The sequence below is a fragment of the Protomyctophum bolini genome (genome assembly GCF_963924005.1).
Source record: "Protomyctophum bolini genome assembly, chromosome: 4".
Taxonomy (NCBI): domain Eukaryota; kingdom Metazoa; phylum Chordata; class Actinopteri; order Myctophiformes; family Myctophidae; genus Protomyctophum; species Protomyctophum bolini.
In genome coordinates, this window is record NC_137865.1 from 31399748 (window position 1) to 31471836 (window position 72089).

Genomic DNA, 72089 nt, shown 5'->3' on the forward strand with positions numbered 1-72089 from the left:
CATCCAGTGACGGTCCATGGTCCACAAACCATTTATTCTGTTACTCTGCTGCCATATAGTGTCCCTTCCTCAACCTGAGGCAGCATTTAAACCCCAGCACCACAGCTGAGCCTAATTCCCCATCACCAGATTCTCTGCAGCTGGCCCAATCATGACAAGTTAGAGCTCCATGTTTCTGCATGACACCACCAAGAAAAGCACCTTCACATTAAAAGTCTCGACTGCGGGTCCGTTACAATAGGCCTACATTGTTATAAATATATTTTAATTGTCTTGTTCCACTTCTGCTTTGGCAATGTAAACATACGTTTTCTCATGCGACTTAATTGAATTGAGAGAGAGAGAGAGAGAGAGAGGGGGGGGGGGGGAGAGAGAGGGGGGGGAGAGAGAGAGGGGGGGGGGGGGCAAGAGAGAAATGATACAGGCAGAAAGAGAGTGAGAGAGAAGGGGAGACAGGCACTGGCAGAGAAACAAATTCTGAAAGCAGTTGAGAAGCAGCAGGGAAATGTCCTCCCTTCAGAAGTGGCAAATATAACACCAGACACCAGTATCACACACACACACACACACACACACACACACACACACAGCTCATTAATACTGTTCTGTGTTACAACAACTCAGTTTGTTCAGCGGCAGACAACACAGACTGCGGCATCCAATCCCAGAGCAGACACAACACAGACTGCAGCGTCCAATCCCAGGGCAGATACGACACAACACAGACTGCAGCATCCAATCCCAGAGCAGAAACACAACACAGACTGCAGCATCCAATCGCAGAGCAGAAACACAACACAACACAGACTGCAGCATCCAATCCCAGGGCAGATACAACACAACACAGACTGCAGCATCCAATCCCAGAGCAGAAAACACAACACAGACTGCAGCATCCAATCCCAGAGCAGAAAACACAACACAACACAGACTGCAGCATCCAATCCCAGAGACACAAACAGTCACTGACTGAACATGTTTCATAATTGCAACCCAATCATTGGGTCCCAAAATGACAGCAATAGTACAGCTTGAAGTGTACACACACACACAGCTTACAACACAAGCAACAACAGCAGCAGGAAAGAGGGATAAAAAGCTTCGTACCTTGAGCTGTCTTCTACTTCAGTTGTAGAAGAAGGGATGGCGGCCAGCAGGGTCAAAGTTTGGAACCCACCAATGGATAGAGAGATAGGACGATGTGGCGGCTGTGGCTCAGGAGGTAGAGCAGGTCGTCCAATGATCCATGGGTCGGCGGCTCGAATCCCGGCTGCTCCTCCTGTCTACATGTCAAAGTGTTCTTGGGCAAGACACTGAACCCCAGATTGCTCCCGATGTGCTGGTTGGTGCCTTGCATGGCTTCCGCCGCAATCAGTGTGTGAATGTGTGTGTGAATGGGTGAATGTAATGCACTATGTAAAGCGCCTTGGATAAAGGAGCTATATAAATGCACCATTTACCATTTTAGCAGTCCTCTTTCTAGTTCGTCCTCAGATGAGATCCTCCAGCAGCATCTCCAGTCATCTCCATCCTCCATACATCCCGTCAATTGCAGCCTCATAACATTCTCCTCCTGGATGCCATCTTCTCACGCACCCTCGGTATCGATGCTTGTTGGTAACATGTTCATGCTGGTTGATGTTTAGCACTGCACGTAGCATTCTGGTGTAGCACAGTGGGGCCAGGGACGGTAGAGCTGGCTTCAGGGTCCAGCATTCACAGCTACAGTATAATAGGAGAGCAGACATAAATAATATTAAATAACTTGAATTTATATAGCACCTTAAAATCACACCTGTATGAAGTGAGTGGTGCAACTCCGTGTGTGTGTGTGTGTGTGGGGGGGGGGGGGGGGGGGGCAGCCACACACACACATAGCTCCGTAAGGGAGTGGTTGCACCATTCAAAAAACCAAAAACATGTTACTTTTCATGAATATAGCCTAGTATAGTATTATGTTTTTTTACATTGTATGGTTTTGTTACTGTAAATTGTTTGACATTGACTTATACTAAAAATTATAGTTGAATCTACTTGTTCAGTTATTGTTATTTTAGCATTTAAAAAAAACATTTGCACATAGCTTGTAGAAATGCCTATTCTCATACTTTCATGTGACAGTCTTGTATGAAGAAGTAGGGCATTAAGCCATTTTGGGCGGGAACCCCTTTGTGTTTTAAGCATTATGTTCTACTTTAGCTATTGAAAAATAGCAGAAGCTCATAGCGCGGCACCGAGTGCCGCGCTATGAACTTGTAGGTCTGCTATTTTTGAAAAGAATGTGAAAATTTGCCTCAAATCTTATATATTCTTTCAGAGTTTCAGTTTTTAACTCAAATCTTTGCTTCTGGGGGGTCCCTGGAACAACATATTTTCAATGAGGGTCGGCGCCTCGGCGGCATATTACATATCATTTTTGGGGTCCTTGACATGAAATATTGAGAACCACTGATATAGAAGCATGAGGTTTCAGGATTATTATTTTTTTTTTTTAATATCAGGCCTAAATGGGGGATATTTCTGCCCAACAGCAAACAAACACACTATTATTAACTTCACAGGCACAGCACACAAACAATGCTTTATATCCCGACTATAGTTCTTTCTTTTTACTTTTTGTAATTAGTGACATGACATTACAGAAAAACAAACAATTCACCTCTATTAGCCATGAATGCTAAAGCAGCTAATTAACTGTAGATAGTAGCTAGGTAAGCTAACGCAAAACTGGTCTCTTGGGGAATGGACTCCTTTTTTTTCCAAGGACGATAATTAAACTTCTCCTCCTGCTGTCACCGTATTTTTTTAAATATTAGGCCTAAATGGGGGGATATGATATTTCTGCCCAACAGCAAACAAACACACTATTATTAACTTCACAGGCACAGCACACAAACAATGCTTTATATCCCGACTAGTTCTTTCTTTTTACTTTTTGTAAACATAATTAGTGACATGACATTACAGACAAACAAACAATTCACCTCTATTAGCCATGAATGCTAAAGCAGCTAATTAACTGTAGATAGTAGCTAGGTAAGCTAACGCACCTGGTCTCTTGGGGAATGGCCGGACTCCTTTTTTTTCCCAAGGACGATAATTAAACTTCTCCTCCTGCTGTCACCGTCATGTCTCTGGGCAGTTTCCACTCCCTTACAACACTGACAACTCTCCTCATCTTCCACGAGGTGGAACGTTACGTTTTAACGTGTTTATTTATTATTTCACTGTTTTACTAACAAACACTCGTCAGTTTAGAGCAGCTGTGTGTGTGGGGGGGGGGGGGGGGGAGAACCAAAGCCCTTTAAAGAGTGGAGCCTGCTTAGGGAGTGTCTGCCAATAACCTGCATCACATAATAGAGTGAAGCGTCTGCCTTATTATTGAGACAAACACATAAAGTGTTCTAGTCAGATACTCCCTAGAATCTAGGGAGTATATGACTATTACACTTTATGTTCTGTCTAAATTATGATGTTATATTGTATTTATTATTTTGAAGACTAGTATAATTATTTCCTTTCCGGATGTTGCCCCCAGATGTAAAGCATGCAAGCACACTTTTAGATTGATAAATAACATCTAAGATAAATACTTTGAATTGCTGTTTGAATTGTATAATGTGTATTCAATTGTATCAAACAAAGAGAATAATACAGTCAAAATTAGTAGTCTGACCCTAGCCCCTTAGATAGCACAGCGTGTTACGTAGAGCTCAGTCGCTCACACTCACACCTCCCTGGCGTGCATGGTATGCCGGTGCCCAGATCAGTAGCAGCAGAGACGCGCGGTTCAGCTGACTCACTCACTGAGTTCTGGAGAGTGGAGATCCTCCCCAGGCTAGCTGCTGGAGCGTGAGCGGGAGTTAGGAACCTCAAGCCTCACTTTCCTTTCTCCAGCTCAGAGAGACCACACGCCAGACACGAGGCTCCCTGCTCCATCCACACACAGCAGGCACACGCACACGCACACGCACACACACACACGCGCGCGCGCGCGCGCACCCACACACCCAAGCTTTCTTTTCCTGGGCTCCCATCCAGGTCCAGGGAATGACTGGCTCCACTGGACCCTAGCTGGAGGAACGCAGGCTAGCTGAAGCTCCAGGCAGACCCCCAGCCGGCCAGCCCCCTGTCCGCCTGCCCGCTGGGACAGACGAGGATTTACACTTCAGCGGTTCCTAAACACACACCTTGGTGGGACTCATCCAGCGGCTTCGCGCTTGCTTTTTTCCCTTTTATTTTATCAGGCAAGTGGGACTGGATGTAAGCTTTATATAGGAAGCTAGACAGGCACGCACGCGCGCGCGCACACACACACGCTCACGGACGCATGCACACTGGATTGACAGTGGTACAGGCACTGCAGTACGTGTGGATGTAGCAACTGGACTTCTGTTCTGCTTCCCTAGTTACCACCAGGACAGAGAGCTATAGGGCTAATCATCAGCAGAGACCTGCTGCAATATTCTGTCCACTCGGGCAGTTTGGTGGACGCAGCTCTATAAGCAGACTGATACTAGTCACAGTCACAGTCACATACTGTAGAGCAGCTCAGGTAACTCTGTAATCTTGCAGTCTCTCAGGGGACCATTGTTCATCTCACAAGCCCACAGGGACTTGGTTCTCCTCTCCCAGACCTCGTTGGATGGACTTATAAGTACCCCTTACAGGCTGACTGTGTACATGAGCGTAAAGCGTACAAAAGCGTACAAAAGCGTAATTTTGACAATGGCCAGGCGGATAAGGAGTGTGTGTCGGACACTGATGCTGCTGTATTTTTTTGTGTGGAGCTCGGCACCCACAGCCCACGGCATCTATCCCAGGATACGGCTCTCACACAAAGGTAAGCGATACCTGTGTGTGTGACATGTGTGTGTGTGTGTGTGTGTGTGTGTGTGTGTGTGTGTGTGTGTGTGTGCGCGTGCGTGCGTGCGTGTGTGTGTGCCCTGGGGGTGCCAGAGGGGCCTGGCACCCTCAGTTGCAAATTGTGCCCCCTCAGTTTAACTTTCATGTACATACCTAATTGTTTTACTACATAAAAATGATGTGTGCCTCCTCACCAATTTCAACTGCCCTCTCAGTCATTTCATCCTGGAGCCGAGCTTGGTGTGCATGTGCGTGCGTGGCGTGCGCAAGAGTTGATGTGGTGTGCATGCATCATGCGTGTGTGTGATGCTGTGTTGCTGCTGGCATGCCACATAGCCTATAGGCCTATGTCTTATTCTTTTTTGATGTAATGAAGACAAATACCGCTATTAACCACTTTAATAAAAAAGAATGAGAAGAGAGCCCTTGGCTAATTGAACACATGGCGTGTCACTCAGACTCCAGACTAGTCAACTGGGTGGAAACGAACATTCTTTACCATGTGAGTTCATGGTAGATTGAAGCTAAGACAGGTGTAACGATGCAAACACTTTTATTTTTTCTCACACTGTTGCACGCTTCGCCTGACCCTGACTCTAACCACACTGTTAGAAGGATTCCTTGTGGATTCCCAACATTCCTGAATCGACTGGCTAAGTAAATGTTGATTAAACAATGAATGTTTGGTTTGGAGTGCCACCCAAATAAATACGGTTAATAAAAGGGTACCGCAAAACCACAGAACCCTGACACACGAGACTGCCCTGTGATCTTTTCTGCCGAAAATTGTTTATGGTTTAATTGATGACAGGTTTTTCTCACGACTCAAAGGCACAACATATAAGAAGTCTTGTCAGTACCAAATGGGGTACTGTTTCTGGCATTCCATTTCGCAAGCCACACCATCTGTGAGTAAAGGGAGTCACAGGTTATCATTACCATCTAATGGTATTGTTATTGATTGTTATCTAAGATGTATGCCTCTCCAGAGAGAGAGAGAGAGAGAGAGAGAGAGAGAGAGAGACTGTAATATCCTGAGTGTAATGTATCTCTGTTTAAATCTGATTTACTCTCTCGGATTTAAACAAACACTCTGGATTTCACAGTGTGACTGTTAATTGTGAAAGAGGGTCAAGCCCTCTCTCATGACTTTGTCAGCTTAATGCTTGTTGCTCCCTGCATGGATGTTGTTGAGGCTGTGGATGTTTTTCTCCATCTGTGTTGTTGACTCGGGTTTGTTTTGCCACTCTGGCCATGGTGGCTGAGATTACACAATGTGGCTTTCTCTCATATACTATACTGGTGGTGTGATACAGTGGCTTTCTGGATATGGGAATGGATGTAGTATTGTAGTTTAGTTTGTGTGTGTGTGTGTGTGTGTGTGTGTGTGTGTGTGTGTGTGTGTGTGTGTGTGTGTGTGTGTGTGTGTGTGTGTGTGTGTGTGTGTGTGTGTGTGTGTGTGTGTGTGTGTGTGTGTGTGTGTGTGTGTGTGCGTGCGTGCGTGCGTGCGTGCGTGTGTCTTCACAAGGATACCAAGATGAAGATGAAAATTACGGAAAGTGCAGGGATAGAATAGAATTAGACTAATGTTAAGATAAGGGCAAAGGTTAAGGTTCGACATGTAGGGGTGATTAGGGTGAGGTTAGGGTCAATGAATCAGAATCAATCAAAAATCCTCACAAATATAGCTGTGTGTGTGTGTGCATGCATGTGTGGGTGCGTGCATGCATGCATGTGCGTGAGTGAGTGTATGTGTGTGTGTGTGTGTGTGTGTGTGTGTGTGTGTGTGTGTGTGTGTGTGTGTGTGTGTGTGTGTGTGTGTGTGTGTGTGTGTGTGTGTGTGTGTGTGTGTGTGTGTGTGTGTGTGTGTGTGTGTGTGTGTGTGTGTGTGTGTGTGTGTGTGTGTGCGTGCGTGCGTGTGTGTGTGGTTGTGTGATATGTACTGGTATGCGGACTGTTTCCACTGTATCTTCTTAGAGAATAATGAGGGCTCTCTCTGTCTGCTTTGTAGATAAAAATCTTTTATAAATAGTGAATCCATCTCCCCTCCCCCTTCCGTGTTTCTTTTGATCTCTATAGCAACAGAACGTGATGATTCCACGTACGCCAGTTAGCCATGCTTGAATATAGGTGTGGAATTTGTATGGTCAGTAAAATACAAATATGTTGATGTGTGAGCCAGTTATATGAGCACTCGCTGCTCTGTAACTTACATGGTGAAAGTGAGAAGAGTCTTTCGTGTGGTTTGAAACACAACGGACTATGGTGCTCATGTGCCTTGTATGAACCTAGCATCCCTGTTATGGGATTAACATTCAGCAAAAATAGCCGATCTATCAGGTCACAATGCATTGCGTGATGACACATTGTGAGCTTGTAGATCTGCTATTTCCTAGTTTTATTAGATCTTGGGAATAGGGTCAAATTAGTATAGTGTTGGCCTGTGCCGGCCGAGTGGTCCAGGCAATCCAGCCTTACAGCGTGTCGCGGGTTTGAGTCCCGATCCCATCGACCTTTGCTACGTGTCTCCCTCCCATCTCCCCCTTTCCAGTCAAACTACTGTAATCTATCAATAAAGGCAAAAAGCCCCCAATAGTATAGTGTTTAAATGGTAAACTGCCATTCTGCTTGTATTGTCTGCTCCAACAGTTGACAGGTCTCTCTTTTAATTCATTACAACTGGGAAAGCATCTGTGTAATCTTCAATTTTAAGCAGTTTAACTATTATTTTATACTTTATACTAAAATTAAGAAAATGTGTGACAATATTTTAATATATATTTTTAACTCAAATCCTTGCTTCATGGGGGTCCCTGGAACAAGATATTTTGAGAAGGGTGTCCACGTCCAAAATGTTAATCAGGTCCTCCTCAGCTCTTAAGTTAACTGGTGGAAGTGCAGCTGTTACATAAAGTGAAGTAAAACACATGGGATGGACAGAGAAAAAAAGGACAAGAATAACGAGTAAAATAAATTTGAAACAGGGTGCCCTTCATGGTTAACTGTTCCGTGGGATCTCTTTGTATATATACGCTAATATCGAGTCTCCAGAGCTCTGTGAGCAGAGCCATGCTGGTGTGCTTAGTCATAAATGCCACATCAATATCTCTACTAACTATGACTTTCATATATATCACCCAATTCATTAACCGCCTGAGGGGAGAGCTAGTGGATGCCATAAGTGACTGCCTCTCTCTCTCTCTCTCTCTCTCTCTCTCTCTCTACATGTTCTGGCTAGAGTGCTGGGGAGTGCTGCAGTTGGATCCTATCATTATGGAATGAAAAACATCTAAGCCTTAATATATGCCTCATGGCCCCTGCCAGTGATTCCGAACACACCCTCAAGCACACGCAAACACATACTGATGACTAGAGCGCCCATACACCGTAGGATTCGCACGCACGCACACACGCACGCACACGCACACACACACACAAACACACACACACACACACACACACACACACTCGCTCACAGAATAGTGTGAATTCTTCGCACGCCGGGGCCTTGGAAGTGATTCAGGGCAGTGGTGTGGGATGTGGTTTTAACTATTCGCCTTCAGGACTATGAAAATATTACCATAACATCTGGCAGATAAACAGGGCAGAGGAGCCATCGTAACTCAATCTATCCGTTTGATTCTCCCGTTTCAGCGGAGCTATAGGGAACATGGATGGACATAATAATGAATATATAACATAACATAAATACTGGAATGTATTGGTTACCTTTCCTCTGTTGTTGTCCTGCTGGTGTGGGAGCAATAGAACTGTGCCTCTGTTTTTTAATAAGTGCTCATTTTCAGATTAAGCTTTATTCTGGTTTCTTCTTTGGGGGATGAATTCCTTTGGGAACGTTGTCAGATGTTTCAAGGGCGACTGTCCAAGTTTCTAGCGCGGAATACAAATGTCCCGCGGCTTTGATGTGAGCCGCACTTAATGCAGACTTGCTTGAAATTATTAGCATCCCTTTCTTTCATCTCCTTCCGCGTCTACTGTCTATTTCTGGACCACTGATGATTTCTCCCAAACAAACGCCCATTAACTTGCTTTCATTCTTCTCCGCCGCCTACGCTCTTAATTAACTCGTGTTCCAGAAGGTTGTTAGCCTAATCTCACCATGTATTAAGTTACAATGGCAGATTGTCTGCTTTCTTCAGTGCAGAACTGATCCTGTAGGCCCCAGCCGCCAAGCCTCCAAAGACCTTAAATGCAAGTTGTGAGCCTCGATGGCTATGACTTTAGGGCTAATCAATGTCCTTAATCCCTGTGTGATTATGTGACGTGAGCCCACCGTTGCACAGGAATACAAATTGTACAGTATGCTGTCTTCTATACTGGCCATATACCATTTTAACCTGGATCTAAAAAGTTTTTTGGCAACAACTCTGAACAACTTTCCAGGTTCCCCGAGTGGACTGAGATCATCAGAGTATAGGAAAAACATCCATCCCGCTGCTAATGATGCTCTTGTACGGCTAGCAAGTGCCAGTGTCATGGTGGGCTACAGGGAGGTAGCTGGGTCGAGATTTATCCTTCCATACAGTGCTATAGCCGCACGCTTGGCTGATCACTGGAGCTGCGGCGTGAAGGAGAGTGTGATACAGCACTTTCCTATAATAGTAATTACCAAATCAGTTCAAAGTCACTTCCAAAAAAAAGTCCTGGTGTTCTGCGCAGTGCAATGATGCTGGATAAATCAGTGGTCTTTCTTTGCACTTGCTTCAGAATAGCATGTGGTTTAGAGTTTTCAGTCGACACAGCAACCCTGGTCATCCAACTGTGTCAAGTTTTCAATCAAGCCATTGGATTCTATCCAGTGTTGAAACAGCGGGCCCTGATTCAGATTCATATATTCCTGGTTTTAGTGAGCCTAGAAGCGCCACCACACCCTTATATAATGGATACCTGTCGAGGGCTGCTCTGGTTACATGCGCTTTAGAGAAACCATTATGTGTTTGAAGGAACATAAAACAACAGACAAGTCATCATGGGTCTTTGAGTGGGATAAAACTTTGGTTAGAGTTGCTTCTGTTTGTACTGAAAAGCATTCCACTGGTAGAGGAAAGTGGCAACGCGATGGAAAGAATTAAATAACATGAGTTGACACGTTTTCAAGGCAGCCAACTAAGCTATGTTCTGCCCCAAAACATGCCAGAGTGAGTGAGAGCTGCTCTGGCACTGTATATGTGAGACGGCTGCCATTAAACTGGAGCGTTTCACGACAATTAAGTTGACAGTATCTCGGCCAGCGGTGTATTTATTTAAAAGTCATAATCATTTAGTGCCATATATAAATATTTTGCCCCAGCCGGCCTGTGTGATGTCCCAACTTGAATAAAGCTGTCCAGTGATGTCAGAATGTTTGGACAGGGTGAACGTCATACACGTTGGCTTGTATAAATAAACCCATGTCACTTCCACGTTTTAGCCTGGCGTTTTCCTTCTCCGAAAACTCAAACAAGAAGCTGCTAAAAGCACTCGGGAGCTGCATTCTCAGCACCGCTGCATGGGGGGAAAGAGTCCCGTACTGTATCTACAATGTAGAAGTGTACATACAGCTGGTGCTAATGTGTTGCTCTTCTTTTAGAAACCCTCTCTCTCTCTCTCTCTCTCTCTCTCTCTCTCTCTCTCTCTCTCTTTTCTTTCTCGGCATTCCAGTTAGTACAGCAAGGGGATGTGCTCCTATTATGATGGCTGAATAGTGGCATTCATTGGGAAATTTTATGTCCATTTAAATGTATCACATAAAATATAGTAAGCGTCTTCATATTGCAGCCTGTGTCTGGGTGTGTGTGTGTGTGTGTGTGTGTGTGTGTGTGTGTGTGTGTGTGTGTGTGTGTGTGTGTGTGTGTGTGTGCGCGTGTGTGTGTATATATGAGTGTGAATATATGCGTGCATGATGTGTCTGCATGCCTACAGTGAATACCCAGGTAGTAATTACTGATATATGGAACCCCCTGCTGAGAAGTAATTTAAGAGCATGCATCCTTCCCAGACAAGGTAAAGGGCGCTCTCTGTGTGCATGCGTTTTACAACCCTCCACAGTGACTTATAGCTGTGGCTAAATCTCTTATGAGGGATGAGGATGGATGGGGAATACCAGTATTGCACGCTGCTAGCTAGTTCTGCCTGCCAGAAATGAAGGTGGGGATTTTTTTCCCCCTCCTCTTCCTAAAGCTAATGTGTGAACTGAGGAGCTCCATTAACTCGGTTCCAACACCACCTGTGTGTGCCAAGGCCTGTAATTAACGTTTACCACGTACGCAGGCTCTGAGCCGGAGGGCCGGCGGCACAGACCTTATATTAAATCATTAGGAAATGGCAAATATGATGATGCAGAGATAAATCGTCCCTTTTAGGTGAGCAAAGGGTAGACTACGTTTTATTAGATTCTTTTCCCGTCTCTCCCATTATGTCTGTGGGCTCGATATCTCCCTGCTGCCTCTCTTTCTATCTCTGGCTATCTCTTAATATCTTCCTCCTCTATCTCTGCAATTCTCTGTCCTTAGTCTGTATCTATCTCTCTCTCTCTCTCTCCCTCTCTCTCTTTCGCTCTCGCACGTGCACACCGACACGCACGCACGCACGTGTATGCGGCTCAGAGCCCCTGCCTGATGGCCTCAAAGGTCTAATATCTCCCCCGGTCCAAGGGGATATCCCTTTGGTCTAGTGGTTAAGATGTTGGACTTTCACACGGGAGGCCCGCGAATCCCGGTGTCCACACACACACACACACACACACACACACCCTGCTTCTCCTCTTTATCCCTTCCCTTCTATTACCTCAATCACGCTGTAACCTCTAACCACTTAGACCTCTCTCTCTCTCTCTCTCTCTCTCACTCTCTCTCTCTGTCCTTCTCTCTCTCATTTTCTCTTGTCTCTCCCCCCACCACCTCCACCACAGTGCCTTATTTCTCTCCCATTGTGTAACGTGTGTGCTCTCCAGTTCATTAGCGAGGCGTCCAGAAGGGAAGGCAGCTGCTGAAAGTCTAATATCCTTCCTGACCTTTCCTCCGCAGCGCAGGTTTCGACGGGGAGAGAGAGGGGATGAGTTCAGTTAGAGACCTTTCCTCCTCAGCACAGGGGAGAGAGATGGGATGAGTTCAGTTAGAGACCTTTCCTCCTCAGCACAGGGCCGAAGGGGAGAGAGAGGGGATGAGTTCAGTTAGAGACCTTTCCTCCTCAGCACAGGGCCGAAGGGGAGAGAGAGGGGATGAGTTCAGTTAGAGACCTTTCCTCCTCAGCACAGGGCCGAAGGGGAGAGAGAGGGGATGAGTTCAGTTAGAGACCTTTCCTCCTCAGCACAGGGCCGAAGGGGAGAGAGAGGGGATGAGTTCAGTTAGAGACCTTTCCTCCTCAGCACAGGGCCGAAGGGGAGAGAGAGGGGATGAGTTCAGTTAGAGACCTTTCCTCCTCAGCACAGGGCCGAAGGGGAGAGAGAGGGGATGAGTTCAGTTAGAGACCTTTCCTCCTCAGCACAGGGCCGAAGGGGAGAGAGAGGGGATGAGTTCAGTTAGAGACCTTTCCTCCTCAGCACAGGGCCGAAGGGGAGAGAGAGGGGATGAGTTCAGTTAGAGACCTTTCCTCCTCAGCACAGGGGAGAGAGATGGGATGAGTTCAGTTAGAGACCTTTCCTCCTCAGCACAGGGCCGAAGGGGAGAGAGAGGGGATGAGTTCAGTTAGAGACATCATGGGAACTAGGAGCAGGAAGACGGAGGGATGGAGCGTGTTTGTGTCCTAAATCATATTAACCACATTAAACCTGTTAAAACTGGGAAAGCAACCGTGTCATTTTAGATTGTAGCGTTAAATAGGAAAAGGTTCAAACTAAGCGTAGTTATAGCTGAAATGTCTTTTAAGTAATCCTGGTCTCTAAACTGCCTCCCACTGGCCAGCCGGGGCGCCTGATGGAGGGGAAAGGAACTGGTTGGAATAACGTGTTCCTTTCACGCGCTACGTCCAACCAGGGAAACTCCCCCCTGTCAGGTGTAAAGGAGCAACTTGGACACTCAAGCATGAAGGAAGCATGAGTTAAGTCCGTTGCTCTCCCCAGGTTGGCGGAGGGTGTGTAGAGCCCAGGATCACAGTAGATGATTGACACAGGGGTGAAAAATGGGTTACAAAATCGTGGGATAAAAAGATGTAGTGCCACATTTTTTTTATTTTTCCCCCTCGAGTCATTTTTCTGTGCAATGGTGTATTAACTTTGTATTTAGGGTTTCTTCCTGGAGGATGAACCCTTGACAGTCAAACGAGCCAATGAAATAAACAGTAATATAGTGACATCACACTATCAGTCTCTCCCCTTTTATCATACAACTATACAGCTGTGGGTCATACCTGATGATCACCATGGTTTAGGGTGGAAAAAAATCGTAGCAACAGTGGTGAACATGGGATGATCAGTAATGCCTAGCTGCATGTTGTTTACTGTAGCCCAGTAGTAAAAAGCAGTGGTTCCCAAACTTTTTCATTTCAAGGACCCCCAAATTAGTACTAATCAGCCTGTGGATGTTTTACGGCTCTAGCAGTGATTCTCAAACCGTTTAATTTCAATGACCCTCGGATTGACATGCATTAGGCCTCCGACCACCTATTTAATGACATTTCTTGATTTCTGAGAGTGTACAAATGGAACCAAATGGTTCCAAACTATAATTTAGCTGGGGACCCCCTGTAACTCCCTCAAGGACCCCTGGGTGTCCCCGGACCCCACTTTGGGAACCACTGGTAAAAAGCATTGTGTTTACCAGTACACTACACACACACACACACACACACACACACACACACACACACACACACACACACATACTGTATATTATATATATGTGCATCCCTTTACATCCTCTGCTATCCCCATGGCAACCAGTGGGAGAGTGGAGAGAGAGAAAGAGAGACAGAGAGAGAGGGATACTAATGCCACACACACTAAATCCCTCCAACATCCAGCAGTGAAAGTCATTTTGGTTAATCTCAGGTACTGTAATAGAGGATTGTAGCGTAATCTATAATGGAGAATGTGAGAAAGTGCCAAATTAAACTGTGGCCTGTGGCTCATATGCTATGCGTGCTAAACTGAAATGAACCGTTACATTGCAGACGTTACAGCCTTACTGTATCTCTGACTTGTGTAATTGTGCAGAAAATGTTGGTTTATTTAATGTAGCGATTAGAATATTTAAGCTGGAATTAATATTAACTAGATAAAGTGCCCCTCGGGAGACAGGTCTCCACCAGGGCAGGTCAGGTTGTGGCCTCCTGGTTGTGCTATAATAGGCCAATGTGAAAAGGGTGCCATTTCTTCTTACGCCTTGGATGGCAATTGGATGAGGGGAGTGTGTGTAATATTTTATTAGACAATAAGAAAAAATGCAAACATCACAATGTAGTCAGACTGTAATTGCAAATTGTTCCTGTTTGTAGACGACTCAGCACTCACGAAAATCCGAACATGGCTTACAAACTCTCATTGCATCTTGGTAAAACGGATTCCATTCCTTTCGGGTCCAACCGTTCCCTTAGCAGGATAAATGTACATGATTTTAAGGTCCAAGTTGACAACATAGTAATCTCTAGCAAAGATGAGGTTACATATCTAGGCTGTATCCTTGACAACAAGGGCGATCAAAAGAGTAAATCAAAGGACAAGATTCCTGGCCAGAATTTCCTCTTTTGTCAACAAAAGGGCTCTCAGGACTTTAGCTGGAGCACTCATACTGCCCATCTTTGACTATGCTTGCACATCCTGGCTCTCTAACATCTCAATGGCACAGAAGAATAAGCTCCAAATCTCCCAAAACAAACTAATTCCCTTAGATAGCACTTCTGTAGACTTAGATAGCATTTGAAACAGACTTATAGCATGTTATGTAGACAGCACTAGAATTGCATTGTATATAGTCATAGCACGCCATAGTACATATGTATAGCATAGTAGTATATATGTATAGTTTATATGTATAGTTTCATTATATAGATATTCCACTGTTACTTTCTTAGCTTACGCATGTTTCATATAACATGAAAATGCTTTTATGTGATGTATTCCCATGCTTTTGTTCTTGCTTAATGTAAGTCGCTCTGGATTAAGAGCGTCTGCTAAATGCCTAAATTGTAAATTGTAAATTGTAATTCAACTTCTTCTAGGCCTGGGACCAATGACCCACCTATATGCAGAGCATATGGATAGCATTGGCTGGCTCCGGGTAGAAGACACGGTCAAACAATTGAAAATGGGTTTGACATTCAAAATTGTACATGCAGCTCTGCTCCCCATGCCCTCAGTGCCCATTTACTTGACTGATTACTTAAAAAAAGTGAGCGACACCCACAGCCACAAAACTAGAGGTAGCGTAAACAATGATCTGGTGCCACCCACACACACCAACATGGGTAAATTCACCTTCCGCAGCACTGCTATTCAGGTGTGGAATGCCCTGCCCCCTTCTCTTAAAACAAGCAAATCACTGGCCTCCTTTAAAAAAGGCCTACAATTTCACCTGTCAGCAGTTCAGAGGGAGAGGAGGTGACAAATTACTGTTTTAGATTCTTGTTCATGACTATATGTGTGTGAGTGCATGGGACCCGAATGGAAATCCCTTTGGACCAAAATGCCTGACTGTACATAGTGCTGTTTGCATTTTTTCTTATTGTCTAATAAAATATTAAATCAATCAAACACACACGCACGCACACACATACACACACACACACACACACACACACACACACACACACACACACACACACACACACACACACACAATGTGCAAAACATACTCTCTCCCCATGCCTTCAGCCTGGTGGAGACAGCCAAGTCAGTCCAAGTAGATATGTTGTTTTTGGGGTAGTTTCATTGGAAGTCACAGAGCTTAACATGCATCAATAATTCAGTCAATAATAATTCATCTTAGCAGTACGTTTTGCTTCTCGGCCTTGCGGTTGAGAGACTGTGCTTTGAAACAGATGGGACTAGGGCTGGATTCAAGACAGTCAAATAATAAGCAAGTAAAAGTAACCCCATCCATTATATTGGCACCTACTTAGAGTATATGGTTTGATGAGGGAACTTGAATCTCTCCAGGCTAGCCATGATAACAAGTGTCAGCTGTTAATGATTCTCTCCTGATTTATACCACAGACAGAGTAGAGCACAATTACTATACTTTAGTTCCACTTTCACTGTTCAGGGCTCATACACACACCTCTCTCTCTCTCTCTCTCTCTCTCTCTCTCTCTCTCTCTCTCTCTCTCTCTCTCTCTCTCTCTCTCTCTCGCACGCACGCACGCACACACACACACACACACACACACACACACACACACATTCTTCTGTCGCCTCCTCCTTGGACACCCCATGTGGCTTTCATTTTGCTCAGTGACATCATTCCCCTCGCCCAGGGGTCTAGTACGGGAATACGAGGACGTGCTGATAATGCCATGATGACACCCCTCGGCCCGCAAAGCTCCCAACTCACTCACCCCCAAACCCACAGGCTTACACAGCGGCACAAGACCAACACACACTCGTTATTATTCCATTCTGACCTGAGATCAGATTCTAAAAATGTCTTCTACATCCTGACAGTTTTCTGAAAAAGCTATGTTTCTATGTCAGTCGTTCTTCGATTTTTCAAAAATAGCAGACCTACAAGCTCGTAGCGCGCCACTCGGTGGCGCACTATGAGCTTGTAGATCTGCTATTTTTCAATAGCTAACACCAAAAGGGGTTCCCGCCCAAAATGGGTTATTCCCGATCCCTGCGCTCTGACCCACTTCAGTGTTAGCCTTTGTTTCGAGTCCAGCATGAATACCATTACTCAGTAGTAAGTTATACTTTGCCTAGGAAAACAGTCTGTCGCGAGCAGACACATTTTCTGACATGAAATGTGCGGTTATAGCGCTGGCAGCGGCTCAAATTGTTACAAGGAATTTATTTTGGTGTGGTTACCGTGCGTTTCCTGACATTCTTGTTTTATGAGTGCGTTTGTCTTGGGTGTTTCTTTGACTTTGACATGGACGTTTTCTTCCCCAGGAGGTAAAATGATAAGCAGTTCCTACTGTACAAGTCAGGAACACACATGACATACACACACACACCCCAGGCTCTCTCCCGGTGTAAGGAAAACCAATGTTTCCATACTTGGATAAAGAGGGGATCAGAGGAGTTTATTTTGATTTTAACTTCACCAAATCTCCCCGGGCATCTTTCAGCACTCTGCAGACAGCCGATGAAAGTGTCTGTGTTGAGGGAGAATTATTATTTTTTCTCTGTCTTTTCCATTTGAAGTACGGGAGCACAGTTGGAACCATGCACACCTTCTCCATTCCCTCTCAGCCCCTTAACCCATGGTAAAAAAAAAAGAAAAGCTCATTGGCTGCAGATGGAGAGAATGACAAGGAGGAGAGAGAGGTGGAAATCCCCTCTTTGACTGTGGAGGCTGAATGGGGACTACAACAACTCTCTGTCTGTAACTGGTTTACATAATGACAGAGGAAGGAATCTTCTTATCTTGACTGTATAATCATAAACACCTCTTGCCTCGATTAGAGCGCCTTCCGATTGCTGTGCACGTTATCAATGCATGTTTGTCTATACTTTAGCTGATTTATTGACTTCCATTAATGATAATTTATTACCAGAGAGTGCAAAATATGCTATTGTTATTCATCGCATATACTTTTGGAATGTCTGTCCTCAGTTTCAATTCTATCGTTACTTATTGGATGGAATTTGTTATACTTTTTATTGATAATGATCACCTTATCGATCAGGCTAATGATAAGATTTTTCTATTATTTTGTGGAAAGACGGGAGACGACAATACATACTGAAGAGAACCAGTATCTTTTACTATAGGGCCTTCAAATACAGTACTTTTCTAATAGACGGAAGGCAATTGACTTAAAATAATATTAAAGAAACTGTTGACTGGTTAATATGTGTACGGTCACTTTAAAAGCATAATTTAGTTTACATTTATTTCTTTATCACCTCTTGTCTTGATTGTTTAAAGATGACATCATGGGCCACACTATGCTGGATTACAGGCTTGATACACTGTAAACCCAAAGCTTATTGATACCGGGTACTCAATAAGCTTGTTATCTGATCGTTCGAGCTCCATCCCTAATTGTTAATGGAAATTCCAAACTTTTTTACTTCACTGATGACTGATGACGATGGTGAATCATCATCTGATCATCATCATCATCGGGTGGCAGTGGTTCAGGGGTGGAGTGGCCGGTAGAACAGCCAGATGAGAACGTGAGGTTCCCAGTTCGATCCCAGGCTCCTGGAGAGTTAGTGTCGAAGTGTCCTTGAGCAAGACTCTGAACCCCTAATTGCTCCTGACTAGACTTGTATGCGCCCGTCGGCCACCGGCCTACTTGGGAGCGATGCGACTTGGGAACCTACCCGTTGTCAACTTGTCATAGCACCCGTTTTAACTATCTGTCTGTGTCCCTTTTGTGCCCATACTGTATATGGAGATATTATAGTATGCAATACCTGTCGTCATAGCATCCATTTTGTGCAGGGTGAATGTAATGCACAAATATGTAAAGCGCATTGGATAAAAACACTAATGCACCATTTACTAAAGTGTCTTGAGACAACTTGTTGTGATTTGACACTATAATAAAATTGAATTGAATTGAATTGACTATATCACCTGAAGAGTGCCCCAGGATTCATGATCATAGTTTATTGTGCCATTATACTGTATGCTTTCCCGGGGACAATTCCTACCGCTGCTATGATGACGACACACAACATTAACATTCCATTATACAGACTCTTTTTGGCAGTGTGAATGATTGCTTACTGTAATTCCTATATCGAGGAATGGATTGCATTTAATTTGCTGCTGCTAAATTAGATAAGTGAATTGATTTAAAAAGTAAAACATTTTGACTCAGATTATCTTTTATGCTACTTGCATGTTATTGTAAAATACAACTGATGAATTGCCCAGCTGTATAAAATAATAAACCTACGGTAGAAATATGTTACCTCTGATTTATTGAATTTCAAATCCTGCTAATTCCATACTTAATTTTATGCCTACTTTATGACTACTGCAGTGCACTATACTATGGCTCAACTTCAAGTTATGTGCAGAACGCTGCTCAAATTTGAGCGGCCACAAATCCCTCAGCGCCTCAGTTCTTTCTTCTTTAAAGCTGAGTGCGGTTTTTCTAGCGGTTACATCACTGAAATCTTGACCCACTTATGTGCCAGCGAGTCACATGAGATCCTCAGACACACCTTCATTGGCCTCCTGGTCTCCTGGTCCAGATTGGTGACTAGGGATGGCTGGCAATTTGTCTTCAGGGTATTCTGGAATGCTCTCTCTGGGGAGATCAGGCTCGCCAACACATTATACCGTTCGCTGGCATGTTAAAACAATTTTATAGAAAGGCTTTTTTGATGTCCTGATTCTCTGTCTGTGACGCCCCGATCTGTCCATCGGCCTGTTGACATTTTGGTACCCAGTAATGCCCAGTATAGTGGGTGAATCTCTCTCTGTCTCTCTTTCTCGTCCTCACACAAAGCTGTGCATAGGAGGGGCCCCTAAAAAATAGTGAAAAATGCAGATCTGCAATCTCACAAGGCTTAAGAAGTGGGTAACTACACCTGCGCAAGCAAGCCGAGTCCTGCATCTCTCATGTGTGAATCCTGCGTGGTTGTATTTGAACACACAATGCTCTCTGCCACTCCTCATTAAGGCCAGAACGGGGTAAAGAGCGTGCAGTAAATGGGTTTGGTTGGAAGAATTGTTCACTCCGTCACTCTCGATGGGCGTCTCAGTCTGTCATGGTGTGGTGAGAGGCAGGAACTCTGACTCCACATGAAGAAACAAGATGATGCGTTCCCTAACACGTCAGTCACCTTTAGAGAGGTATAGGACAGCATGGTACAGTGTATTCTTGTGTGTGTGTGTGTGTGTGTGTGTGTGTGTGTGTGTGTGTGTGTGTGTGTGTGTATAACTGGTGTAAAAATGAAGTATTTTAGCAGTCTAGGTTTAGCTTAAATGTCTATATATAGACTGTCTATATATAGACCGTCTATATAAAGCTGTTGAAATGACATTGTTTCAACGTCTAATCTAAGCATAGACCACAAAAAACGTTCATTTTTAGACCAGTTATAACCCATTTTTAGATAGCCATAGACATATTTTAGACGTCTAATAGCCTGAAATGCTCAGTGGGGTGTATGCACATTTCACACGCACACTTGTGTCACACGCCTGTGTGTCTGTGTGAGGGCTCTAAGAAGAAGGAAGCTTTAACGACATGGATTAGATAATTACAGGAAGCTGATCTAGGCCTTTGGCAGCAGTGGTGCCACATCCTTGACTCTGTCTGTGCCACCTCGCCAGCACGGAGATCTAACGCTACCAAAACAGACCTGTCTCCACCACTGCAGATCTTTAACAGCGTGCAAAATAAACACGCTCCCTCCCGCGCTCCGTGGAGATCTGATGCCAGTGAAAACAAACAAGAACCAGCCACCGAGTCCGCGACGTTCGTTGCTGTGAATGAACTGCGCAAATACTGGGCAAAACACGTCACGGGTCGGCCTCTATCGGCGAGATCGCATCACACTAAAAATATACAGACGGCAGAAATAACAAATCATACAATTAACCCTCTGAATCACCAGAATTTCGGGTTAGCCTCCCTAATATCTGAGTTAGCTAAAAGGCAGGGGTCTGCCAGTTGGCCAAGGCGAGGAAAATGTAATAATTTTTCTTCGATTTATTGTACTAGTGTAATCACTATGTTGGCCCGGGCATGTCATTATTTTGTAACAATAGGAAAAAAATATCTACCTTGTGTGAAGTGGTTTCTTATCATTATACATCACATTCCGTGCTCAGCCAATCAGCTGAGCACTTTCCGTGCTCATACACACAAACACACAAAGCATGCGCGTAGGAGGGCCCTCAAAAATGAAGAACATTTTCGATAAATAAATAAATACATTCTCTAGTAATTTTTTCAATAGGAGTGCTGCAGCCCGAGGCTATTTGTGGGAATAGCGAGGGGAGGTTTGGGAACCTCAAAGCTAAATGCTTGGCGTCGCATTAAGGAGAGGTTTTGCCCGAGCTAGGAGACAGCTGTGGGTCAGGTGATGATAGCCAGTGTTTTCCTCTCTCCCTCTGTGTTGTCTGGCTGGTTTAAATTGGCAATGAAAGTGGAACAAATGGGCAGACATTGTATCACAGTGAGCCGTGCGGAACGCCATTATGGTGGTCTGCAGTAACACATACCAGATCCCATTCCTTCTCTCACAAGGACACCCCGCCATGCGCTCCAGGGCCCACGGGTTTAAGCTAGGGCAGACCCACGGGAAGTGCCCTGCTCCGGGGCGTCGACTCGAAGTTCAGGTCCTTCACCCTCTCTCTGCACTGAGCTGCAGTGCTTCACATCAGAGGCAGAGATACAGAAGACCAGCCTGTCAGCTTCAATCATACAGACGAAACTGCGTGTGTGTGTGTGTGTGTGTGTGTGTGTGTGTGTGTGTGTGTGTGTGTGTGTGTGTGTGTGTGTGTGTGTGTGTGTGTGTGTGTGTGTGTGTGTGTGTGTGTGTGTGTGTGCGTGCGTGTGCGCGCATGTTTGTGTGTGGTGCAGAGTACAGACAAGGCTGTGAATTTTTGAAAAAAGTGTGGAGCAAATACCGAAGGTTAAATGTATGTGAAACTTGCCTTGCAGCCCATTTGTTGTAAAGTCAAATTGTATTATGTTAGCTTGACAGCGAGCAACAGCTGATCTCATGCATTAGTTCACTGTTGTCCTTTGCTTTGTTGGCCTTTGGGTGCATGGGGGGGGAAAGCTGAGACGCGCTTTATTTCTGCCTCGGGGCATGAAATCAGCCAATGGCCTGATAAAGAGGACAGTTCCGTTTCCTGTCTGATGAAAGCACTTCCTCCTGGATACAGGGGCCATAGGTCACGTGGTTGAAGATCAAATATCCCTTCCACTAATCACACCATCTTTCAGGGGGCCTGCAGTGCCCTGCACCTCTTTTATCCTATCCCCCTGGCCTGCACCTCTTTTCAAATGCTACAGGCTTTTAGGGGCATTTCCAGGGTGCCTTCTTGCGAAGGCTATCTCAAGATTTGGAAATAATCATTGGTGGAAGGTAACATGTAACATACAAGTACATCTACTTAAGTATGTACTTTTTTGAGGTAATTTTGAGGTATTTGTACTTTACTGGAGTATTTCCAATTTCCAATACTTTTACTTCTACTTCACTACATCTCAGAGACAAATATTGTACTTCCACTACAATTATTTTGTTATAATTACTTTATAGATTATGATTATTATTACAAAACATTAAACCAAAACTTGAAATGGGACTGTACATGTCTGCATAACAGGTACTTTCTTACTTTGGGTATTTTAAGTACATTTTTATTCCAATACTTTTTGAATTCTGAACTTTTACTTGTAATAATATATTAGAGTATTTCTATTACAGTATTGATACTTTTACTTCAGTGAAACATTTGAGTACTTTTTCCACCAATGTTACAGGGCGTCATGATTTAACAATAGAAATTGTTAACATGCTCCATGATTGTTATCAAAAAAACGTGCACAGAACAATGCTCCCTATAAACCACAACGAATCAGTATATAAATGCTCATTGTAACGGTTTGTTCCACTCCTTCTCATTCGAACCCTCACACATATCATGTTTTCCTATGTAATTATTTGGATTATCTCCAATGTCAAATAAAAACCACAAACAAAAACAAATTTGGACAATGCCATAACACAGAAAAATACAAGCTGTTGAATGGAGTCAGAGGGAGGTCGACGTAGGGGAGTAAAGTCTGCTTTACAGCAGTGGTTCCCAAACAGTGGGTCGGGACCCTTTTGTGGGCCGAGGACACATTGTTATGGGTCCCCTTCGCTTTTGTTTCCTACATTTGGTTTTTAATTATTATTATTTCAAAACATTTTCAAAAAATCTAAAAACCCAAAAGCTAAAATGATTTTTCCCCCCCCTAGTAATTTCAGTATGCTCGTTCACAACAACACATTGTGGATGTGCACAATGCATTGCGTGAGCGTATAGATCTGCTGTTATGCCTGTGCCACACCATACATTGTATACAGAGCATAATCTAGGCATTAAGGATGTGGCGATGGACAGATAACCCTGTTGTTGCTCCCCCCATGCCCCTCCAGGGAGGAGCTGGATGGGGAACACATGTTGCGCTGCGCCCTTGGCCATGGCCAGGGGCCAAGGACTTTGTCGTAATCTCGCAAAACGGTGTCACAGATGCGACACGTAGTAAAGCTTGTTTAGATTTGCAACACCACCGTACGGCAGAGTATATAAATTATACATTACACTGAAATGAGTTTGACATGCTTCAAGAGAATGGGAACACATCACATTTGCGAGGCCGCACTTTAGAGTCCGCACTCCGCAGGGTAAAACCTATTCTGAACGTACAAAGGAAAGGAATCCTGTGTAGAGAAATAAAGGGAGGTCCGTCCGTCCGTCTGTCCGTCCGTCCGTCACGTCTGTCTGTCACGTCTGATCTAATGTGTGTGTGTGTGTGTGTGTGTGTGTGTGTGTGTGTGTGTGTGTGTGTGTGTGTGTGTGTGTGTGTGTGTGTTTGCAGAGCTATGGCAGATGAACAGGACCTGGGTGTTCCAGGGAGCCAGACCGTCCATCCAGCCCCAGACCATGCTGCTGGACGAGGGCCACGAGAGACTGTACGTAGGGGCCAAGAACTCCCTGTACTCACTGAGCCTGGAGCGGGTCAACACACACCACAGAGAGGTATATATACAGTATATACAGGCCTGTTTTCATCTCTGCCGTACGTGACCTGTCTGTGTGAGGAACACTGAATTCTGCCACTCCTCCTGTGTCAATAGGTTACTCAAACAGATTGGGTGGGTGGGTGGGGGTGTGTGTGTGTGTGCTGCATGAGAGAGAGAGAGAGAGAGAGAGAGAGAGAGAGAGAGAGAGTGTAAAGTGGTTAGATAGAGGTTACAGCAGGGTGATAGACAGATAATTCCATTATAAAGAGGAGAGGCAGAGAGGGTAGAGGTGCATTGTGCATGCATACAGCCATTCTTAACAGTGCAGTAACATTACAGTAAAAAAAAAAAAAAAACTACAACGTTTGATTTACAGTACCAATCACATTTTGTATAGTTTTTTTATTTGATGTTTGTGTAAATAAAGTGTGTTCTCTCCTCAGATCCACTGGGCCAGCACTGAGGCTCAAGTAGAGGGATGTCTGGACAAGGGCAGGGAGAAGGTACAGTAACACTCAACCATTTATCTCCAGACATAATTCAATAGGCTCCGTCGCCACTATGCTATTGATTAGCATAACTCACACTACGTAGTTCTCATTAACCTTGGCTCAACCTATTGATGTAATGGTATTATGGATCCTGACCGCTCTTCATTTCCTTAATTAAAACCTCTTTTCCTGTTGTCCAATCTTTTAATTCCTCATCTCCCTTTTCCATCATTGGTTCATCCCTCTATTATTTCCATTTCCCGGACTTACCACTTCGTTCCCAAAGTGTTTATGCAATGTCTGTCCTATACGTTGTATTATTATAAACAATTGTTGCTTAAACAATGACTGAACAATGATTAATTATGCACCAATCTGGGAACTCGTTCATTTGACAGTTGTTCCATTGCAAATTGAAAATCTGTCTCGAGAGATTAGCGATGCACAAACAATAGAACACAGTCAAATCCTCAGTGTTCATTTAACTCAAAAGAGTGCACAAAGGGAACCAAATAGACCATTACATTCGTAAACTATTCAGAGTTAAATTAACCGATTATATGCCACCATTGAGTCGGAAAAAGGCAGCAAAGAAGACCCTGTGAACCTGTCACCTGACAGACAATATTGTGTTAACATTGATATTACTGTGCATTTACTATTGCTCTCTCTCTCTCTCTCTCTCTCTCTCTCTCTCTCTCTCTCTCTCTATAGCCAGAGTGTGCCAACTACATCAAGGTCCTGCAGCAGTACAACCACACCCACCTTTTAGCCTGTGGGACAGGAGCTTTTAACCCCGTCTGCGGCCTGGTCAGGGTGGGACACACCGGACAGGTGAGACTGACTGAGAATGTCACCTGCTTCAACATGTGAGCCCGGCTTGTCCACTTCCTATGTCAATGCGGAAAAAACATGCAATGAAATGCAATAATAACACAGCTTACAACATTCTGCTATAAGGGGACCACATTAATGAATTAATTGAGACACTTCAGCTCAGGATTAATTAAACATTTACCATTTATTGCAATGATATTGCCTTTTGTTTGGCGGTGTGGCTCTGCTCATGTGATATGACCTGTAGTGCAACCATAGACTGTAAAATATAGAGTGCAACATGTACACACAATCTGAGATCACAAACCCCCCAGAGCAGAGCACAAGATAAAGACATTACATGGACAACATAACTTTCAATTGTATGCCATATACCACGTAGAATAGATACATACTGTATGATATGTATCACATAACAACTCATAAATATGCAGAATCGCCCATTACAGAACGAAATGCCACAGGGAGGAGGCCGGGGAGGTGGAGGGAATTTGAACGTCGACATCTGAACAACTACTGTGTCAGCTAGCATGTAGAGTGAATGCAGACTACTGTGGGCGTGTGTGAGTTAGCAGACAGACTGATTATTGGGAGTACCGTATATATGAATTAACTATTAGCGAATGAATGGGGGGTCCGGAGAGTGAGTATTGGGTCTGTAGGTCGCAAGTCCAAAAATCATCTTGTGATTGGTTGTCAGTGGGGTAGAGATCGCTCTGCTCATCTGTTCATCTTGAAGTAAATCTAACCCTAACTCTAACCCTAACCTCAGTCTTAACCAGCTAAGCTCATATCAGTTGTAACCAGCAGCGTATTAGATTTTGGCCTAAAGAGTAGTTTGTGGTTGTTGGACAAATAGTGGCGGCAGCGGGAGTCGAAAGTCGAATGAATAGTCACCTAGACTGGTGAGGTAGCTGCCGGAATTGGGTTCTGTGCCTGTAGTAGTAGGTGAGAATGCCCCGCCCGTGCGGGCCCACACAGGCACACGCGGGCGCACATTGTAACATTGGCGCACGAGGTAAAACAAGCGCTCCCTCCAGACTCGCTACAGAAACAATATTAGCGTCCGGCGAGAGATAATTAGGCTAATGTAGCCTACTGACTTCCGTGGCTCCATGAATTATCGCTGCGCTGGATTTAATTACTGAAAAAAAGAAGGATATTTTAAAATAATATACCTACTATAGGGGAACATCACAATTCAGACTTATAATGGTGCACAACAGCAACAATAGAACTTTGCCAAATGAAAATATCATGGTGCTCTATAGATTTCTAGAACTTTCTCAACAGTTTCTTTAGCAAAGTTTGCACTTCCCTGCATTGTCAATATAGTCTTCACCATAGCACCTCAGGGAGTGCTGTGTCTCCAATAGATGAGAAACAGAGAGGGAAGTATAGGGAGAGGGCGGAGAAGTAGAGACGAAATGATAGTATAGGGAGAGGGAGTGAAGAGAAAAAGAGACAAGACCGATCACGATGGAGAGGGAGAGAGTGAGACGGTGTGGTAGAGAGAGAATAAATAATAGAGTTTGCATCCTCGTGGGGAGTAGCAGTATGTTTGTTTTGCTCTTGATAATCTGGACAGGAAAAGAAACAAACAGACTGGCTCTCGCTAGAGGTATACAGCGAGAATACAGAACAGTACAGAAGCAGAGACACTCTGTGTTGCCTCCATACTGTGAGTTCAGGGGCGTGTGTGTGTGCGTACGTGTGTGGGTGGCAGGCATTCCTTACCAACTTCTTAAGGATTCTATTACACAGCTTGGTTGCTAATGTGAACTGCTTGTATTCATATTCGGAAGCCTCAGTAATCCATACATCAGTTGTGAGCTAAGGCATTGGCAAAATTATCGATGCTTCCTGTACCCATGATCTGTATCCTGAATAGGTCTACTTGTTGAGTTTCCCCGCCACGCATGTCAGGAGCCACGGGTGATTTTTAACCCGCAGCACGGGTTTGTCTGACTGTAGGACTGTTGGTATGTCTAACCAACGTATGCACATCTGTGTGTAGCATACATACATCCGTGTGCATCTATGCATGCGTGCGTGTGTGCATGCGTGCGTGTAACTTGTATATAAGTGAGATTGTGAAAGGTATCTTCCAGATGTTTACACTGAACAGCTCCCTGGGCGTGTGTGTCTGTGGTGTTTCCAGAGAGCCAGAGCACATCATGCACAATGCTTTTCACCCTGCATTCCACACAGCTCTGCTCGGCTCATTCAAAACCCCATCACACCTTCCAAACAGACACAGTCACACCACTGCTCCATCACTCATATCAATGGAATGTTTACAGCCCTAGACAACACCGGACTGGAGAGCTGCAGCTGCCTGTAAAGCCGTCCAATGTGCTCTGCTGTATCTGTATGTGCGTGTTTATAATACATGATGACGATAAGGAGGAGTGTTGCAATATTGGCTGGTGTCCTGTGGTCATAGATCAGCACACCAGTGGCAATATTATCGTATAGCATGACCTCAAGTGTATTGTGGATTATACCATGTCAGGAACTATAGAGAGTATGCACATACATCACTTTTCCCCCCGGTAACATTGAGCAGCATGGAGCATTGGAGTTTGGAAGCACTCGATGGAAATCACGTCCTTCGTACCGCCTGTTTTATGTGGTAGTGAAAAATAAACACCTGCACGCCTGCACGGAATTTCTTAACAGAAAGTAGCTCATAACATGTCTATGGTGGATTTTTATGAAACAAAAACGTAACCCTAATTCAAGCATTCCGTAGAGCTGCAATGTTGGTGAGTTTAACTAAAAAATCACACCCGTTTGAACTGAGTGGTGCAACTCCCCTCTCACCTCCTCTCTCTCTCTCTCTCTCTCTCTCTCTCTCTCTCTCTCTGTGTCTCTCTCATAAGCAGGCAACAGAGCAGCACTATCTCTCTCTCTCTCTCTCTCTGCGCCCCTATTGATACTAATAGTCATATACTGATGCTCAGATACACATAGGCAGGTGGGTTACACGGACATTGCTGGTTGTAGGAGTGGTTGCACCACTCAAAAATATTTGCATGGATGCACCTGGGACGTATCCTCAGTGATGTATCCTGAGGTCAACAGGGTTTCGGGTCTCTCAACATCATACCCCTCACTCAGGCGACTCAGCCGGGAGTGATCAAGTCCAGACTTACGTCCCAGTAGCTACCCTCAATCAGTCCCACTAGGGAAAAACCAGGGACACACAATCCGTTGGAACTTCTCCAGAACTACTCTGCCAGGGCTGGGAGGTACACTTCTGGCGCATGGAGGGACTAGGCTCTGTGGGTTGTCTCCTGTCCGGGCCCCTCCTACGTCTCACCAGGTCAACATCATTTAATACACTTTTCTGTTTGAATGTATGGCCTGTCAAGGCCAGAAAGTAGTTTTTTTTTTGTTCCTGCATAGCTTCTATGTAAAGCTTAGGCAGACAGGTCGGGTTAGCCAATCAGGCCGGGCCTTATACTGGCTTAGCAACGCAAGCATGATGTGATGCCAATCTGCAAAGCCGACGGTTTAGATTGACCAATTGGGGAAGCCGATGCCGATACAATCACCCAGCTGACAGATACAGATATTAGTGATTTATTTCGGTTCATGGAAACCCTTAATGCCTTAGGCTACGGCTCTGCACACAGTTATGCCAGGGACAGATTTTGTGTGACAGACAGACCACATATTCCGTAAATTATAGTATTAGATTTATGATTAATAGAAGAAAATGAAAGAAGAAGAAGAAGAAGAAGTATTTATTGCTAGGTTAAAGGTAAATGTGGTGGCTGCGTTTGGAGCGCTGGGAGAGATTTGCTCTCATTAGAATGACTCTCAGCAAGATGTTGTGATTGATTGTTTGTCAGGTCAGAACTAGCTGTGGTAAAAATCATTACAATCATAGCATTACATTTGAGGAATGTCAAAAAATGCATTTCTTCTTTTTTCTATGTTTTTCTATTTGAGATTCATTGGCACATCTCACAATTTCACGAACATCATTCTTTCCCCTTCAAAACAGCTATTTTCGAAAGCCCATGATTAACGGTAATTCAATTGGAACCTAACATGGAAGCCAAAATGTGCCTTAGTCTCAAGAAAGCATCTATCAATTTGGGAGGAGGCATCATTTTATTTTTAAATAGTGGCTTAGACTACCTCATTTTAGAACGACACTCCTATAGTGTACGAGATTATACTTACTGTAGACTGGAATTATCATGTTGCCAGACTGGATGAACTTTGTGTGGGGCACTAAGGTGCCCCACACAAAGTCAATTGTTGTTTTTAGGGTATTACTATTTATTTATACGTATGTTAACATTTATTAACCACATAAACCCTAGCACAGAGGGTATGTGCATGTCATATTGTCATAATAGGCTTTATAACAGGCAACATTAAAAAAGGCAAACATTCAGCTGAAAATAGCAAATCTACGAGCTCACAAGAACGCATCCTATTACGATGCATTGTGAGCTTGTAGTTTGTAATTTGAGGTACAACAAAGTTTATAGGGTTTAAGTGGTTAATCTGTCCTAATTGTGTGCAGTACAAAATGTTTCAAATAATTATGGACCACTGTGGTCACATGCGTTTTATTATATCTCAGAGGAAATGCACAGCTTGCTTTCCCACTAACCACATTTACGTTTTATGTACAGTACACCAACAGTGCTGTGACGTGTTCTGTGAATCCTGTGTGGTTTTGATAGATCACAGGCAGATGATGAATGATGTTAAAGCAGACTGTGAATTGTGGTACAGCCAGCCGTACACACAGGGTTTGGTTTGGACACAGCAGGGGGTTCCATGGCTACTCATCAATCAATATGAGACGTCTCCTCTGATCTCCTACTGACACCCATAAACACTGCGGTGGGCACACAATTTAAGGGCTGCATTTCTATAGGGTTTATGGGTTTGTGACACAAGTGTGTGAGTTAGTGCTCTGTGACTGTGTACATATCCGTTTGTGTCTGTATAGGTGTGTGCGTGTTCCCCACTGTCTGCGTACCTGGATAGTATGCACACTGCAGTGTGTGTGTGTGTGTGTGTGTGTGTGTGTGTGTGTGTGTGTGTGTGTGTGTGTGTGTGTGTGTGTGTGTGTGTGTGCGCGTGCGTGCATGCTCCCCGCTGTGCATGGCAGGCGGATCAGAGGGAGAGGTGGTGAACTCTGTGTAGAGGATAAGAGTGGAGCAGATCTGGGGTTTACACATTATAGGACACTCCTTCACATGGTCATCCATCACTCCATGTCCCATCTATCTTCTCACCCAAGTCTCATCCATCACTTTCACTCTTACTTTCTCCCTCTCCCTCTCTCTCTCTCTCTCTCTCTCTCTCTCTCTCTCTCTCTCTCTCTCTCTCCTCTATCTGTATCTCACTATCTCTCCATCACGTCGTGGGGTGCATCTATCTGACAATGTAAGCATAGACATAGAGCTGTCTGTCTAGCTGTCTATATGTGTGTGTGAGTGAGTGAGTGCGTGTGTGCGTGCGTGCGTGTATGCGTTCGTGTATGTGTGAGTGTATGCGTGTGTGTTTAACAACTTTGTGAGGACCACCACTGTTTTTGCAAGACGTTGAGGTTGATCACTATTTAATTGTCCATTCAAGGGTTTAGGGGTAGACCTGGAGTTGAGCTCACAGTCGGCGGTCAGGGTAGATGTGTGGAATGTGAGGGGTGAGGTTATGGTTGGAATTGGAGGTTAAGGAGATGAATGTATTCATCAGTCATAATCTGTGTGACCTCCGTCTGCGTGCGAGCATTTCTGCAGTGCCTCGTGCATTCTAACGGTGTTTTGTCCTCAGGACAGGCTGTTTGTTCTGGAGGAGGAGAGCATTGAGAGCGGGCGAGGACGGTGCCCGTACGACCCCAACAGCCCCTGTACCTCCACCCTCTCCAGTAAGACACCATTCTCCACTTTCAACCTGATCGTGTTTTTGGACATTTTTGGTCATTATAGCCGCAAATAAATAGCAGACTACGAACTCACAACACGTTGCATTGTGATGCATTGTGAGCTTATACATCTGCTATGTTAGTAAAACTATGATGATAGACAACGCTGATGAAGGCTTGAACGCCGAAACGTGTTCGTTGTACTGCTGCTCTGCCATGCCATGCCATGCCATGCCATGCCATGCCATGCCATGCCATGCCATGCCATGCCATGCCATGCCAACTGATTAAAATAATAATTAAAAGTGCCTTAAAACGAGAGTTCCGTGAGTGCTGGTTTTCTCTTTGAGAAATGTTCCTGTAAAGTAAAACTAACTAAAACAAAAACAAACCACTTTATGAATAATACAAATTGTACCTCCCAGGTTAGACACAGGTGCATTGAACTACAAACCAACGGAAAGACGGAGGATGGCTCATGAAATGTTTATAATAAATGTCATCATGACTAACATGTATCAAATATAGCATATCTCAGATATGTTAGAGGGCATACTGTATGTCTATATTTATTCTGAAGGGGCACTGGTACTGCTTATTGTGCTGCACGGCTGTTAAATTCACTCTACTTGCTGTTTCTTTCATCTAATTCCCATCAGACCGCGGCCGCCACAGCGGATCATCTGTTTCCATCTGTTTCCAGCTTTTTAATTCAGTAACAAATATCAAAAGTGACATGTTACTTATGAGATCACATTGGTAAACCATGTTTGTTTTCCAAATGCCTTTTGTCTTCTGTAGAGTTTTGCTGATTGATTCTGCTCTAGTCTGTAGCAGCTAGTTTGAGAAATACTGCCATCTTCTGGACTTTTTTATCTCAGTTAATTATTTACAATCAGAAAGCACAGATGGTTATAGTAACAGAAACCTTTATGTTGATCAATATAACTGATCATATCATATTTACCGGTATGTATGCATGTGTGTGTGTGTGTGTGTGTGTGTGTGTGTGTGTGTGTGTGTGTGTGTGTGTGTGTGTGTGTGTGTGTGTGTGCGTGCGTGCGTGCGTGTGTGTGCAGGAGGAGAGCTGTACATTGGCCTGTACACAGACTACTGGGAGAATGATGGAGCGCTGTGTCGACTGAACAACCAGACATATACACGGACAGAGAGAGATGACCGGCAGCAGCTTAGTGGTCAGTGCTTTTTAGTTGTTTTTAATAAATTCTGGTTATTAAAATTAAAAATCATTCCCAGAAAGCACAATGTTTCATTCATTAAAAACAAATTAAATTATTTATTTTAGTAATTTCGCAGAGATACTGTAAAAGAAAAATCTAAGAAATGTCATGAATTAAGCCCAAACCACACCAAAGGGCCGGGTTGGGACAACACGTTCTTTAAGCTAAACCACACCAAGAGTTGCATTGGTGTGGTTTACCTTACAAGCCGTTTTGTCCCGACCCGTAGAAAGTGTGGTTCCCAGGTGAATATGTAATTTCTGTTTTGGGTCGAAATGTTTGGGAAACACTGGTCTAGACTATGATGTCTAATGATGAGCACAAATACAATGTTGGGAATCCAAAAAAATTATTAGAACAACAGATCACATCAAATAAATGCATAGCCTATTGGACAATGTGAAATTCCATTAGCCTAGTTCAAAATGGTGAAAATGTGTTAATTCACAAACAAACACAATCCTCCTCTGACCTTGTGGTTTTAACTACCTACACTATATGCTTAGTTGGCTCTAATTGGTCCGCCTTTCTTTCCATCCACACTAAATCTCTTAGCCAAAAATAGCCAATCTATAAGCTCACAGCTCATAGATCAGAGTTACTAGAGCTTTGCTATTTTTGGCTAATGTTCTCCTACTCTTCAAGTAGCCATGGGGTTAACTTAAATTGAACCCCTTTGAAACTCTGTGGCTGTGATGCCAAAAAGTAAGCTGCTTGGCTATACTAATTACTATTTATAGAGCAGCCTACTTATACACGTGAGATTTGCTTATTTATAGTCTAAATTAAACCTCGTTATGGAGAATGGACACTCCCCAAACCTGCTACAGTAGCTCTTGAATTTGCCATGATCACATGCCTGCAAGTAAATCCATAGCATTGTGCTGATGGTTCACATTCATTATGTGGACATGGCCTGCAACATTATCCATTGTACTGAATAATCATAATTGTATGACTATTTTCATCTTCCAAGGTCTTCCAAGGCCATTCATGACAATAGACTACACAGTATTTAATGCCTAAGTAATACAAATACTGCCTGTACCAGTATACAGACAGACATCGCAAATCATCCTGATCTGCAGTTCACTTGTTTACAAGCTCTTTTGGGGAGAGGACTTAACATTTGCTCGTGTTTGTAAAGCTGGTAAAAGCAACACAGTTAAACAGTCATTATAGTGGATTAGCAGAAAGGTTATACTTAGTATGCCACAGCACAGCTGTCATTCACTTCCATGTGTTGAATCATTCATTTAATATATTCACAACAGCATTTATTTCTCCCCAGAGCCTAAGTTTGTTGGATCAGCAGTAATTCCTGACAACGACGACAGGGATGATGATAAGGTTTACTTTTTCTTCACTGAGAGAGAGATGGACTCTGATGGGGTGAAAAAAGGCGTCTATACTCGTGTGGGGCGGGTCTGTGCGGTAAGACTTTCTGCATAATAGAGAATGTATTCAATATGTTTCCAACTACACAAAAAATGGCCAACAGATGAAATATTAAAGGTTTCATGACATTAATTTTCATAAATTTTTCTTTAAAAATTAGTTATATTGGTGTGGTTGACCTTAAGAACCGTTTTGTCCCGACCCGACCCTTTGGTGTGCATGGTTTGGGCTTTAGACTCCATGGCTGTATTTTGCGTGTCTTAAGTACCAGGTCTTATTCCCTAACTTGAGTAAACTAAAGACCTGGAGGCGTGATCAATGCCATTTGGCTATTCTGAGTGGCCAAAGAGCATTGATCACGCCTCCAGGTCTTTAGTTTACTCAAGTTAGGGAATAAGACCTGGTACTTAAGACACGCAAAATACAGCCCATATGTCAGGACCCTAATAGCCAGAGCGAAAAGTTCACATTGACCCCCCCTGGAGTGTGGCCTGTGGACCACAGCCCCCTCTGTGAAAACCTCAGCAATAATTTTGTTCTCTAATATGAATTGTATTTTTGATTGATTGAATACTTAGTCAGATATCCAAATTCAAGCTCAAAAGGCAAAGAAGTTTAGGGATACGCGATAAAGGCACTGTCAGTGCCTTTACCTCTTATCCCACAGGGCCCTTTGGCTAAAAGGGCCTATACAAAAAGGTCCTGAGGACTTGTTTTATGCATTGCATTCTTTTTTGCTACATTCTGTGAAACAGTGCACAGTGTATTCTTATTATTATGCATGCGACTGACAATCTTTAATAGTATAATCATGAACAATATCTACCTTCTCTTCTAGAATGATCAAGGGGGCCAGAGGATGCTGGTGAATAGATGGAGCTCCTTCCTGAAAACGCGTCTCATCTGCTCCGTGGCCGGGCCGAACGGCATCGATACACACTTTGACGAGCTGGGTAGGGCTGTGTAGGCATCCATACACACTTTGACGAGCTGGGTAGGGCTGTGTAGGCATCCATACACACTTTGACCAGCTGGGTAGGGCTGTGTAGGCATCCATACACACTTTGACGAGCTGGGTAGGGCTGTGTAGGCATCCATACACACTTTGATGAGCTGGGTAGGGCTGTGTAGGCATCCATACACACTTTGATGAGCTGGGTAGGGCTGTGTAGGCATCCATAAACACTTTGACCAGCTGGGTAGGGCTGTGTAGGCATCCATACACACTTTGACCAGCTGGGTAGGGCTGTGTAGGCATCCATACACACTTTGACGAGCTGGGTAGGGCTGTGTAGGCATCCATACACACTTTGACGAGCTGGGTAGGGCTGTGTAGGCATCCATACCAGGGGGGCAGTCAGACAGATTTTTTGTGAAGCCACTAAGGAAATTAAAGTTCATATAATGGCCTGTTGTGGCGCTATCATTGGGCTCAAAAAAACCCCATAGCCCCATAGAAGTCCATGTATTTGGGCCCAACTTCACCTAGACTGTATTACCTTAATAAACATGGTCATGAATACTTTTCGCTTCCAGTCACTAGTTTAAAGTCTCATTTCTAATGTCATAATATTCTTTTTGGAAAATGATGGCCCCATTTATAAAATAAATTACCATAAAGTCGCGCATGTTCTGAGGGGCGTGGCTACCGTTACAGTTCATGAACGGGATCCCCCACCCACTCGAGTCAAAATAAAAACCAACGAAGAAGAAGGGGGGAAGTCCCGCCTCGTTGTCTGGGCCAGCCAATGACCAAACTGGGCTCAAACGGATCTTGAAAGATGGCGACTTACAGTGCAAGGGATTTCAGGCTTCATTTTACGTTCACGTTAGACCTGGGGAACGCTTTGTCCATATTTTTTACAGTCTATGATCCATACACACTTTGACGAGCTGGGTAGGGCTGTGTAGGCATCCATACACACTTTGACCAGCTGGGTAGGGCTGTGTAGGAAGTCCTTGGAAAAGGAAGCTTTAACAATCTGGTTGGTGCTTTAAGATTTTGATTACAAGAAAGTTAATGACATTTAGAAGTTTTAATAACATGTCCAAGTCTACGAATAGACTATTTAATTTAAAGACATTATGCATTTTCAAAATTCGTCCAATACAGGCAACAAAAGAAAAATAGTAATAGTCTGCCCAGCATAGTTAGTATAACAGTATGACAGGATGGCACTACAGTATATTTGTTTTATTTGTATATTGGTTATTTTTTAATAGGTATTTGACTGATATTCGTAATACTCTCTCTCCTACATGTGTCGTGCATTTCAGAGGATGTTTATGTACTCAAGAGCAAGGACGACAAGAACCCAGAAATCTTTGGCCTCTTCAGCACAACCAGGTGAGCTGGTGATAACTTCCAACATACAGTAACATGTACAGTATGCATCCTATCCTTTAAATGCAACTCGCCTGTGTTCAGATCAACAATAGCATGCCCTTCTCTTGCAGTGCTGTTTTCAAAGGCTATGCTGTGTGTGTCTATCACATGGATGACATTCGGGCGGCCTTCAACGGTCCGTTTGCTCACCGAGAGAGACCAGAGCACCACTGGACCCCCTATGAAGACAGGGTCCCCTATCCCCGGCCTGGATCTGTGAGTCTGAATGCAGATAATGATGATATATGACAAATTATGACCAAAACGAAATCGCTTCCGATCCCTATAAACCAACGAGCTGTGATGTTCTCTGATGTTCTGTGTTAACAGCAGGTGACCCTTTGAGAGAGAGAGAGAGAGAGAGAGAGAGAGAGAGAGTTTGTGTGTGTAGAGAGACTATGTAGGACAGTGTGAACCACCGTTGTAAACTGGCTCAGCAGGTCACACAAGGACAGACTGAGCCAGGCCAAAACACAGATCAGCCAACCTGCATTCTCCTCGTTCCATTCTCTCCTTTTCCCTTTCTTCCGGTCTCATGCCCACCTTGTTTTCTCTCTCTCTCACGCCTCACTGTCCCCCCCCCCCCCCCCCTCACTGTCTCTCTCTCTCTCTCTCTCTCTCTCTCACGCCTCACTGTCCCCCCCCCCCCCCCCCCCCCCCTCCGTGTCTCTCTCTCTCTCTCTCTCTCTCTCTCTCTCTCTCTCTCTCTCTCTCTCTCTCTCTCTCCCTCTCTCTCCCTCTCTCTCTGCAGTGTGCCAGTAAGGTGAACGGGGGCGGCTTCTCCAGCTCAAAGGAGTTTCCTGACGAGGTGTTGCGTTTCGTGCGTTCCCACCCGGTCATGTATCGCCCGGTGCTTCCCCTCCACCGCAGGCCCATCCTGCTGCAAACGGAGCCCGGCAGGAGGCGGCTGACCCAGATCGCCGTGGACCGCGTCCAAGCTACGGACGGGCACTACCACGTACTCTACATTGGCACCGGTGAACACACAATTATTATTTCCAAACCTAATCCTCAATGTAGACTTTGGGCCCAAAGTCCCATACAGTGAGCGGTTTCAGCAAAATTAAGAGCAGTTTAAACACTTAAGCCCCGATTTAGTTTGTTTTTATTCTAAAATAGCTCACAGAGTAACATGTTGTCAGCTTGTAGGGCTGATATTTCCACCATACAACAAATCCATTTAAACTTGGAACGCATCTGTGTCACCTTGTGTTTTAACCACTTTAACCATTTATTAAGTCTAGCTATTGAAAAATAGCAGATATACCAACTCATAGTGCCGCGATACAAGCTTACTATTTAGAAAAATATATAATAATTATAATAAGCGAACATTTTAAACTCATATCTTTGCTATTGATATCATTTGACTGTGTATGGGTGTGACTGTGAACACATGGAGCAGATGCAGTGATAACTCCTCTCTTCTCTCTACCAGACGACTCGAAGGTGTTGAAAGTGATCACCATCTATAGTAAAGACACAGACACTGTGGAAGAGGTGCTGCTGGAGGAGCTGCAGATATTCAAAGTAGGTTTCCTAAAAGTTCCAAAATAAGACTTGGTAGATAGATAATAAACATTGATTAGTTGGGCTGTCCCGATTGTGAAATGTTGCTTGAAAATATTGTCATGCGATTAACAATAGTTGCATGGGGCAGATATGACAAAAACTTAAATACACATCCAAATTAATAATTCGTTATATGGCCCAAATAGACCATAGAATATTTTGTATACTCAAAATGTGTTACCAATCTACAAGCTCACAACCCCTGCAAAACGAATTGGAATTATCTAAAATAATTGTGATTAGACGACTATGTAATTGTAATACTTACTGACAGACCTAAATTGATGCTGATAAGAGGCACAGAGTATGGCTGCATGACAAAAAACAGACAAAAAGGTTCAGATATCTGAACCCTCACATCAAAAATATATATTTCAAATAGCTACTACAGTATATATTTTTGGTTGATTAGTTGATTGATAGCTGGATTGATTTAGGCCTACTGGTTCATAGGTAGAAACGTAGATCACGGAAACCCGTCATTCTGACACTTTATCCGTTTAGATTTGTCAGTTCACAAATAAAACTGTTGGATTTTGCTTAAGAGGACTCTGGCTTGCTATTTTAATTTGAACCTTTTTGAGGTTTTTGAGAGCTGTTTCAAGTATGCACACACTACCCTCACTCCAGGACAGAGTGTGACACTGTGTTTTGCAGCATTTGAACTATCCGCCACTGGCCGCTGACATTGATATAGTATAAAGGCTCTATTAATGATGTCTACCATGTCTTTCTTCCTTCTTATATTACCTTTTTAATTGTCGATTCACCTTTCATCTTTTTAGGTGCCAGTGCCAGTGACCGAAATGATTATATCATCCAAAAGGGTAAGGATCGGCTGGCATTTCAATGACTTGTTGCTTTGCTCCACTGCAGTTCTCTTTCCAGCCACAAGATGGTACTATTGCAACATCTGTTCATTGTGTTGTATCAACAAGAGTTGAGATGAAGAACCATTTTCTGAAGTCCATAACCTCCCCCAAAAATCCTGAATACTTAATACCCATACCATAATATATAAAATGGGTATTCTATGGTTAATTATTATGGACTTAAATGGTTCTCCGTCTCAACTGTTTGTAGTGTGAATGGAATCATTCTGCATAGTTAGAAAGGTCATAAAGGGTAAACAGATGATCAATTGCTATTGATAATAATGAATATGATGCCATAGAACCCCCAATCTACAAGCTCACAACGTGTCGATGTAGATTGGTTATTGGTTATAAAACATGTCAGTTTGTCAATGTGAACAATGTGGAACAGTAGCTATGTGACATATGCCTGCAGCATGTCACATATACAGTATGTCACATGCCTGCAGCATGTAATTGCAGCACGCACAATCTGGAATGACGTCTTACTGTCTGTCACCCATGAGATCCTTCAATCTTTACATAGATCAGAACCAGGGTCACCAGAAACCAGAACCTTTATTGGCGGATGAGTTTTGTTTACAGATGGGACAAGGGATTTTAGTAGGCTACTTAGCCAATTAATTGCCATGGCAAATTTGTCCCACACCTGCCATTTGCTTACTTAACCAGTCCACTTTTTACAGTCAGTTTGCACGTCAGACATTCTCCACACATTCTCCACAGCACACAGACCTCTACCACGGCACAATGACTTTACACAACCACCGATACCCCAATGGGGATTGCAAACTATAGGGTGTGGTTGGTATGCATTCCCGATTGTTGTTCCCATCTTGCATCGTTCCCAACTAGGCCGGTACCCGACAGACACAGATTTAGTAATGAATTATGAATTATGGATAAGGAATCAGGACATTATTCCAAGGATTTTGGAGGAGGGGTCAGAATAAATGATAGACTCTTGGTCTCAACTATTCCTAATAATAATATCAAAGACGAAACCCAACCATGGGTCTCAAAACCTCATGCGTCCTCCCATGTGTTGTGGGCTCCACAGCAACAACTGTATGTGGGCTCTGAGGTGGGCGTGGCCCAGATCAGGCTGCATCAGTGCGACCTGTACGGATCAGAGTGCGCCGACTGCTGCCTGGCTAGAGACCCCTACTGCGCCTGGGACGGCCTCACCTGCTCACGCTACTACCCTGCTGGGGTATACACCAAGAGGTAGTACACGCACGCACACACACACACTACTACCCTGCTGGGGTATACACCAAATGGTACTACACGCACGCACGCACACACGCTACTACCCTGCTGGGGTATACACCAAGAGGTACTACACGCACGCACACACACACGCTACTACCCTGCTGCAGGGTATACACCAAGAGGTAGTACATGCACGCACGCACACACGCTACTACCCTGCTGGGGTATACACCAAGAGGTACTACACACACACACGCTACTACCCTGCTGGGGTATACACCAAGATGTACTACACGCACGCACACACACACGCTACTACCCTGCTGGGGTATACACCAAGATGTACTACACGCACGCACACACACACGCTACTACCCTGCTGGGGTATACACCAAGAGGTACTACACGCACGCACACACACACGCTACTACCCTGCTGGGGTATACACCAAGAGGTAGTACATGCACGCACACACACACGCTACTACCCTGCTGGGGTATACACCAAGAGGTACTACACGCACGCACACACACACGCTACTACCCTGCTGGGGTATACACCAAGAGGTACTACACGCACGCACACACACACGCTACTACCCTGCTGGGGTATACACCAAGAGCTAATGTATGTACACGTACTGTAGAGCAGAGGTTCCCAACAAGAGAAGGGAATCTCAAGTTTTCCTGTTGTATTTTCGAAGCATTTGAAAACACAACAAGAGAGGACAAACACAGGCAGCGGATTGGCCACGATTTTGTAACCCATTTTTCACCCCTGTGTCAATCATCTAATTTGATCCTGGACTCTACACACCCTCCACCAACCTAGTCCCCATATATGGGGGACAAGGGGAGAGCAACGGACTTGAACTCATGCTTCCTTCATGCCTGAGTGTCCATATATTTTAATGACACAAATCCACCCTAAACTGCAAATCTCCCCCGCACCCACCCATACACACACACACACACACACACACACACACACACACACACACACACACACACATTTGTGCCTTTTTTTTAATGTCCCAACCACTTGGAATGTCGACGTACAGTTTAAATTAAAGATCTGCTCTCCCATAACATACAGTCAATTTAAATCTTTGATTGCAGTCCTACATATTCTCATTGCTCAGATGTACAGAGGCATGCAGAGATACTATACAGGGCGGGCAGGGTGCATCACCTGTGAGACTTCAAGGCAGCAGCACATCACTCTTCCATGGTCTGTAGACCGTAAGGCTATGAAGCAATATAGAACTGGGCATAACGGGCAACAGATATGGGATCTCTAAAAGGCAATGGCACGTGGACTGGTGATTGGTTTAATTATTGTAACGCCCAAACCACACCTATGCATAATATAACGGGTAACGGAGGTGTTTTAGGGATTTTGACAGGTATATCAGAATACCAACTTTAGTGGGGGAACACCCCTTCCCCACTGCTAAATCCCCAAACAGTGTATTTCGAAAGATTGAACGAAAATGGAGCCCTATATGTGCAGACGCATGCACGCACACACACGCACGCACACACACAAGCTTGCTTAAATGTGTATTTATAACCTTGCACAACATGCATGCACATCACTTTGTTGAGTGAGGTGTCAGATGGCCAATCCCTATATAATGTAGGGATTTGAGGGAGCTGATATATTATATCAGCTGTTGGCACCTTTATCACCCACCCACCCACCCACTCTCTCCGTGTGTGTGTCTCTCTCCCCCATAAGCATTATTTATAACACAAATGTATAACAATAAGGGTCTCAAAAATAAGGCTCGTCTTAACCAACGCGCCATAGTAACAGATAAGGCACTCAAAGCTGTTACTATGGCGTGTTGGTTAAGACGAGCCTAATTGTAATATGTATTAGTATTCCTGTTATCACCTCTCTTCCTGTTTCCGTACGTACATACCCCACTCACACACTCATTATGTTTCATATGACATGTGATGTCCCTCTCATTTCTTCAAATCATCCACCGTATGGTTAAGCCTAGCATTGAGAATGAAACAGGCTTTATATTCACTCTCTGCTTCCTTATATTTCCTTCATCAGCAGACGATTCAGGAGGCAGGATGTTCGCCATGGAAACGCTGTCCAGCTGTGCAATGGGCTGCAAATTGATGGTTAGTGCATTTGATAGTGCGTGCGTGCGTGCGTGTACTTGTACGCATACTTATCACATCAATAATGCGCAACGAAACGCAGTGCTACGCAGACACACTATGGTTCCCAAAGGTTTTCATGTCAAGGACCCCCAAAATGATACTCATTAGCCTGCAGTGCGGACCCCCAATTTGACAATTCAATTAAACCTAATTTAACTCTGAGAGTGAAGAAGGTATAGACCGAAAGCTTGCAAAAATAAATACATTGGTCCTCATTCACAACGGCGTTTACGCTCATAACGTGACGTTACGTGAGCGGAGCGTGAGCGGACAGGCATTTACGTGGAATCCCACATTACGTGGGAATTCATGGACATCTCCGTGAACTTGACAGTGACCTTGGTTGGTCGGAAACTCCGTACATAGCTATGCCAGCTCTCACCGTAGTGTAGAAGGCATACGCTTGCGTATATATATATTCAGAATGCTTTAGTCTTCATGCTGAATCAATTAAAAGTCCCCAAACCTCAGATAAAATATGTAGGCATGTGTCCCCAACATTGGTCAGCCTCAGGGGGGCAGTCAGACAGATATTTTGTGAAGCCACTAAGGAAATCGGGACTTCCTGAAAGTTCATATAATGGCCTGTTGTGGCGCTGTCATTGGGCCCAAAAAAAACCCTTAGCTCCATAGAGGCCCATGTATTTGGGCCCAACTTCACCTAGACTGTATTACCTTAATAAACATGGTCATAAATACTTTCTGCTTCCAGTCACTAGTTTAAAGTCTCATTTCTCATGTCATAATATTCTTTTTGGAAAATTATGGTCCCATTTATTAAAGAAATTACCATAAAGTTGCATATGTTCTGAGGGGCGTGGCTACCGTTACAGTCTATGATCGGGAGCCACCCCCCGTTCAGTCAAAATAAAAACCAACAAAGAGTAAGGGGGGAAGTCCCGCCTCGTTGTCTGGGCCAGCCAATGGCCAACTGGGCCCAAACGGAACCAGCCAATGGCCAGCTGGGCCCAAACGGATCTAGAAATATGGCGACTTACAGTGCAAGGAATTACAGGCTTCATTTTACGTCCATGTTAGACCCGGGGAACGCTTTGTCCATATTTTTTACAGTCTATGGTCAGCACATAAAAAACTATATAAAAGCCAAGTATCACTTGTATGTCTATATGCATCCATTGGAGTCCCATACAGAAACTGCCCCCGCAAGCACGACACCTTTTTATTTATTTATTAGGATATTTCTAGCATTCGCGATTGAGGCTCCTCACTCGGCAGCCTTCTACTCGAAGTGTAACGCGTTGTGAGCTTGTAGATCGGCTCTTGCTGCATGTTAAAAATCAAACTCACAATTATAATAAGAACATACACTTATCTGCATTCTGCACTGTACGAGTAGTGTAGTAATGCCTGCAGTAAGCCTATTGAAATTGTTTTGTTATGGAGCTCCTTTGAGTCAGTTGACTGTCGGTGTGTGTGTGTGTGTGTGTGTGTGTGTGTGTAGGGGGGGGGGGGCAGACAGCAGCATGCTGCTGCTGAACCGAGTCCAATCTGGGTGAAATTCACATTGGAAAATTAATATAACGGCATGGTGAGCCCGGACAGCCACAGCCGGTCTGACAGACAGACAGCAGTCACTAGGGCTATATAAAAAAATAGAAGACCACATTAGCCTATACTGAATGAATGGCATCAGCCTGTTTGAAAGTCGGCCAGTCATATCATAGTTTTAAGCCAGCTCACCTCCACTCGCGCTTGTTCACAAACATGACGGACAGACAGACAGACAAGAAAGGCTGTTGATGATGATTATTATTACCACTGTAACTCGATGATCAGCATTATGTTGACAGAGACTCAGCCAATTAAAGTTTCACGTAGGCCTAAATGCCTTTGCTGCAAGCACCTATATCTGCCTCCATTTGCGTCGTGGTATTAATTTATAATAATGTATATTGGATATAAATTGGATCGGATGAAATATAGCCTTTAGTCCAAAAACGAATTAATCCCACAAGAAAAAAAAGAAAGAAAATATGTCCTGTGTCCATGCATGTCCATATATTTGCTTTCCAAATCCGACAGTGCAGGGCAGGGAATCAATCACCACAGTAGGCTAATCAATAGGGCCTTTTATCATTGCCGAGTTGTAATATAGCATTTGGTCTGTGTTACTGTGGTGAACAGTACAAATTAACTTCTTTCGCTCATCGCGGCTGTTGTATATAAATTTAAGTTTGGGAATCCTCTGTGCAGGCTATTGGTCGGGGGGGTAGGACCAAGGGATTTGGGATTTGTTTATAAACATTTTGGTATTTGTTTATAAACATTTGTGATTTGTTTATAAACATTTGTGATTTATTTATAAACATTTTGGGATTTGTTTATAAACATTTGGGATTTGTTTACAAACATTTGGGATTTGTTTATAAACATTTGGGATTTGTAAGTCTCATGGGGGGGGGGTAGGACCACTACCAGTTGACCTGTAGTAAGTCTCATGGTCGGGGGGGTAGGACCAAGGGATTTGGGATTTGTTTATAAACATTTTGGGATTTGTTTATAAACATTTGTGATTTGTTTATAAACATTTGTGATTTGTTTATAAACATTTTGGGATTTGTTTATAAACATTGGGATTTGTTTACAAACATTTGGGATTTGTTTATAAACATTTGGGATTTGTAAGTCTCATGGGGGGGGTAGGACCACTACCAGTTTACCTGTAGTAAGTCTCATGGTCGGGGGGGGTAGGACCAAGGGATTTGGGATTTGTTTATAAACATTTTGGGATTTGTTTATAAACATTTGTGATTTGTTTATAAACATTTGTGATTTGTTTATAAACATTTGTGATTTGTTTATAAACATTTTGGGCTCTGTATAATATGTTGCCTAGGGCCTCAAAAGGCCTAGAACCGGCACTGGCTATGATGACGTATTTCGATATTTCCTGTTGCCTTATATGGTGTGGAATGGGCGTGGATGTTCCATCTAACCAGGCGACACCAGGCGAATCGCTTGGGAAAAATGCGGAAAGGATACACTCGGCGATCCGCACAAATGAAGTGATTACACCAAGTTCCCTGAATAACACGGGAGCAAATCGCAGCTTGATCGGACGGATAAATACGATATCATTACGCATCTGTTTACGCATCAGTTACACTGCGGAGTATTTCTCCTTTGTGAATGAGGACCATTGATTGTGCTCAGATCTGAGTGCGGAGCTTCCCTTTATTTTTTTCATTAACTCTGAGAGTGTACAAATTTGTACATTCTCTGAGTTACAGACCCATAAGGGTCCATTTGGTTCCTGAATATCATTCAGCTGGGGACCCCCTGGAACTCCCTCAAGGACCCCTAGGGGTCCCCGGACCCCACTTTGGGAACCACTGCACTATAGTGAATGAGATCTTATCAGAGGTGGCAGTGAAGCTAAGAAGCTAAAGATTCTTCCAGTATAGGGAGTACGTTGCTCGTCATCATCCTCACCATAGCGGTCCAGTGGCACTGCATGCTATAGAATGCAATCTCCTGCAGTATGTTTAGCTGAGATGATCGGGTCATTGCACAGATGAAATGGGCATGGGGGAGGTGGTGGTGTTATGAGTGTATAGCTTCATGTAATATACAGTAAAAGGTCAGGAGAGATTGTTCTCATCTTAGGCGTGTGTGCGTGCGTGTCTTTGTGCAGAGGAGCGGTGGCAGAGGGCAGAGGAGAGGCACGTCTACGGAGTGGAGAGCAACAGCACGCTGCTGGAGTGCACGCCTCGTTCCCTGCAGGCCAGAGTGCTCTGGTTCCTGCAGACGGGAGACGACAGAGAGGAGGTGAGCTACATATACGTCAGTGGTTCCTGCAGACGGGAGACGACAGAGAGGAGGTGAGCTGCATATACGTCAGTGGTTCATGCAGACGGGAGACGACAGAGAGGAGGTGAGCTACATATACGTCAGTGGTTCCTGCAGACGGGAGACGACAGAGAGGAGGTGAGCTACATATACGTCAGTGGTTCCTGCAGACGGGAGACGACAGAGAGGAGGTGAGCTACATATACGTCAGTGGTTCCTGCAGACGGGAGACGACAGAGAGGAGGTGAGCTTCATATACGTCAGTGGTTCCTGCAGACGGGAGACGACAGAGAGGAGGTGAGCTACATATACGTCAGTGGTTCCTGCAGACGGGAGACGACAGAGAGGAGGTGAGCTGCATATACGTCAGTGGTTCATGCAGACGGGAGACGACAGAGAGGAGGTGAGCTACATATACGTCAGTGGTTCCTGCAGACGGGAGACGACAGAGAGGAGGTGAGCTACATATACGTCAGTGGTTCCTGCAGACGGGAGACGACAGAGAGGAGGTGAGCTACATATACGTCAGTGGTTCCTGCAGACGGGAGACGACAGAGAGGAGGTGAGCTACATATACGTCAGTGGTTCCCCAACTTTTCACGTCGAGACCCAAAAAGAGATTCATGGACGTTTGCCCGCGGGAGCCAAACTAGTGAAAAAAGCTCACAACGCGTCGCTTTGCTATTTTCACGACTTCTTCTACATACATTTTGTTTTGATTGTATTGCTGTATTGTGCCTTTTGCTTTGGCAATGTAAACGTATGTTTCTCATGCCAATAAAGCCCTTTGCATTGATTCTAAATAAACTGCACAGGATCAGCGTAACCTACTGTCACACTTTTGTCAGTGCGAGGTAGTATGGGCCCAAAAAGGCATTAGATTCAAGACTCAAAAATGTTCAAAATTACCCCAAGATAGCAAGTCAGAGTCCTTGTTAGCAAAATCAAACAGTTTTTATCCACCTTGTGTCCCGAAGTGGCAAAAAATGGTGTTTTAACAAAACACACACAGCCCTACATCGACTGAACCACAGTGGCAGGCCCCCCTTCTTATATATAGACTAGGCCCCTCCTACTGGACCATACCAACCCTAATTGATTCCACAATTATAACAGCCAGAGACAATACTTTAACACTTGTATAATTCACATCATCCACAATTCACATAAATAATCAGAGTTCTCTCTCTCTCTCTCTCTCTCTCTCTCTCTCTCTCTCTCTCTCTCTCTCTCTCTCTACACACACACACACACACACACACACACACACACACACACACACACACACACAAAACATTGATGGCATGTCCCCTACCCAAAACCACAGTTGGTAGGTGCAGCTCCCTACAATGGAGCCACCAATCAGTAATCAAGCAAGCACCACACAATATACAAAAGTCAAAACAAATATCACTCTGCACACAAATAATACCTGAAACTTTAACCCCGTGTTGAATTCAGTCTCTGTGGCAGGCTGAACTGCCACACCTACAATTATGTCACAAAAATAGATTCATTTTACCTCAGGTTTATTGCCTCAGCTTTATTGGCATGAGAAACATACGTTTACATTGCCAAAGCAAAAGGCACAATACAGCAAAATGTATGTAGAATCAGTACGTATCCATTTTCATCAAGCTTACATAATTATTTGTTCCAGAACATTCTAGAATCAACATAACAGTTATAAGGAACTGATTATGTGGAACATAATTGCTCAACCGGCTGTTGCTTTCTTCTCGTGCAACACGCACACACGCGTTGCGCACGCACACACACTTCAGTGGCCTCAAAATAGAATTTCTATCGAAGTGACGGAGATAAATTCAGCTGCATCACAGCAGTGTATTCCAACCGTGCATCTACTGTAGCAATCCTGCCTGATATCCAGCTCTCCTTTGGCTATACTGTACAGTATATAGGGTTCCCAATGCATGAGAAGGAATGTCAGATGTGAGAGCTGCAGCATGCATATAAAATGAGGGACGTCGTTTGATGATGGCTACTTCATTGTCTTGTCTTTCAGGTGCGGGGTGACGAGCGCGTCATCATCACCTCCCACGGCCTGCTGTTCCTGCGTGTGCGGAGCTCCGACGTGGGTGTCTACGTGTGCCAGACGGTGGAGCACGGCTACGTACACACGCTGCTACGCATCACCCTGCACGTGCTCGGAGGGGACGCCGTGGTGGCCATGACACGCCGAGGGGAGAAGGCCGAGGACTGGGAGGGAGCAGCAGGAGAGCGAGTCGCGTCCACCCACCACCGCCACACCTCCGGCGGGAGCCCCCCGCCGCCAGGCCCCAGCGTGAGCCCCAGGGCCATGGGGGGAGGTCCAGCCTCGGTCCTCATGGCCCCGCACTCTCGGTTATGGTACAAGGAGTTCCTCCAGCTGATCGGTTACGGGGACGCGCAGCGAGTGGAGGAGTACTGCGAGCGAGTGTGGTGCTCCGACAAAAAGCGCAAGAAGGCGAAGAGAAAGTACGCTCAGCCGGGGGCCGAGAGAAGGGGGAAGGGGAAGGGAGGCGAGGGCTCCCATCGAGCCCCGAGACACACCCTGGGTACCTGAGATGTAGCCTACACGTGCACACATGCATCCCCGCTCGCAACCACATACGCACAAACACCAACACATAATGCACGTACAGTATACATCTCTGACTCAGTCAGTGTTTGTACGACATGAAAGGTTTTCACTTGCCAATTCAACAAAAATAATCACTCAATCAAGAACAGACAGCCATCTGGCGTCTGCCCGAATATTCACAATCCCTTTAGTTTGCTTTTCATAATTTCCCATTTCTAATATGGTTGATAGAATCAAGTAAACCGTACGAGGGTGCCCTGGCTGTTGATGGAGGCAAGTGGAGCACAGCCGAGACTCTGGGAGGAGTTGGACTGTGACTGAGCGACGTTGCCTCTTCTCTGAAGCGGCAAGAACGTACAACCCGTCCAAATCTAACCTGTGACCCCTAAATGCACATACTCCCTGAGACTGCTCAGACATACAGTATACCCTGCTCCTCTCAAATATCCAGCTGATGCGACAAAGCTGAACTCTTATTGTATGTATTAAGAATACGATTTAAAAAAAAGAACTAGAAGAAGGTAGAGGCCTTTTTTCCCTCCGTTTCGATACTGTATTAACTTATTTTCTTGGTTTCTGTATTGAGTTCTGTTGTGTACATTTAATAGAACTGGAAATATGTTATGTTCATTTTGTGTCATGGCGAAATAAGCTTTAAGCTTCACAATGCTACTAATTCATCAAGGCAACAGCCCTGTGTGCCGTGATAGGACTCTGTAATATTTTGGTGGCATGTATTATTAACAACAAGCTCAAGTCTCATGAAAGATCGGTTTGTGCCGATGAATATTTTACAGAACTTGCCGCAGTAGATAAAGTGTTATTAGTGTTTGTGTACATTTTCATCTGAGTTTAGTGATATATGCCAACAGTATTGTGTGTATTGTATTATCACACGTCTACAAAATGCTGGTGGCCTACGTACAGTATGGACATCCGGTAACTAATCCCAACCATCATCATCCTCTGTCAATGTTTTGATAATTTGCTCTGTTTCTGTAGTTTGTATTTGTACAGTATGTCTCTCTGTATCACGTTAATTCTTTCTCTCCATTTTGTCTCTCTCTCTCGCTCTTCTTCCTTCCTCATTCTTCCTCTCTCGCTCTTCTTCCTTCCTCATTCTTCCTCTCTCGCTCATCTGCCCATAATGACGGTGCAGATGGGGTTCATAATTACCACCGGAGACGTCAAACGGAGAGCGCCCATATTTGTCTTTATAGGGGGAAAAGGAATAGGAGAACATTTTACAGTGAGCACCCAAGCATGTCATTGGCTCGCCCGCGGAGTCGCTCTCATGAATATTCAATTATATCCCTCGACGTGACGGACAGCATAAAAAAAGCTAACGAGAAAGAAATCCGCTATTATGGTTGAGCTAACGATAGGAGTATATGGACCTTTTATTGCTTTTATCTTATTTATCTGATTTTTCTTTCCCATCAGCTGTCACCTTACGTTTTTACTTATGTTGCGTTTACAAACTTCCTTAGGTGAGGATGGAGAACAGTTTCGTTTATTGCTATTATTATTATTATTAGAGAGACCTGATCTCTTCACTGACAAGTCTCCGTGAATACCTTCTGACTAAAAGTTTGGGTTTTAGATAGAAAATGCTGTCTCCTTGTACTAAGCCTCCATAAAACACCTGCCATTAAAAAGATGGACCGTCCTCCTCGGTGTCACCTCTGTGATTCAACCATCAATAATGTTGCAGTGTTTGCACGCACGGTCGCACGCACGCACGCACACACACACACACACACACACAAAAGGAAAGAAAAATTAAGTGTGAGTCAGAGAGAGAGAGAGCCTAGCACAGTAGTCGGTCAGATACTGTATAAACAAGTCAAACTCCATGAGCACTCCAAAGACCGCACTACATCCAGAACTCTAAATTATGCAATGTCATGGTCTTCTCAGCAGACACGAGTGTAATAAAAAGTTTGTGATAGCCTACCATTGTGGTACCATGTGTGGAAGGTGTGGTGAGCTGGTGAAACCCAATATACGTAAGGTACAGTACATGCAGTACAACCCTGGTAATATTATGTGCAATTACTAAGGCATCGTTTCAATCCACTTTCATGAGCTCCCTTGGAGCTGCACACATTGTCATTCCGCACGGAGCAGCCATCAGAGCCAGTGCGGTTCCAGAAGGCGTTTGAGGATATATTTTGAACTGGTGATTTATTCCACCCGGCTACCATAGCAACAGGCTTTGAACCTGCTCGGATCCTCAACCCCTCTCTCTCCCTCTTAGAGCTCTTGCTTTGGCCCCTGGGCCCACTGGGCCCTTATAACCACTGATCCACACAGATGATCATGTATCACAGAATCACAGAATAACAAGTTACTGTACATCATGTACATCTAAGAAGTGTCAAGGATGAAACACAATACAGTCTTCCGACTTATTTTCATTGTGGTCCTTGGTCTCGGACAAAGAACATTGCAACAAAATTCATGCAGGCAGACAGCCATACAGGCCTTTTAATTTATATGTTTTGTTTCTATCAGGAATGAAGCTTTGGAACATTGCCATAGAAAGATGTTGCACAAGCAGTCATGAGAAGACACAGAAATGAATGTACCTAGTCGCTGACAGGTGAAAACCTTTCCTTTTCACCTGACAGGTGAAAATAGTTTTTTTTTCTTTTTGGATAAAACAAATCAAATAGCTCTGCTGTAGTCTGCTATTTTCGTGTGACACTCTTGAATGATAATGTATAGGGCATTCATTTCTGAAAAAAACATAAAAAATAAATGTAGATACAAGGTTTCTACCTGACAGCGACAATATGGAGTCTATAGTGAATATAGCCTACAGCAGAGCCATGTGAAAAGTGGAGTGGTTAAGTAATCAATTTGCAGGTGTGAGGTTGCCATGGCAATACATTGGCTGAGGCAGAGGCTGGAAATTGCACACGTGAGGGGATTTAGGCTGATTAGGCCCACTGGCAGAGCCTGACCATAGCCTTTTGGGGTGGTTCTGGATAACTGTGGGTCCAACCGACTCGATACTGGGCACTGCACTCCCTGCTGTGGTGTGGAACACGTGTGTCGAATGTGAAGTCGATGGGTTCTCAAGTTACGTGCATTACAACGGTACACACACATGCACGCAGACAGAGACAGACAGACAGAGACGTGGTGCATTTATAGTAGGACTAGACCTGTATGTGCCCGTCGGCCACCAGCCTACTTGAGAACGATGCAACTTGGGAACCTATAATACCCGTTGCAAACTGACTGTAAAAAGTGGAGTGGTTAAGTAATCAATTTGCAGGTGTGGGGTTGCCATGGCAATAAATCAGCTGAGGCAGAGGCTGCAAATTGCACAGGTGAGAGGAATTGGGTTCATTAGGCCCACTGGCAGAGCCTGAGCAGAGCCTTTTGTGGTGGTCCTGGAGAACCGTGGGTCCGCCTGACTCGAGGCCGGGCACTGCACTCCCTGCAGGGGTGTGTATAGCGTGTTGAATTTGAAGTCGGTGGGGCAAACGGTTCTCGAGTTACGTGCATTACAACCGTACACACACACACACACGCAGACACAGAGATGTGCCGCATTTATAGTAGCATACGTACAATGCTCAGCCAATCAAATCATCACTATGGGGTGCTCAGCCAATCAAATCATCGCTATGGGGTGCTCAGCCAATCAAATCATCTCATCACTATGGGGCGCACACAAACACACAAAGCTGGGCATAGGCCCTCAAAAATTACAAAGAACTCAGGGCCCTGCCTTTATACATAAGTAGAGGGGCAGGAGCACTACATTGAGGTTAAGATTCTTAGATAAATCAAATAAAATCCTGCTTATCACCTAACCGGTTAATCGATCGATATAGGTTATCAATGTATGATAATGAATCGACAATTTGCATCCTGTGTGTCAAATACTTCCGCTGATTTGTGCAATCACGGTACAGTACAGTGGGAAACACAGGAATTATCCACCTGCACACCGTCTCTGCGTGATCTCCCTCCCTCCCTCCATCTTTGCTGCTGTTGTGCAGCTCATAATTCTCTCTCCTTGCTGTGGGCTTCTCCATCAGCGCTACCGGTGCTGTTCCCATCAGGAGTCAATGCGCCAGAACGCTCTGCTATAGGCTACAAGAGAACGACAAAGCGAGGGGAGGAAGATGTGATGATGAGGCTACAGCGAAAAGAGCAGGGAGAGTGAAACCGCAAATGAACCACTGGGAGTACATGAAGACGTGTGTGTGTGTGTGTGTGTGTGTGTGTGTGTGTGTGTGTGTGTGTGTGTGTGTGTGTGTGTGTGCGCGTGCGCGTGAGTGCGTGCGCGTGTGACGTGTGCGTGTGTGACGTGCTTACAATCTGGAGATTGTGTCGCGTTTTACCTTTGATGAGAATTGTGGATGGAATGAATCAGAGCTCACATTATTATGTGTTTTGGATTATGCGTTTGTAGCCTATACACAGTAAATGTGCAACGGTGTGTGTGTGTGTGTGTGTGTGTGTGTGTGTGTGTGTGTGTGTGAATAGAGGTGAAACACAGTGGATATTGATACATAGTCGCTCCTTCTCTCTCTCTCTCTCTCTCTCTCTCTCTCTCTCTCTCTCTCTCTCTCTCTCTCACTCTATCTCTCTCTCACTCTATCTCTCTCTGGCTTATCAGTGGTGTGCAAGATTCACCATACACACACACACACACACACACACACACACACACACACACACACACACACACACACACAGGAAAGCCTTTCTTGCTTTCATTCCTTTCACTTTATCAAGTTGTTTCAAATTATATTTTATTTCTTTAATTATATTTTCCATCTGAACCGTCAGCCACAGATTAAAGCCTTTGAAAGATACATGGTTGCTCATATTCCTGGATTTAATATTGTTTTTCATGTTGTGCTCTCATCTCGTCGTGTGACTGATGCACATAGCGGCCTGTGGTACACATGACTTCTCACATACATTGTGAGGGCACTGACATTCTTTGCATAACTCTCACTTACAGTCAGTTTTCACGGTAGATCATACACACACAGATAAAGTAGGCAAAAACAGCATCAGCCAGATAATATTTATTGTCTTTGATGTTGTGTGTGTGTGTGTGTGTGTGTGTGTGTGTGTGTGGGGGTGGGGGGTAAACTCAGTTATCGTGACCATGGTATAATATATTATAATATAAGATGCGTTATGAACGTGTGCTTCAAACAATCGGTGCCAGGTTGATCAACGACAAAGAGCTGCTGCCTGTTGTAATCTCCATCTCTTGTCTCCGTGTGCAGGCGAGACAAGTGAAGGTTAAACCCTAAACGCTCAGTATCCAGGGGGGTGATCAGCGCTAAGATATAAACAGGAGGGAACCATTATCAGTGCAGACACAGGGTCTGTGTCCCTTGACGAGAACTACTAGGAAGGACTGTGGTCTGTGAAGGGAATATTTGTATATTCGGCACAAAGAAAGGACACGCACGCACGCACGCACGCACTCACACAGAACAAAATTAACACACTGAAATAATATAGATATAGTGTCAACACAGTGCACAAACAAGGCCACAGAGTCAACATGTCCAGTGTGCTATCTGGTCGAGGCAGCTATCAGTATAACTGGTGTTCCAAATAACCATCACATAATTACACACCCCGACTGAGAATCTGGAATGAATCCTGCCAATCCTGCCAGCATTATCCGTGAGCACATACACTGCATCCTGTTTCTATTTAGAAATGGATATATCTTTGTAGAAGAGTCATCATGACATAGGCCTGTTATGTCACAAAAACACATTTGCAAAAAACAATTATGGTCTGAGTCTTAACTAACTCAATACAATAGTATAGAGACAGATCTGCAATGAACACAGGCCACTGCCTCCCCATTATGTAAAAACAACATACTAGAGAGAGAGAGAGAGAGAGAGAGAGAGAGAGAGAGAGAGAGAAAGAGAGAGAGAGAGAGAGAGAGAGAGAGAGAGAGAGAGAGAGAGAGAGAGAGAGACAGAGAGAGAGAGAGAGAGAGATGCCCATATCTCTGTAGTAGCCACCCTAGGGTAGTCTGTCTGTATTTGTTACAAACCGAGTTGAACCTAGTTGAACTGAGTTGGCCTACTGTGTATAGCCTTACATTTTTGGGTTCTGTCTGTGCTTTGAGAACTGAAGAGAGAATGCTGCTCTGTGAAATACCAATCCTCCAACATTCCAACTTAACCAAACTATATTTTCTTCAATATTATTTTCCAAAAGTAAAAAGGTCACATGCCTTCCATCTGCTAGAAAAGTATTTGAAGGCCTAGTAGTGCAAAGGCGAATATTGTTGATTAATAATAAATATTCATGGAGATTTCATCGTAATTATTACAGTACTATTCATAATATGATATGAAGCCATTTAACACTTATTGCACATTAATGAAATGTTGTTTTAATGATGGACAAAAATGTATCAATATATCAAGCTGTTAACTTGTCAGTTCATCAGTGGTGGAAAGTAACATTTCCTAAGTACTGTACTTAAGTACACTTTTGAGGTATTTGTACTTTACTTGAGTATTCCAATACATTTCCAATACTATTACTTATTATTACCAACATTTTTTTTCTGCATTCCTCGTATCGTTGCTTGCATTCTTTTATTTTATTATCCCACGATTTTGTAACCCATTTTTCATCCGGTGCCAATGCCTAAACTGTAATCCTGGGCACTACACTTCCTCTGCCAACCTGGGGAGAGCCTCGAACTGAGCTCATGCTTCCTTCAATGCATAAGGAGTGAGCAGGCCGCTTCTTATCACCTGACAGGGGGGAGTTTTCCGGGTAGGACGTAGCGCGTGGAAAGAACTCATTATTCCAACCAGTTCCTTTCCCCTCCATCGGGCATCCATCACACAGAAAGGCTCTTTCGCCAACCCCACCTATAGGATATGGGCGCTGATGACACGGAGGAGAGAACACGTCCCCAGCAGCACACGCAGCATGCGCATGCTGATGTCTCTGTGAACACGTCGGCTCCACTATGGCGTGTGTGCATCATATACGCATGAGGCTGATGTGGGAGCTTTTATAATCTGCATGTAATCGCTGTGCTGGACCCCCTCTCCTCTCCCAGTGGAGCAGTTCACTCCAATAATCCAACCTTCCCGTAACCACTATACCCATTTCCTCATTATAGGAGCATTATAGGGCCTATTTCACTCCTGACCTTAGCACATGTGACTGGACCTGACAGCTGGCCTGGGCTGTAAACCTCACAACAAACAACAATCGCGACACAACCCATTGCTTTTCATGCCAGCCAACAACGCAGCAGAAACAATCAGCGGCGTAGAATTATACCCAGCGAGCAACAGGGCTGGGCTCACGGTGCAGTGGTTTCATTCTAGGATCACTTACAAAACATTGAATATAAATCGAGGAATATGAAATATGCATGCTTCTAGTGTTCACAGCTATGCCTTGGGGCAAACTGTAAAATCTACAATATTTCCCTGTCCTGTATGTCATAATTGCAGACAGTACAACTATACATGTTAGATGAATGTTGTACTGTATCTGATGGACTTGTTTTGCATGGCTGAACAAAATATGTCAATTAAGTGCATTGTTCTGCATGTGCAACTGGTGTACAGGCTTGTTCCAAAGTAGAGGATTAAATGTTAAGATAAACAGTCCTACAGGGGATCCGATGGTAATTCTGACGTAGCATTAGTCCGACATGAGGGAACAATGGTCAGACTAGCAAGCACGGGAGTGTTGCCATGCCATGCTTGCGATTATGTTTAGGTTAGGGTTTGAGGTCGGTTGTCCCTCTGTCGTTGTCGGTCTAATGACTGTCGGACAATGGCAATTGTTGTGCTATTGTAACAGCCGTTGGCTGTATTTATTATTATGTTTGATTAGTAGGAAATAAATATATATGGAGCTAATGCTAATATATCTCTATATATGTTTATTAGTAGGCTTGCTTAGCGGTACTAGGTTATAGGGACGCCTATTATGCTTGGTACTGTTTTCTGTTCCTGTCATCCCTGCAGATGATGATTAGCGCTGGTCTTCCCTCCAGCCGCCTACGCTCTGTTTTTCGTCATGTCTGCTTAGTTTCGTTAGTTTGTGTGTTGTTCTACTTTACCCTTAGTTTCACTCCCTTCGGGAAGGAGCGTTATAGTTTTGTCCCGTTTAGTTCTTTGTAGTTCTTGCTTGTTAGGTTCAGTTGTAGTTTCGTATTTGTATGTCTATTAGGGTTTTGACTTAGTGTTGTTCGTCTTGCCATCATCGCCCTTTTCTTTTGTTCAGTCATCATTCTGTCAAAGTGTTCAACCATTCAGTAATTCAGTGCTCACAGAGCCATTCCGTTGTCATATTTGCCATGCACTTAAGCCACTTTGTAACTTATTTATTTGTGAGTATTAAAATAATACTTTTATGAGCGGTGCTGTTCTTTCATACATGTTGCGGGAAGTAATAATTATACCCCTAGACTTCAGAACAGTCCGTAACAGCTATACTGTATGTTTCTCTCTAATCCAATAAGGGGGCAGCAGTGGGTCAGGAGGTAGAGTGGTCGTTCTGGAAAAGGAAAGTTCCTGGTTCAAATCCCCAGCTCCCCTTTTGTGTTGCTTCTCTCTCTCTCTCTCTCTCTCTCTCTCTCTCTCTCTCTCTCTCTTGCTTAGTAGTCAGTCCTAGATTCTCTGGGTTGATGGGGAACAGTCCCGTAAAATATACGGAATCGAATCGAATTGGCGCTGTGCTTCAAGAATTCAGACAAATGGGGGAAGAGAAAGGCAATGAAAGGCAACGAGGTGCAAGCTAAGCAGAAAGTGACCACCCCATGAAGGCGGCAGGCCATAACATTCCTTTTGAAAAGAAAGAACGAAGGAACCACCAAGCTTATCTGATGATGTTCTCATTTTAAGTCTGAGTAAAATTCACATTCAGATTTTATGAACAATGACGAATCCAGTAGGAGACAGCTAGACCCTCCACCCCCAGAAAAAAGATTTCAAGCAATGCAACTCTTAAACCCCTGATTTATACATGCCAATGTCGCACATGAAAATGGCTGATCTACAAGCTCACAAATTGTCACGGTGTGCACTTTTAGATTGGATATTTTTCATGTGAGACAGTCGAATAATTAAGTATAAATCAGGCTTTAAAGTGTGCATGTAATAGTAGCTCTATTAGCTCTCATGGAAATGATGGTCAAATAGTTCCAACTGGTCAAATAGTTCCAACATGTCTTCACAAATGTCGGAAATGACTGCAGTATCCTCCTGACACACAAAACAAGTACTATAGTAAACAAACAGATGTAATAAGTAGTCTGACAGTAGAGATATACTAACTACTTATACTCCTGTGATTCACAGTATTCTATTGTGTCAACTTATGCAACGTATACTTGATTGCTGTGATGTGGTCCCAACAAAAATAGCTGATCTGAACACTTCCGTGCAGGACACCAGCATGCAACTAACTTGAACTAAGTATGAATCAGTCTTAATTCTTTCGGTTTGTCTTTCTGCCACTAAAACTGCACTAGCACTGATCTTATGGTTTTACAATTTCAAGTATTTTCTCGTATGGGCTAGTGATCTCTGGCCAAAATGGACAGGCTATCCTATGAGAAATAAGGAATTATGGAAATTCGAATGGAATTGTGCTACACTTGGAGGTTGTTTTATATGATTGTTTTCTTGCATCCTCTTGAGAATTATATTGACAGCAGTACAATTGTATTTGCCACTATTTGCCCTACACTGTCATGGCAGCTGGCTTGTCTTGTCTCTCTATGCTCATTTAGGTTGTAGCTGCACTCTGCTTGTGGGGAGGCGTGTCCTGGCAATCACCTGGCTGTTCTCCATCCAGCAATCACCTGGCTGGCTACTTAAACCTGGCTGTGAATACACTCTGTGCTCAGTGATATTCTCAGCTAGTGCACATTTCTACAGCGCCAGTTTAGTTTAGTTTAAGACCAAGTTTCTTCTTGACCTTTAGTAACTCCTGATCTCTTCCACAGCCTCCCATGCAGCTTCAACTTGGACAGAAGAGATCAGCAGATCTACAAGCTCTTAGACAAATCATGTTCCTTGTTACTTTGTGCATTCTCCTGCTTTGCTGAAATTCTATTTAAGTTATTATTCGGCTCTTGTAGCTTGTACCTCAGTTTAATAGTGAATAAAAACACTTTGGTTCACTTTATCTACATCTCCTTGTCTGTGTTCTGCATTTGGGTTCACTCACTATCGACCACGACGTACACACTGTACACACTCTGGCATTCTTTCCCAGGTGTTTCGCCTCAAATGCGTCTAGATAACACTAACATTTAACTTCACTAAAACTAGGCCTAAACCTAACCTTAACCTCACCTGTTTGCTGTCAGTCAATTATTTGATGCATAATATTTCATCTCTATAATCTGCACGAATTAACTGATATATTGTGATATTGTCTTTCTGTGTAAAAGCAAACCTGAAATGTTGCTTGCTCTGCATTTCTCACACACTTTAACATGCAGGAATATCTGTGGCCAGGCTATGTGTGCAAGACAGATGAGCATTTGTGCCTGTCGTAGACATGCACAGAGCAATTTCAGTCAGGGAACCTCAGTGCAGTTGCTGCTGGCTGTTAATTGGGCCGCCTCAGCATCACGCTCTCATTCACATGATTCACTCAGCCAATCACACACTCACTCCATCTTCATACCGGCTACTTTAAGGTTTGCATTCCTCCTCTGCATCTCTGCTTGCTTGCTGCTGTATCAGCGTGCTGCTACAAACATGCTGCTCACCCACCTCCACCCCAGCTGCCACCTGTCGTTTTGGATCTACTGTTTAGGTACGGGGGATTCGGAGTCCCTATGGACGGGACTGATGCGCTTGATCTGAGTACCTAAAAAGCAGATCCAATACATCGCCAAACCATAAATATATTGCTCATCTTATATTCAATAAATATATATTACATCCATTCTTGAGTTGTCCTGACTGAACTGCAGTTGACTGATTAAAAAAATAACATTTCTTTAGTGCATTTAGTCTAACTCCTAATTTCCCACGAGTTTCACATAAACCAAATTTCCTCTAGTGAGCACATGCCTACAGTCAACAGATGTCATTAATTAATTACCCCCACACCAAACGCAACGCACCTGCCGATGTTGTGCTCACCGAAGTCAAAGGAACTGCAGAGATCATGGTCCGTGTGAAACCTGTGGGAAAGCAGAGTTATTTTACTAGATAAGTTTTCTGCCAGAACCTTCAAATGGATATGAAGTTGCAGCAATTAATTATAGGGTGAGTACAAACAGAGCACCGCAACTTTGAATGCCGCCGCGTTGAGTCACAGGAGGAGGGCATGCATGGGACTGATGGCTGTGTATATGGAATACATAAAATGACTGTATGCCAATTATTGAAAGGGAAGAGTGTGGTATAACATTTTAAATCCAAACATGGCTGACAGGAAAACGGTAAAATCCTCAGTGGATTTCAATTTCTTTGCACTCTCAGAGTTAATTTAACACTAAGGGTTTTTTCGTGTGCATGAGTAGCTACACCCCCAATCTCTTCGATAAGTGTACACACCATGCAGGGAGGCAAGCAAATTATGCAAACATCCCCCAGAATTCCATGAAGTAGCTTGCTTTAATCAATGCGGTTTCGGGAATGGCTTGGACTGTATATGAATGAGACAGTTGCTTTATTCCAGATGAGAGGAATATGGTGTTGAGGAATGCGACAGCTGTAGCTTCAATGGCAAAGCAAAAAGGAAAGAAAAAGAACCAATCTTAAAAATGATCTCCACAATGGACTTTGAATGGATTTCATCTCTTTTTTTCTGGCTCTAGACCAGCTATCAATAGCACAGAAATGGATGTGTGCTATAGAGTAGCAGCAGGCAGCTGGGAGCCTGTAGTTCTAGTGAATATTTGATGAGAGAATGGATCCTCTCCTCGGGCAAGTTCAGTACAGTATAAACACACAAACAAATACACCCACATGCACGCATGCATGCACACACATATGCAGATGCACATGCAGACACACAGTCACACACGTACTGTACACAAAAGTATGCCTGCGTAATGTACGCACGCACGCACGCCCTAATGGCACGCAGGTGCTAGTGAAGGTGATATAAGAGTATGAAAAGCACACCAGAAAGCGATGCCTCGTGGAATCATTGGAACACACACTCACCGCACAAGGTCATTTTCTTAATCTTTACAGCCTGACATGTCCAGAGTGACAAATGTCAATGCACGTGCGTGCGTGCGCGTGCCACCAGAGAGCCTTAATTATTTCACAGAAAAAGCATGAGAAATATGTGATTCAGCACAGATATATTATTAGTTAAAGCCCTTCCACTCTTCAGATGCAATTAAGTTCACCATCTGAGTTGCCCTGAATCAGTCTAGGTCTAGTATAACTGACTGAATAGGCCCTCAAAAGGGGAAACCTGTGATCATATTGTGCATTGACAAGATGACTTCTCCAAATGAACAAATCAGTGACGGTCATATTGAATTGTCTGTGGTATACCTCACAGTGCTATGGGGTTCATAACTTTGATTCCTCTCAAATGAAACATGCTGGAGGGTCCAATATCTGTTGTTGACTGATGAGTTACACTCACCTCTGACACTGTACACTGAAGAGGAGTACACATGGTAGTCTAAACCCCCAGCTTCTTTTACACCTCTTCAATTATATACAGCTTGCCGTCTAGACCTTACCACTGTGCCTCTCCTCTCCACAACCACAACCTTCTCACGTCCATCTCGGCACAGAACGGCACAGCCTCAACACTGAACTCCAGTTTCTAAACAAGGGACACTAGCTGTCATCCTGTCACACCAAACCACAACCTTCTCACGTCCATCTCGGCACAGACCGGTACAGCCGTCAACACTGAACTCTTAACAAGGGACACTGTCATCCTGTCACACCAAACCAGAACCTTTGATCCACAGAGTAAAAGCCTATTCATAGTCCGGTTTTCGGTGAAGAGGTGACCACCGTTTTGCTTAGTAAAAACAGAGAGATGTGTGAGCGGTGACCACCGCAACTTGACGCCATGTTGTTGTTTTCGGTGGTCACCACTTCACCGAATAGGTCTTAAGATTTCCTCTGAAAGGGCAGCTCGGCCATTTTTACACTTTTAAATAACACCCCTGGTTTATGGTGTGTGCAATCTGTGCATAACACTTACTGTACATTGTAGAGTGCTGGCCTGTGGACTTGCAGCAGCTAATATTAGACCTATTCCAAGGAGGCCGGCTAGGGTTTCTACCTCAGGGCATCTCCCTTTGTCACTTCTACCACAGCCTTCCTTTTGCACTGATCGAGCCACTTGCAGCTGTACTCTTCCTTCCTCTACTTACTGTTTTGAGCATCATCCAGACTACTTCTCCTCATTTCCCCTGAGTTATACTTAATTGCACGGGTTTGTACATGTATACACCAGCATTTTTGGTATAAATTATACAAGTGATTTCTGTACATTTACACCAAAAATAGCAGATCTACCAGCTCACAATGTGTCACAGCACGGAGCATTGCGATCTTGTAAAATTGCTATTTTTGGTGCATGACATCCGCACACACGCATGCAACAACATGATCAGCAGGCTTTACTCTCGTCCCACGATTTATACTGTATCCTTTCATTTCCTTCAACATACGGTAGTCACCTATTCATCCCTGTCTTCACCACACCTTCTATTCTTATCTTATCATCTCTATTTCCATCCTCACATTCACTTCCGTCCCCATCCTTGCCTTTTGACACTCTCAGGCTCTAACCACCCCTGATCTGATTCCCTGCAAGCTCCTGATTTTCAGGAGGATTGGGGGGTGTGTGTGTGTGTGTGTGTGTGTGTGTGTGTGTGTGTGTGAGGGGGGGAGAGAGGGGGGAAGAGAGAGAAAGAGGGAGGGGAAGGAGGCGGTGAAGATACAGAGATTAGTAGAAGCGAAGCGCTGATAAGGCGGTGAGTGGTGTGAAATTGAAAGATTGTGTTGAGGCCACGGATGTTGCTGTTCCTTTAAGAGTATTTTTAGTGTGGCAGGGGAGCACTGGTCACTCGTGAGGAAACCAGACAATCTAGGGTGGCAGACGGGCACAGGAGACTCTACGTCTCCCAACATTGATGCTGAGCAATGAGAGAGAGAGATAGAGAGGGAGAGAGAGAGACAGAGAGACAGAGAGAGAGACACAGAGAGAGAGAGAGATACAAAAAGGAAGGCTAGATGGCTCACCCGCGCTGCTGGCACTGCTCGCTGCTGAGTGTGACGGCCATCTTGCTCCAGTCCTGGTCTGCTCATAACATAGTGTCTACGAGGCATGTACTTTTTAAATAACCAATTGTCAAACGATTTTCAAACGGTTTGGTTTGTTAATAGTCAGAGACATCATCATGCTTTTATATGACGTTCATATAAAAAATAACATTAAGCAGATACGCATCCTGAATCATAGCCACGTTGATAACGTTTGTGATAAACCAAACCGTTTGTAAATCCGTCAAGATTTGAGCGAGTTATGAGTATTTTTGTTTGAGCTGCCATAGAACATTCTGTACTGAAGAACTGGAGAAAGATGGCCGCCGGGTGAACTATACGTCAGAGACTCCCATCTAGCCTTTATATGTCTATGGAGAAAGAGACAGCGGAGAGAAGACGGCCCTGCATGTTTCCTAGCGACAGGTAGCACACTCACTGAATGGTAATTCTACCTGCATTTTGTGCACAGTCGGACACAATCAAGTTTTCAGTCAATCAAGCACACATTTGGAGTGCTTATAGTAATGAGTGGCAAAGCACACGCTTGAATCCCTCTCTGGGACTAGACAGCTGTTTTAGAACAAAGGGGGACCCCCTGCGAATTGCTGTCATAATTAAAGTCTTAATTCCTTCATTCTCTCCTGTTTTGAAGGTTTTCATTTTTTCTCTCTGACACATTCAAAAATATGTCTTCCGACCAAAAGAGGATGTTGTTCAAGATACCCTTTTCACATTAAGCCACAAAAAGGTCAACCCTGTTCCTCATATCACTAATAAATATAATACATATTATTAAATATATTTTTTTTTACTAAGTAAACAAGTATTTGGTCCCATGTTGGTCATATTGGACTGCTCATCTGAAGACCATGAGTGGGTCCATATTTTCCCCTCTTCGGGGCAGATATGTAAATTTAATGACGGTGGAGAAGTGTGTGATCAGGTTACTGTATAGATTACATGGTGAACCCTGCCAAACACACACACAGAGAGAGAGAGAGAGAGAGGACAGGCCAGCACACCTCCATGCAGGTATAACCGCTCCACTCCGCTCCGGCTTTGCTCCAGAGAACAACATGCCGGGGTCGGGTAAAGACTGCTTCGCCTTCCTCAAGGGTCAGCGGCAGAGGTGGGTTGCTTCGAACATTAAGGTTGCTATTCTGTGAAGTTAGTTAAATGAAAACTAGCTGTTGATTATTTTCACTGACAATTGCTGATAGGCTACATGTTGTTTTGTTCTGGACTTAACCATTAGAATTATGCAGCTAGGGAGAGTTGAAACTTGGCTTTATCATCCAATGGCCCTGCTTAATTAAAAAGGGGGTACGATAAGAACCGTTTCTAAGCTCTTGATGTGTAGTCTCTCTTGGTGTGTCGTGTGTGTGTGTGTGTGTGTGTGTGTGTGTGTGTGTGTGTGTGTGTGTGCGTGCGTGCTTGCGTGCGTGCGTGCGTGCTTGCGTGCGTGCTTGCGTGCGTGCGTGCGAGTGAGTGAGTGAGTGAGTGAGATAGGGGTGGCATTGTGCCAGGCAACAGTGCTGAGGAGAATACAAATATAGTATACATGCAACGCCTCTGTTTGTGTAGGCTATGGTTCAGTGAACACGAAGGCAGTGCCTCAGGAGAGAGAGAGGCGTGCAGCGCTGTGGCCGCTTGTCAGTTAAAGACCTGCCCTCTTGTCTCCAATGCTAAATGATTTGCAAAGTGCCAGGGCTAAGTATTAAAATGGTGAGAACTCAGGGTTAGAATGTAGGTGGCGCTCTGCTGACGCGTGTGTACTGCACTGGGTATGGGATCTCAGGTCAGGTCATGGCTTCATTTAAATGCAAATAGCTAGACAGTGTTAAGCTATGACATTGAATGGATACAGTATTATATTACCGGTATATATATATCACAGATGTGATAGAGGCATACCAACATAACCTTTTAGGAGGGGAATCTATAGTAGGCCTCTGTGCCTTTAAATGAGGAAGTCATGTGACTTGAAGGGGTGCAAGTCAAGACAGTCACACAAAAATATTGATTAGACACCAATACTGCTGCTGCTATTTTGTGAAGAAATGTTGGTGATAACTATTTCACAATTTGAGATCACATATCTTACTCAAGGGCTGCTCTAAATTAAGTAGACTGAGTACATTAGGTACCGTACATTTGTTTCAGATGACATTTCGGATAGTGAATAGCCTGTGTGTGTGTGTGTGTGTGTGCGTGTGTGTGTGTGTGTGTGTGTGTGTGTGTGTGTGTGTGTGTGTGTGTGTGTGTGTGTGCGCGTGCGTGTGTGTGTATACAACCATTTTTTTATCTTATACTTCCTTGACCTGGGTCAGCCAGTGGTCTGAACCTCCCCTTTCCCCTCTACATCAAATCTCTTTGCGGAAAATGGCAGATCTGCTATTTTTGCTGAATGTTCACCTATTATGACATGCCCAGAATAGGGATGCCATATAGGGTTAAAGTGGTAAAGATACAGCCACTTAAAAAAAAAAGAAGTGTAAATTGTTTAATATTCTTGACACATTACTTGTGGTTTAAATCACTGGCACTGGTCACATTTTAACAATGTTTGTGGTCACACGGGTCACTGGCACAACATATTTTCAAATCGGGGTCTGCGGACAAATACATACAGTAGGCCTATCAATTTGGGCATCCTTGAAAACCACTGATCAAGTGAAATGACAGGCTACTGCAGCAAGTACGTACGTACGTACCAATACTTTTGTGAAATCCACAGCAGCAATTGGCACAAAACAAACTGAAACTTAAACAATGAATATTGCAATATAGCTCACAATAGCCTACACACCATATCGCAAAGCGTTGGGAGCTGAGCAGGCCTGTATGTACAGTATGGTCAATTTCTCCACTTTCTTATGTTCAATTAGCACTCTATACTGTGGAGTGTGAAGAAAACATGTCCCCCTACCCCCACAGCTCCCCAGCCTGCAATTTTCACATGAGGCATGATGGGTGTATGTACCGTACTCAGCTTTTTCGGGCCTTTTCATTTTTCTAATCATTTTTTTTTTTCTAAACAATTAAATTCAACATCCCCCAATGGCTTTCCAAACAACCCGTGTTCAGTATTGTCTTTTCATAGCACACTGCACAGCTGTTAAGATTATCTTGGTTTTCAGGCTGAACTAAAGGGCTGCCATTCCCCATTTGAGCCATAAAGTTCTGTTTCATGGGTCTTTCGGCACTAAAGTTATGGAGGAGTCCCCACTTGAGAATGGATCTATAGGACTATAACAAAGGCTGCATGTCATTATAAGCCAAATTAACTACAACTGATGAACACAAGTTACTGCTGATAGTGTACGGCTTGCATCTTCTTCTTTCTGTATATTATTTTATTTCAAGTATTTATTTGTCTTTTATAATTATGCCTTGAAGGAGCACTTCATTCACCCATTTTCAACCTGATCTTCACTATAATGCTTATTATAAGAATGTGCCATTTATTTCCTTTAAGCACTTTGAATTGCCTTTTGATTCAAATGTGATATAAATAATGAAGTATGCCTTGCAGAGCCATGGGGCCCATAGGTCAGGAGCCGATATTCTGTTTCTGTAGCGCGAGGCAGCTTTTTGTACAAGCACACCCCGAGGGCTAGTAGGCTATGTCACAGGGAATTACACCAAATCTAACCGTTGATGCTGAGTGCCAAGCAGGGAGGCATTGGGTACCATTTTGATGTGACTCAGCTGCGGATTGAACTCCGACCTCCCAACCTTAAGGCAGAAACTGTGAGATCTGTCCAAATATGCTGTGCATGTAAATGACCTTTGCCTACAGTATTATCACTCAGTTTGGATCCCTCTTTCCTCTTCATGCTGTCTACACAGTAAAAGCCTTGGTGTTCATTTAACTCAGAGTACAAGTTAGATAAAAAAGGACCCTTTGGTTTCAAACATTTGTACAGACTCGGACTGAAATTAACACCAAGGATTGTAATGTCTATGCTGTTAGCGTAAGCTAACAGTAGACAGTAGTGTTGAATTATGCAGCATAGGCTATACTGTATACCACACAGAGTATGATGACTCGTACGTTTGAGTATATAAGATAACGCTTGATGTGTAGCCTACTGAAGGAGATGTGATATTCTGAATGAGTCGATTGTGATGATGATGCACTCTCAGATTACTATATTCTGCCCTCTGTAACAGTGTGTGTGTGTGTGTGTGTGTGTGTGTGTGTGTGTTTGTCGTGTTCGTGTGTGTTTGTCGTGTTCGTGTGTGTGTCATGTGTGTGTGTGTGTGTGTGTGTGTGTGTGTGTGTGTGTGTGTGTGTGTGTGTGTGTGTGTGCGCGCGCGCATGTGTGTGTGTGTGCGCATGTGTGTTTATGTGTTTGTCGTGTTCGTGTGTGTGTCATGTGTGTGTGTGTGTGTGTGTGTGTGTGTGTGTGTGTGCGCGCGCATGTGTGTGTGTGTGCGCATGTGTGTTTATGTGTTTGTCGTGTTCGTGTGTGTGTGGGGGTGTGTGTCACCAGATCCAGTGCGTTCCAAGAACGTGTCATGCATCATCATGACGCAACTCTTCTGCACACACCCCCACACCATTTGCTCTCCTACACACACGCGCGCACACACAAATTTCAAATAGACACTGTCGCTCCTACTCAGACAACTCAGTATGGTGTGTGTGTGTGTGTGTGTGTGTGTGTGTGTGTGTGTGTGTGTGTGTGTGTGTGTGTGTGTGTGTGTGTGTGTGTGTTTGCACATCTTTGTGTAATAAATCCCACATAAATCCTTTCCTCGGGTGATGCAGTAGTCCAGGCTGTTGAATTATCTCTCTCATGCCAGACGAGTGTTTCAGTGACGGCGGGAAGCCAACTGTCCCCATGGCGCGCTCTTCTACAGATCCCTTTGTGTCACTGTAACATCGTGGCCTCGGATCCTCTAGGGATCGCAAACACTTTGCTTTCTGCATGCATGTAGGAAGAGTTGAAATTAAGTGCTCTAACAGATTCTAACATCTCTTTTCACGTATAGACTGGCCGCTCGCTGCGACGCCTTACTTTTGTTTGTAGGAGTATGCATGGTATTTTCATTATTCCATTATCGTACCATATTGACCCCCAGAAGGGAAATGTGTCCGCCTGACCTGTCATATGGAGGTCTGGGGCAAACAGTGCTCCCTTGGCACATGTGGGGTCTTCACTTTTTGCTCAAGAACACTTCAGCAGAAGAGATGCACTTGAGCACTGGAACCCATGTTGTGAGGATGAGTGGGACTTGATCTCTTCTCATCATACAACCCTGCCACTTTGCACCTAGAAGAAGAATGCTCTGCTGTTGTATAGTGCAGTGATGATGATTGATGACAATCATTTCACATTAGACTCACAACTCCCAAAACCATTTTTGCAGTTAAACTAGAAAAGTGCGCTCCCCTGATCGCAAGTTGCCTATACCCAGGGCCCGCAAACTTTGGAAGTCAGTCATAGCCAATCGGAAAGTAATATGAAAAATCTGACTGTCTGATACATGTTGAATCCTAACCTTGCATCACCAGACTTTCCACCGGGGAGGAAAGCCTGATATTCGTGTGACATGGTGGTTCTGGTTGCTTGTTCTGTTTTTTCGGAACCGCTTTGTTTGGGTTCCCCCAATCCCCATTTAAATGCTGAATCGAGTATATACTAGTTTAGTCTCGCCAGTCGATACGAGTTGAAATAAAAGATGGATATAGGGTTTTATTGGATAGGTCCTAAAGTTATGATGCCTTTGATCGCAGGGAATCATCTTGGGTGATGCCGGCACCCTTGGTTCCGGCCGTTGGACTACAACATGACCAGATGTTGTAGTCATCAGAAAGCTGAAAATTATATTGATCCCAGGCTAGTCCAGGGGAGAAAAAAGTGTAAAGTGATCTGTTATCTACCACCATGGCACGCATGCACGCACGCACGCATGCACGTGCGCGCGCACACACACACACACACACACACACACACACACACACACACACACACACAAAAGGGCATTCGGCCTGGTGTAGACAATTAACACAATTTTAATTGTTAAACATGTGTTTTCTGATTGTGAGACAAATATTGTTCCAGCTGTGTCCTATATTTGTTGCTGGCATTTACTAACACTCACCTGACATTGCATGGATGACAAGAAGGCAGCAAGAGAGCTACAGTGGAGAGGTGCCCAGATTGTATCTGCTCGTGTTCGGTATAGAAAAACTATTCTGGGACAGGTGCCAGAGTAACAACTGGGGCAATGGCGGAGGAAGAAGAGCTTTGTTTTTGGCTTGCCAGCCAGACTGGAGAGAGCGTAGTAGGCTGCTTTAGGCCTGAAGGCGTTCTCCTCCTACTATATCTTTTGTCTAGCAATATAAATTACAAACCAGTGGACTCTATATGCACACACGCCATTTTGGACGCCGCTGATAGTAATGAAGGCTCCGTTCCATTCTAGTCAAACAGAGTCAGCGTGCTGCTATTGTGTGTGTTGGCTCACTGTTGGCTATACACCAGTGAGTCTCAAAGTCTCCTTGAGTCCGTTCCAAATGGCCTTGTACGGGTGTGTGAGATTTATTGGGTCCTTGAAATTTAAAAGTTTGAGAACTATACTGCACACTAAATGGAACAGAGCCTTAATTAGTATCATCGGTAACACCTGTGAAGGAAGCAGGGAAGCAGCCCGAAGTAGGAAGAGTTATTCTGTGTGCAGAGCCCATTGTATAATGCATAACATCCACACGTATACCATCCCTTGCGGCAGGCCCAAAATTAGTCTAAAGTTCAGCCTGTAACAGCCTTTGCCCCACTGGAGCTATACACTATTGACTATTCAATGGGGTACAAACTCATTGACTGGAGAAAAAAAAGCTTCACAAGATTTGTTTTCCGGCCAGCTGAAGAGAGAAGATTACAGTTTTACTGTTATTTCAACCACAGATAAATGAGGCATTACGACTATTCAGACTTATCTTAATTACACCCGTGTGAAGTGAGGGGTGCTCTTATCCTACATTATACGTCATCATACAATACATCATCACATTCCGGCCAATCACAATTGGCGTCCTCAATTTTCTGTCCTCCCTTTTGTCCTCCTATATACAGGTTTAATATTTGTTTTTAGTTCAATGTTTGTTTTAAAAACACCATTGACAATGAAGGGAAAATGTCATAATATTGTCCCTCATTACGTCATATTGTCTCTTTATTGTTAATGGCATTTAATGTTTGTGTTGGACCGTTAATGGACCATCTCCATTACATCACCTATAGTCAACATTTGAGTTAGATTTTATTATGTAGTGCTGATAATATTTCTTGGTCCGTCACAGAGGCTATGGTCACCTCAAGCATCCTCACACAGAGGCTATGGTCACCTCAAGCATCCTCACACAGAGGCTATGGTCACCTCAAGCATCCTCACACAGAGGCTATGGTCACCTCAAGCATCCTCACACAGAGGCTATGGTCACCTCAAGCATCCTCACACAGAGGCTATGGTCACCTCAAGCATCCTCACAAAGAGGCTATGGTCACCTCAAGCATCCTCACACAGAGGCTATGGTCACCTCAAGCATCCTCACACAGAGGCTATGGTCACCTCAAGCATCCTCACAAAGAGGCTATGGTCACCTCAAGCATTCTCACACAGAGGCTATGGTCACCTCAAGCATTCTCACAAAGCCAGCAGGGACAAATGGTCAGTTCACTTTGAGTGATGACTTCAATTCATATGCATGCTGCACATGCTCTCTCTCTCTCTCTCTCTCTCTCAAAGGAGCTTTATTGGCATGAGAAAACATACGTTTACATTTCCAACAATCAAGATAAAACAATGTACAAATAAATAATCTCTTAAACATTAGCCCAATGGATTTTCAAACAAAGAATGAGAAGTAGGCTATAGGCAGTAGCCTATTTGTATCTCAGTGAAAATAATTAGTTACAGTGTTGATTTGCATCATTTGCATTCCTCTAGTCTATATCTGAGTGGCCAAAAGAGGGAAGCAAAATGTTAATATTGTGATTTTCCTCACCAAGCAACACAATTTAACGTGTGTGTGTGTGTGTGTGTGTGTGTGTGTGTGTGTGTGTGTGTGTGTGTGTGTGTGTGTGTGTGCGCGCGCGCGCGCGCACGTGTGTTTGTGTGCGTGCGTGCGGGGGACCGTGCAGTGCGCACAGTTCGCGTGACAAATGTGTTCTGGTCTGGGGGCTATAGAGGGGCATTATTTTATTACACCACGGAACATATTAGTATAGCTTATGTTAACACTCACATTGGTCACATTATAGCTCGCGTTGTGTGCAGTGAAAGCAGAATTGTTTGCCCGAGCTAAAAGTCAAGGGATAAAATAAAACCGCATAGCTTTTCCGTTATATATAAAGGCCTATCCCATAATCATGTGGCATTAAATGGTTTGATGCCGATAATAACAACACGTGACGGTAATACCTCGTCTTTGTCCCTTTAATTTCAAATGTCATACGTTGATGTATTGTGATCACCTGCCAGATGCGGCGCTTGCGCATTTAGAGCTGGGGGCGGGGTGGACGCTGCTGCCCTGTGCCCTCCATCCCACCTCCATTCATCACACAGTCACTCACACACACGGATAGCCAGGGGATGTCTGACGCTTGTACGGAGATGATGGGGAGACAATTCTTCTATGATAAAGGTAGAATTTATGTGCGTTATATACGTGAATATACTGATCCGTGTTATTAACCGCCGTCCGTTTAATGTGACCGCGGAGGGTGAAGGATGCTCGGCTGAAGGGTGCAGAGAGAGGGAGAGAGAGAGAGAGAGAGAGAGTAGCGACTCGGAGCGGATTACAGATGGGGGGATGCCTGCCTCGGCTCGGATGACAGGGAATCTGTTTTTTGCCGTTCGCATTAATTCTGACTTAAAATCAGACTTGAAAGTTGCGGTTTACGCGAGTTGTGACTTGATCTGGAAGCAATAAAGTGCGTTATGTGTGTCAAGGGCGCACAAAGGGTGATTCATGTGATTTCGTCCACGACCAGCCGTGTGCAGCGTGCACGGAGCTGTCATAATATTAATAACCAATGAAGACAGTCCTCTGTGCGGACTGACTGGAATGTGCGAGTAGTGTTGTCTATAATAAATAAATTCTGCTCCTCCTGAGAAATCTGACGGTGCTGTGGAATATATAGACTATTCCTGATGTGCTCAGATCGTGGAAACGTTGGAGTGTATAGCCTATAGCCTAGGCTATGTCCGAAAACAATCAATTATCATAATCATTGAATTGTATTTATTTTTTGATTTAGTTTAAAACGGAAAACCAATCATCAATCTACTTCATTTCATGGCCCTTGCCCGGATGTGCCTGCAATTTCTCTGGGGAGAGCTGGATTGACTCTGTTTACTCCTCTCTTGCTGCCATGCAACACACTCCGACTGATCTCTGCATGCCTCCTCGACATTTAAAAGACTGCCAGTTAGGAGGTGATAGGGCAAAGGAAGGGCATTAAGGATAGACACAATTCGGTCGCCTGAATGGCAAACAGTGGGAAGTCATTCCTGGTAGTATAGTGGGCTAGTGGTCGATTTCAGTGAATGTAAATCTGGCTATATATGTCAACCGTAAGCGCAGTACCTCAGTTTTGTTAGCATAGTCTATTCAGAGAACAGCTGTGCTGCCTGTTA

The 72089-nt window shown here is 44.1% G+C and overlaps 1 protein-coding gene across 1 annotated transcript; it reads left to right on the plus strand.

Moving 5' to 3' along the window:
* Window positions 1–3778: 3778 nt before the first annotated feature.
* On the plus strand, window positions 3779–49837 carry sema3e (sema domain, immunoglobulin domain (Ig), short basic domain, secreted, (semaphorin) 3E). The gene is made up of 17 exons (XM_080761059.1): window positions 3779–4843; window positions 23533–23693; window positions 24121–24180; window positions 24883–25002; window positions 30814–30907; window positions 31984–32100; window positions 33437–33579; window positions 34382–34496; window positions 35821–35890; window positions 36001–36145; window positions 36681–36906; window positions 37368–37459; window positions 38287–38328; window positions 39437–39603; window positions 41662–41732; window positions 45430–45563; window positions 47611–49837. The coding sequence occupies exons 1-17, from the start codon at window positions 4684–4686 to the stop codon at window positions 48148–48150; spliced, it is 2457 nt and encodes an 818-aa protein (XP_080617185.1). The 5' UTR covers window positions 3779–4683; the 3' UTR covers window positions 48151–49837.
* The last annotated feature ends 22252 nt before the right edge of the window (window positions 49838–72089 follow it).

What these genes read in the sequence shown, in the direction of transcription:
- sema3e (XM_080761059.1), top strand. Translation starts at nt 4,684, where the DNA reads ATGAGCGTAAAGCGTACAAAAGCGTACAAAAGCGTAATTTTGACAATG. An exon ending in CGTACTCTACATTGGCACCG is followed by an intron (nt 36,907 to 37,367) that starts GTGAACACACAA and finishes TCTCTCTACCAG; the next exon opens with ACGACTCGAAGGTGTTGAAA. An exon ending in TGATTATATCATCCAAAAGG is followed by an intron (nt 38,329 to 39,436) that starts GTAAGGATCGGC and finishes TGGGCTCCACAG; the next exon opens with CAACAACTGTATGTGGGCTC.